Raw genomic sequence first — 72,089 nt, 5'->3', positions numbered from 1 at the left:
GTTGCAGTAACCAGAGTTCACGTGAAAGGGAGCAAAGAATTGTTAAATACCGCCCATAGTACCTCACTTGGTGTTAGTTGCTTAAGAAGTGCTGGTTAAGCCCTTGATAGATGGGTTTGTAGGCAGGTCGTGATAGTCTTACTGACACTTACCAAACATTCCTGCCTCCCATCTTTCCTAAATTTGGAGGCAATCCGTGTCCTCCTCGTGATTAGGTGGGATGGTGTGACTAACTTTCGCCAATGAACTTCGAACAGAAGTGACATGCATCACTTCCTCACTGGACCGTTTAATTGCTGCTGTGAGACCTCCCCAGAGATCTTTTTCTCCTGCTGTTGGGAGTGTCACTATTCCAAATGATTGCTCTTCCATTATCCTTGTTCTTAAAGTGAGGATGACATGGGCTGGAGCCCTTCACTCAACTTGTGATGAACAAGAAAGGAGTCCTTGTTACTATCACCTGCTGGGATTTGTGGGATGTTTGTTACTGCAGCATAACCTAGTCCCTTCTTACTCAAAGGGCGACCTGCAGATCACCTGCATCGGCCTCACCTGGGAGCTTGTTAGAGATGCAGATTTTTGGGTCTACTAAACCAGAATCTGCAGTTTTTGGCTATTCTAATCAATGTTTCTTTCATTTTTTTCTGAGTATAGTTGATTTACGATGTGTGTTAGTTTCTGCTGTACAGCAAAGTGAATCAGTTTTACGTATACATACATCCACTCTTTTTTAGATTTTTTTCCCAAAGAGGCTGTGACAGAGTACTGAGTAGAGTTCCCTGTGCTAGACAGTAGGTCCTTATTATTTATCTATTTTATAGATAGTAGTATGTATATGTCCATCCCAATCTTCCAATTTATCCCTCCCCGCCCTTTACCCCCTGGTAACCATAAATTTATTTTCATACTGAGTGAAGTAAGTCAGACAAAGACAAATATCATATGATATCACTCATATGTGGAATCTAAAAAGAAGGGTACAAATGAACTTATCTACAAAACAGAAATAGAGCTACAGATGCAGAACTGCATTTTTTTGTTTTTGTTTTTTTTGGCGGTACGCGGGCCTCTCACTGTTGTGGCCTCTCCCGTTGCGGAGCACAGGCTCTGGATGCACAGGCTCAGCGGCCATGGCTCACGGGCGCAGCCGCTCCGCGGCATGTGGGATCTTCCCGGACCGGGGCACCAACCCGCGTCCCCTGCATCGGCAGGCGGACTCTCAACCACTGAGCCACCAGGGAAGCCCCAGAACTGCATTTTGACAAGATACCTCAGGGGATCTGTGTGCACATTAGAGATCGCAGTGTGCTGATACTGAGTATTAGCCCATCCTGACTGATACTCAGGTGAAGAAAGGCACAGAAAGCTGAGCTCCAGCACGTAAGTCACACAGCCTCTCTGAGTCTCAGTTTCCTTGTGGACACCAACATGGGAATTCAATGAAGTAATGCACATGGCATGCCTGGCACCCCTCGAACTCTCAATCAATAGTAACTGGCATTATCGTTTCAGAAAAGGAATAAAATGCCACACGTCTGGACAGGAGGCTTGGCTTTCTAAAGACCTTTTCCATTATCTCTGCAGCAAGAACGACATCTCCTAAAGACTCGGGACGGCATCTAATACAAGAATTCAGCAAATATTGATCAATTAACCCACCCACAGCAAGGTTCCTGTCAACCACTTCATCATCTTCAAATGGTGTGTTTATTTACTTAATTCCTCTTCTGCTCAAGTCTCTGCAGCTTCGTGCCCCGATTCCCTGAGCCTCCAACCTGACAGAAGTGTTTGCAAAGGTAAGAACAGCGATTAGCTTTGAATTCTTTTTTTGTAGGATGAATGTTCCCTCTTCCACTATCCCTCTTATGCCTCCATAGGACCACTGCCTCTGAGAAGTATGGGGAGATGGTTCAGCAGAAGGAAACACACACACACACACACACACACACACACACACACACACACACACACACACACACAACTTTCCATTTCTATTCAAGGCAGAGGAAAGGAAATACCTGAGGGTAAGTACAGCGACGACCAGACTCTTCACCATGTTCTTTGCCTCTAGAGAATGCTCCCCGGTATGTTTGTTCATTCCATCCCAAATCCTCCCAATAGGAAGAAAACACAGGGATTATCCATCTTTTTGTAATAAGGAAAAACCGAAGTTCAGCAGTTCCCCTCAAGCCATCTAAGCTAGGGTCTAAGAAGGAAGCATTTGGTGTTGGGCAGGCCCGGGAATGAGGCCAGGGACCACCGAAGACGACCCCCGGGACACCCTGAACGTGATGTTCAAGCTCCCTACGCGCCCTGTCTGTATCCGAACAAGGGCACGTCAGCACCTCCCAGCTGGGAACCCATCCTTCCTTCCACCCATGCACTCAGGAAAGGCAATTTGAATCTTTTTAAAATCAGAGTGTTGTATGCAACCGTGTTTATGGAATTCACCAGGCATGGTAACAAACATAACAAAACATTTGATTGAATATTATCAGAAGCCAGGCGTTGCACATTCTCTCATTTAATCCTCTTGATGAGAGAAACAGATACAGAGAGAAGCAGAGAGAGGAAGACAGGGCAAGGGAGGAGATGAGAGAGAGAGAAGAGGAAAAGAGAAAAATAGAACAAAAGTGAGAAGGAGAGAGAAAGAAAAGAGAGGAGAGGGAAGCGAAGAAGCAAAGACAGAAGATGGGGGGCTGAGATTCTGTTTCTGACTGTGTTTTCTTTCACCCCCATCCTTGCTTCCGGATGTCCCAGAGCCACGGTTCTTAATTTTTCTGGGTTACAAACCCCTCTGAGAACCTGATGAATGTTTGAACCTCTTCTTAGAAAAAAAATATGCAATATCTTTCCCCTTCCCTTCCCCCCACCCCCCCCCCCCACACACATCTCACACAAACTTTCAGAGGATTCAAAACTGAATAAATTTTTTTCTTTCAATTTCTTTTATTGAAGTATAGTTGATTCGCAATGTTGTGTTAGTTTCAGGTGTACAACACAGTGATTCAGTTATACGTATATGTATATATAGCTATTCTTTTTCTGATTCTTTTTTTTCACTTTGTCCTTTTGTAAATTTTTATTTTATATTGAAGTATAGTTGATTCACAATGTTGTGTTAGTTTCAGGTGTACAACACAGTGATTCAGTTATATGTATATGCATATATAGCTATTCTTTTCCAGATTCTTTTCCCTTATAGGTTATTACAAAATATTGAGTATAGTTCCCAGTGCTATACAGTAGGTCCTTGTCGGTTATCTACTTTATATAGAGTAGTGTGTATACGTTAATCCCAACCTTCTAATTTATCCCTACCCCTCCTTTCCCCTTTGATAACCATAAGTTTGCAAAACTGAGTAAATCTTGATCTCATTTATATGTGGAATCTAAAAAATAATACAAATAAATCTATATACAAAACAGAAACAGACTCACAGACATAGAAAACAAACTCGTGGTTACCAAAGAGGAAGCAGGGGGAGGGATAAGTTAGGAGTATGGGCTTAACAGATACACACCACTATATATAAAATAGATAAACAACAAGGATTTACTGTATAGCACAGGGAACTATATTCAGTATCTTGTGATAACCTATAATGGAAAATAATCTTTAGAAATATGTATATAACTGAATCATTTTGCTGTACACCTGAAACTAACACCATATTGTAAATCAACTATACTTCAGTTAAAAAACTGAATAAATCTAGCCATAATCTCTAGCCAAAGCCCACCTACTTTAACATACAGTGGGTTACAGGCTAGTGTGTGTGTGGGAGAGAGAGAGACAGAGATAGAGACAGAGAAAGAGAAAGAGAGAGACACACACACACACAGATTGAGAGAGAAGGAGAGAGACAGAGACAGAGAGAGTGGGAGGGGGAGAGGGAGAGAAAGAGACTTATTAGGAACTGTTAACATTTCATCCTTTATCAATAATAAAAATTATACATGAAGCCAAATTACACCTGGGAAGCACAAACCCAATATAAGACAGAAATGGTGGTGACTCTCTGACGTGATGACCAACTGTCCAAGTTTGCCAGGGACTAAGGGCTTTCCCTGGATGTGGGACTTCGTTGCTCAAACTAGGAAAGTCCCAGGAAATCCTGGACACATTGGTCACCCTAATCTAATCAGATCACAGATAATAATGCGAACTGGTCAGCAAGGGTGGCATTTCGGGGGACGAGGGGACAGGTGACGAACAGGGATTCGGCTGGACATTTCAAGAGAGGAATCAGGACCCTCTTGGGACCCCACCATCCTCCCTGCTCGTGCTGGGAACTGCCTGACCTGAGGTTTTCAAGGACTGAGTTACTGAGAAAAGGCGGGGGAGGTTGGGGGCAGGAATCAAGTTTGGGGAGAAGAGAGAGATGGGGAGAAAATGGGAGGAACCGAAGCAAAGACACTCCTTTAGAAGATGGGGGTCAACTAACAAAATTTAAGAAGTAAGCTCAAAATAGTAAATAACGAATGCATCCCAAGGTATTTGTGAAAAGAAGGGCATCGTGTAATTAGAGAGGAAAAGAAGCCTTGGCCTTCCCAGTCATTCCCTTCTGGCAGGGAAAAAACCAACAGAGTAACTTCATCACACCGGCTCCTTCACGCTCTGGTAGGCAAGTGATAAAATCATCAGATGAAGGTCCCCGATCATGTCTCCTACAGTCACTTCGGCCAAGTGTGCCGTGTCTAAAATAATGAAGGCGGCTTGATTAAATGTTGGCTGGCTGCAGCCGCTGTGCTAATTTGCAGATGGGTTTATTAGTTTAATGACTGCTCCAGATCATCAGAATTCATTAGCGTTAGTGCTGCGGCTTCCCCCGACGCCAGCCCAAGGCTCCAAGCTGCCACCGTCGCCATTTCTCTATTTATAACACTCTTGTTTCTAGGAGAGTGTGCTGTGTGTGTGTGTGTGTGTGTGTGTGCGCGCGCGCGCGCGTGCACGCACGCTCACATGGTGCCTTCGTACATGGACCAGCTGAGACTTCCTATTTGCTTCATCTGCATAACGATTTCAGCTCTTCTCCCCAAAGTGGAAAGACGCTTTAGCCCCTTTCTGTGTTCAGCACTTCCATAAACGTACAGAGAGGGTTTCTGGAAGTGTTTCACTGAATCTTCTTTTTCATTAGACTAAAGAGTATAAAAATCAGTTTTTTTACTATGACCGAAAGGCTCCATCATTCCTCACCCTCCACCTGTTGTTCTCTGATTTCATCTCCTACACCTCTCCTTCCCTCCCTCCCCTCCCTCCCCTCCAGACACACAGTCCTCTTTGCTGTTCCTCTAACCTATGGTTGCCACCTCAGGGCCTTTGCACAAGCTGTCCTTCTGCCTGGATCACTCTTCCCCAGGATAGCAGGCTGGGACGTCCCCTCACTCCCAACTGATTGCTCAAATGTCACCTCACGGAAGCCTATTCTGACCATTCCGTTTAAAATCCCAACCTCATCCATACCTCCCACTCCATTCCACCCTGCTTTATTCATCCCTTTCAAACATGCTCCATGAGTAACTTATACTTAGTGTCTCTATAATGTCCATTTTGTCTACTGTTACTTCTCCAGTGCTTAGAACCACGAGAGTCCAAAAGTAGTTGTTGAATACATACATAAATGAACAAATACATAAATGAATGGAGTCACTCAGCAAGGAAATAGGGATCCTAAGAATCGGCCAGGACTTGGGAAGTCGGTTATCTGTAAGGATGCAGAGTGTTCTGGACATGGCAGTCGTGAAGGCAGTCACAGAATCAGAGACAAGCCAGCCCTCAGCCCCCATCCTGGGCCAACAAGATTGTGTACCAGGGACCCACCAGGAGTGGGAACCGTCCTATAGGGGTCTTCAGCTGTGATGTTTCTTGGTGCAGGTGGAGTTGGGCTCCAGTGCAAGGATTCATTAAAGTGGGGAAAGGAGTTTTAAACTCTGGCTTTATTTAACTACCCTTCCCCAGAAAGAAAAACTAATAAAGGCTCTTATTTTAAAAAGTATAATAAAGAGGAGGCCAGGGCTTCCCTGGTGGCGCAGTGGCTGAGAGTCCGCCTGCCGATGCAGGGGACACGGGTTCGTGCCCCGGTCCGGGAAGATCCCACATGCCGCGGAGCGGCTGGGCCCGTGAGCCATGGCCGCTGAGCCTGCGCGTCCGGAGCCTGTGCTCCGCAACGGGAGAGGCCACAGCAGTGAGAAGCCCGCGTACCGCAAAAAAAAAAAAAAAAAAAAAAGAGGAGGCCATACACAGTGCTCTATGACCCAGATAGCAAACTGTGATCAATTTTGGTAGGATGGTAGTATTTTGGGGGTGAGGAAGAACTGCCTCAGTCTCCTCAAATCTCAGTGCCTTAAGTAATCATCTGCTGGGAATCCTCTGAAAGCCCACACTTATGCATGCTACATTAAACGTCCATAAAATTCTTGATGACACTAGTGGAGTGATGCAGTAGTCATGGTCATGGCCATATAAATCCGACGTATTTATACGCCCTAATATGGCTCAAGGATTCTCAAGTCCTGTGTCTCCTAAAATAAGCCCTATGCCCTTCTCTACAATGGCACATAGTTAAAGGATTGTCTCGAAATGTCAGGAAATAAAGGTGTGGAAGTCAGAGGCCATTTCATTCTCTATGAGCCTGGTTCCCAGCAGAAAAAAGAATTCCATTCAGATGGTTACACTCAGAGACATTTCTAAAGGGGTTATTTACAGAGGTGTGATCCTGATAAAAAGAACCTGAAGGGGATGGTAGAGGACTCAGGGATTTCCAACAGCAGGAAGTCGTTAACAGCCCTGGAACGGAAGGGGCAGTGGAGGAAAATGAAGGTCTCAGGGTCCAGCGAGAGTTGGAGCCGGGTGGGGGGGCTGCCCAATAAGAGGTGTAGACATGGAGGGCCACAACCATTCTCAGAATGATGATGCAGAAGCAGAGGGGGGATAGGGGCACTGACACCGCAACCCCTCTCTCTCCATCCTCCGATCATCTGCTGGTGCTTCTTGCTGGGCAAAATCAATTGAAATCCAGTGTCAAGGGAATGCAGGTCTTAGAGTCTGCATGGTTCAGCCTCTGGGACAGAGAGGTCAAGCAGGGTGGAGAGTTGGTTTTGCGATGGGGTGCAGAGTGACGGAGGCAGAGCTGGAATAACCAGCATCCTGGATTCAAGAGGGTAAGGGAAAGGATCATGTAAACTGCTCATTTGCTGAACAGACTGAGTTGACAGGAAGGAAGTCTGTTGGGTGATATTCTTGTGAAGAATCAAGATCGAATCTCCCCACACTTTGATGAGAAGCGTCCCTTTCTTTTTTTGTAATACAACTGAATTTGGTCCAAGTGGTGGATGGAGAGGAAAGAGAAGCAAAGGATACTGAGCCCTCAGACGCGTTGTATTACATGAAGACCTCGAAGATTCTCTAGTAATGAGATGCATCCTTATGTGGCAGCCAGCCTCCGGGACATCCACCAGCATCCTACCCTTCTATGGTCCCCTCACACATTGTACCAGGGTGGATCTGTGTGACCAGTGGCATACAGCAAGAGTGATGGTGTATCACTCCTGAGATGAGGTAAGAAAAGGGATTGCAGTTCCTCTCTCCCTGTTTCTTTCTCTCTCTCTCTCATGACTTACTCTGGGAGAAGCCATTTTGGGGGCAGCCCTATAGAGGGACTCACTTGATGAGGGCTAAGCCTCCTGCCAACAGCCACATGAGCGATCTTGGAAACGGATTTTCCCCAAGACAAGCTCTCAGATGAGACTGCAGCCCAGCTGGCAACTTGACCGCAACTTCACTGGAGACCCTGAGCCAGAACTGCCCAGCTCAGCTGCTCCCAGATGGTTGACCTACAGAAACTGTGGGATAATAGATGTCTGTAGTTTTCAGCCACTGATATTTGGGGTCATTTGTCACACAGCAGTAGTGAACTAATACAAGCTTTGAGGCCAGCAGCATTTGTCCCTTTTTAGTAATGGTTGTTCACGTGCATTGGGACTATTAATTCTGTGCTTACCACACTCACCAGCCCTGGGGGCCATATTCTCCTAACTGTGTAACAAGGTGCTTATTAACCTTTCTGAGCCTCAGTTTCCTTAATTTACAATAAAGATCACAACAATGCCCATCGAAAGCGTTGCCCTAAGGATTTGAGGGAATAAAGCCGTCTAAGTGCCCCAAACAGAGCAGCTGTTTTTACAACAATAACAACAAAATGAGCTATGATTATTGATAAAGAAGAGAAATGGGTTTCTAACGTATGGAGAATTACGAGGATGACCCCAATGGGACGTGACGTCATAGCTCACCACTGTTGCATTGTCTATTTCAGCTGTTATTTCTCTCGCCTTGAAGACAGCTCTGGTCTCTCAAGTGTTACAATGCACAGTTTCCCAAAACAACAGGCTCTCCTGCCAACCCCAGTGGCCTGGAACTTTGAAACATCTCCCTCCTGACCATGGAGAATCAGCTGTCTCCACTCACGCCTCCCTGGCAGAATGGGGAATCCCTGATTTTCTGGATGTGCTCTCTCACCGCCTGGGTGAAAGCCAGGTTTTGCTCATGATTTCCATTCTCGAGTGACTCAGGGATGAGTAGGGGACTGAGTCATAGGGAGCTGGGGGAGGGGGAGGGGGTGGCAGTGCAGCTTTTATACTGAAATCACATGGGATTGGGGGGAACCTCAGAAAATAACAGCAAGCCATACAGGAAGATCTCACTCTTGATGGACGCCCCCATCAACAGATTACAGCGAATAAATGTAATACATTCAATTGGTAAATTCAATTCCAGCTCCATCCCATACCTTGCCATTATATAAAGACTCCAGCTTTCAGAATCAGCTTCAAGGAAGAGGCTGCAGAACATCAAAAAAGAGTGAAATTGGGACTTCCCTGGCAGTCCAGTGGTTAAGGCGCCACGCTTCCAATGCAGGGGGCACAGGTTCGACCCCTGGTCGGGGAGCTAGGATTCTGCATGCTGCGCAGTGTGGCCAAAAACTAAAAATTAAATTAAATTAAAAAAAAAAAGAATGAGATTAATTTCTGGCAAGTGGGGCTTCATACTAGAAGTTAAATTGGGAAATAAAAATGAAATTATAATTATTGTTCATCTGGAAAGAAAGAAGGAAAGAAAAAAAGAAAAAGAAAGAAAGGAAGGAAGGAAGAAGGAAAGAAAAAGGACACCAGGCAATGGAGAGCAACGAACGCAATCTCTGTCATGATTCCTGCTCGACCTGGGAAAAGTCACCCACTTACCCTGTCTCTGCCAACAGCCACATCTTTCACACAGGAAAAACAGCTCCCCTCCCTCGAAAAATCGTATGGACAGTATTATCCCAGAGTGTCCATCTTGACGCTCAAATTGGCATTCATGCCAATCATCCCACCTTGGAAAAAAAAAAAAAGAAAAAATTTTCATTTCAGTTTTCTACCTTCCCTAATCCTCAAGAAGCGGGTAGGAAAAACAAACAACAGAAATGACAACAAGTAGCTGTCATTCTGTGTCAGTTTTTCTCTTAGGCGTAGAAAAGTCTAACTGGAAAAGGATAGAATAGGATCGTCAAGTGGACGGGAGGCAGGATCCCAGGATCTCCTTTTCAAGGTGATCGATGACGTTTAGGGTCCCACATGTTGTAATAGTGAAAGATAAAGGCTACAAAAATCTCCATCAGTTGGAGACTAATTAATTCAATTAAGATACTTCTGGAAGCGGAATACCCTATAACCTTTAGCAAGAAGAGGTTATATATGTATGCCCCGAAAAACACACCATACGCAGAGAAGTATGTCCACAATATCCTGTTAAGAGGGTCTTGCCACAGTATGATAAGAATAACATAGTCCCATTTCTGTTTTGAATTATCAGCTGAGTGTGCATGTGCATATATAGATTTAAATACGAATTTTAAATGTCTGGAAAGCTACACACCAGACTGTTAACAGTAATTGAGTGTGGTCTGGATATGGGGGTAAGGGTCGGGAGAAAAACAGCTTTCACTTTTAAAAAATCTATAAAGTTCTATTGTGTTTGAAATTCTTACAATAAACATCTGTGGATGACTTGTAATTTTTGTTACTGAAACAGCTTAAGAACTCAGAGGTGTAAGGCAGGGTACCTGGGTTCTTCTGATTTCCCTGCACCAAACTAGGCCTCTCTCTACACCTGGTTAGTTGTACATAAGTAGTTTGTACCCTGCCTAGGGAGTCTGGGCACAAAGGAAAGAAGGGAATTTGGCGGTGGGAAGAGGAATGTACTGTGTGATTCGAGTCCAGTGGAAGTTCTGGAGGTAATTTGCAAACTCTGGAGTCTCCTGGGAGTTTGTGAAAATGCAGATTCTGGGGCTCCAGCTCTGGAGATCCTGAGTTACAAGGTCTAGGGAAAAGCAGTGTCTCCCAGGTGATTCTGATGAGAAACCCTGAACAATGGTGTTAAGAGGCAGCCCTACTACCACCTCCTGTGTATCCTTGGACAAGCTGCTGGTTATTCCTCCTCACAAGTTTCTGAGTCACTGGATCTGAGAAGGAGCCTGAGAATTTGCACCTCTAACAAGTTCAGGTGCTGTGCACGCTCCTGGTCTAGAAGTCACACCTTAAAGAACCACCGCCTCACCCTAACAAGCCACAGGCTGCTATAAGGAGCAAAGGAGAGCATACATGAGAGAATGTTTGGAAACTAGAGAGGCTTGTGACATGGTGGTTAAATAGCTTAAACAAATTATTCAAATACTACCTCCTCTACCTCTTAACTCTACAATTTTTTGGGAAAAAAATCACTGAACCCTCCTGAGACTTGGCTCAGACCTCTCTAGAATGAGTATAACGTTTTGCAGACACAGAACTTCTGCAAAATACACACGAATTAGCTCATGGTTACCACCAGGATGCTTGAAGATTGAATTATTTTCCGTGAATGTAGCACGTTTAGTACAGAAGGTGTCCACCCATGACAAACCTACAGTAAATCTTTGCTTGCATGACTCTCAGTGCTAAAACACTGTAAGAGAGAAAGGAACATGCTTTGGGTACCAGAGGAAATCAGCAAGCATTTATTAAGTGCCAACTGTATGCAGATGCGTAGCCACCGAGTGAAAGGATAAAGTTGCTGGGATCTTTTTGCCAAACCACAGCAGGTAAGTCAGGCATCAGGAGCCTGAGTCCTGATGCAGGTGCACTGTGGGTAGAGTGGGTCATGTGACCTTGATTCTGAGAATCATTCCTCCCTGGCCTGGAATTGGAAATTCTAGAACTTACCCTAGAGGCCCTTGGGAGATCAGCCCATCAACAGAATCCATAGGTCTTTGGGCAGCCCAGCTTTTCCCTGTACGGACCTATTTGAGCCTCCAACACTGTGAGTCCCTCCTCCATCCTGAGCTTGGTTCGTCCTCTGTGTCCCAATCTTCCAATCTCTCAAACTCGGGTCCTTGTTCAGGTTCTGTGATTAAGGGGCAAGATTACAGACTGAGGCCGACAAGCTGAGCATCTAAGGCAAGCGCTGCTCCTCCTGTCACCGTTCTAATCTGGGGGAAAGGGACTTGAGCTGTTGAGTTAACCCATGGGAATCACCTGGCACATAGTAGATGCTTTTCTAGTGATCTGTTCCTTGTACCACTCAACCCTGTCACTGTCCCTCCCAGGGAGATCCTCACAAGACCCCAAGAGCTATCCTGCTAGGGGTGCCACCTTGTTCCTCCCTACTCCAGATGCTGGCCTGTCTCCCCCAAGACGTCTCTTCTCGCCTTCCAGCCCATGACCCATCTAGAAGTGTTTTTCTAAATGTGGTCCCCCAGCTTCCTCATCAGGGCCACCTTAAGAGTGCTCATTAAAATTCCAAATTCTGGGCTTCCCTGGTGGCGCAGTGGTTGAGAGTCCGCCTGCCGATGCAGGGGACGCGGGTTCGTGCCCCGGTCCGGGAAGATCCCACATGCCGCGGAGCGGCTGGGCCCGTGAGCCATGGCCGCTGAGCCTGCGCGTCCAGAGCCTGTGCTCCGCAGCGGAAGAGGCCACAACAGTGAGAGGCCCGCGTACCGCAAAAAAAAAAAAAAAAAAATTCAGATTCTTGGGCCCTAATGCAGCCTGTCTGTATGAGATTCTCTGGGGTGGGGTCCCCCCTGCGTTTTTAACAAGCTCCGTAGATTCTCAAACACAGCACAGCTTGAGCATCACTGCTCTCCAGGACTTGTTGTCTGTGCTCGATGAGCTGGTCTGCAGATACAAGGCCCTATCTTGTCAGAGCTATTTTGTTATACTGCGTAACAACAACAATAACAATAGCCATAATGACTGTTATCATTTCGCATTGATAACATGGTACTGGCAGTGCTGTAGGGCATGGGATGGCAAACTAGGCATACTACAGACCGCAGGCCAAATCCAGCTCACCTCCGGATTTTGTAAATGGAGTTTTATTCATTTGCAAAATGCCCACGGTTTATGTATTGCCTATTGCTGCTTTCACCTGCTACAGAAGCAGAGTCAAGGACTTGGGACAAGACCAGGGGTCTGCAAAGGAGAGGGTATTGACTCTCTGGTTTTTAAAGAAAAAGTTTGCAGTCCTGCCATCAAAGATACCGTGTCTGTTCTACCACCGAATTGTAGGTAGCCATTAAAAGTGATGTCGTAGAAGAATCATTTCTGTCACTGAAAAACGCTCATTTGAGGGAATCAAGTGAAAAGCACGAGGGGCTAGATTTTGATCTGAGCAACCACCTTCACCTCTCTGTGCTTTACTCTCCTTCTCTGAAAAATGGCTGCAACCAAAGCACTTCCTTTTGGCGCTTGTGGGGATTAAGTGACGTGACTGAAGGACAGGGCTTGGTCTCCTGTCCGATGCATCAGAAACGCTCAAAAATCTGAAGCCATTCCTCCTGGTAGGGTTTGCTTTCCCTTGCCTGCTTATTTGAAACATTTTACGTTTTCCAAAGAAAGTGATACATGTGCTTGCCTAACTTCACAATAGGAAAAGAAGTGTGCTCGTCAATTTCTTGTTCATTTTAAAGATGCATCCTGCCTCACGTAGGCGTTTTCCTGTTGCCCTGCCTTACTCTGCACAGGCTCACGGTTCTAAAAGCAAATGCCTTGTTCCCCGACACAGTTTCCAGTTGCCAGCTGCAGGTGCAACCGTGTGTGCCTGCGGATTCAGGTGATAACTAATCCCTGTGTAATCCCGAATGCCTCTGTACAAGTTTCTCCTCTGCATCTGGCCTCAGTTTCTCTGCAGGAAGAGGAAAGGGTCTCTGAATCCCTTTCCAGCGTTCCTCTGCCCTGGGATTGCAAAGAAGCTCCACCAGTTGAATGGTCACTGGGTCCAGCCTCCTCGCTGGGCTCCTGGGAGAGCAAAGCCCGTGAAAGAGTTTTCTTCTGGCTGGGCGTGGCGGTCCTTTCAGCAACCCTGGGGTCCGGATTAGGAGTTTGAGCGATGCCTCTAAACCCTGCACTCTATTTAATTTCCTTCATTTATAGAAAGGATTTCTTGCACCTCCAGGGGAGAGAGGCACTGCCATCCCTGCTGGCTTCCCGGGCTGAGCCTACAATTCCTCAGTCTGTTTATCCCACCATCGCTACAACACAGCGCAGCTCCAGGGACCAGTGTGTGTCTCTTTTGAACCAGGTGACATAGCTGAGCCCGGGCTTCTCTCCACCCACTTGGATTTCCTCACATGGAGGTGGCCCCAGGTTCTGATGCTACAAATTTCCTTGCTGGGAAGGCAGCCCCAGGAATATGTGCATTTCATCAGCAGCCCCTGGTGGGGTCTCCTCTGACCCTCAAGACTGCATTTTGTTTGTCTGACCCGGGACACGAGGACCAGAATGGCCTCAAAGGGGAACTCTGGGAACTCTTGGGCATGGGTTGGCTGGGGGATGCGTCCAGGCCAGCAGCGGGGAGCAGAAATGCCTGGAGTCGGAGAGTTGGTTCCAGAATGAGTTGGCAGTTTTCCCTGGGTCGGAGGGACAGTTGGTAAGGAGATCCAGGATCTAACAAGACCCAGGAGGGGGGCCGGTAAGATGAGAAAAGGAGGCCATTGGAGAACTCTGTCCTCCTTTTTCATGGCTTTCTCCCTTAGCTGGAGCCAGATTTGCTTCCAGATCAGCTGGTGTCACTAAGCTTGAGACTGGGAAACTCCAAACCCAGGAATATCCACCAACAAGTATGGATGGGAAACTTCTAGCTGTACGTACAGTAGGCGGCCCGGCAAACGCTCAAGGCTCAGCTCCCACCGGTCCTTAGCCCAGATTCTAGCACTGACACCTCGACGACTGGAATGCACTTTATTCAAGCAGCTCTCTCTCCGTCTCTCTCTGTCTCTGTCTCTGTCTCTCTCTCTCTCTCTCTCCCCCCTCATCTCCCTTCTTTTAGTGTCATCCCTCTTCCTCGCTCCCCTCTCTGTCTCTTTCCCCTTTCCCACATTCACCTTTCATTCTCCCCATCGTCCCTCCTTCTCCCTTCTATCCTCTCTCTTCTTTTGGTTCTTTCTTCGTTCTCCATCACTTCCTATCCTCTTGCTTTCTTCTGTTGTTCTAGAACATTCACTCCCAACGTGTGGTCCCCAGACGAGCAGCAGCAGCCTCACCTGGAAACTCATCAGAAATGCAAATTCTCAGCTCCCACTCCAGACCTACAACATCAGATGCTCTGAGGGCGAGAGGCCCAGCAATGTGTGTTTTAAGAAACCCTCCGGGGGTTCGATGCACGCTAAAGTTTGAGCATCACGTTCTTGGAGGAAAATGGCAATTGAAAAAACAAAAAGTATCTTTGAGTGCTGAGCCGATAAGCCTTCATTTCTAAACATGGAAAACCCTTCTCTGCCCATTAGCTAATTAGGATGTTGGACCACCAGCCTGGCTGGGATGCTTTCAGGAGCACCGTAGGCAATTTCACTCAAGTTCTCTGATTACTATCATGCTTCTAAATCCCTTCGGCCAACCCACGTCTTTCCTGTCCCTGCAGGCTGCCTCGATTCCTTCCTGTCTCTGGTTGCTTTAAGGAGGACAAAGACCAGAGGGATATTGGACCCTACGTTCAGCAGTTCACAGTCTGGATCAGCATTCGCCAGAGCCTATCCCTCTGCTACTGATAGGGATATGGATAGGAGAAGCATTCCTTGATCAAGTATGGGTGGGGAATGCTGCGTAAGCAGATTTCTTTATTGCAGGACTTTTCAGAGCCTTACTACATGGTGGCTCTTAAAGTGGGGATGAGTGTTAACAGCATGTCCTGAACTTGACCACAGAAATCCATTTTCTACTGAGTATCGCACAGGAAACCCACACTTGGGAAATACTGCTTAAGGAGACCGTGACTTTTCTCCCCAGGAGCCTTATCTGAATGAATTGGCAGCATATGACATGGAGTGACACAGCCAAGGTGGCACTCCACAGACTATGTTGACCTTGGGAGGACCTAGGTGCCAAGGGTAAGCGCATGCTCAGTAGCTCCTAGGCACCCCGACATGCCTCCCTGTTGGCGTCTGAATGGGTGATGGGCAACTTTTTGTCTTCAGAATCTGTGCAGCCAGTTTCCCCCCATGGTATTGACTCTGATCCCATTTCAGGAGAAAGAGTGAGAAACTGTGAGCGTGCTACTGTTTCTTAAATACGCCCAGAACGTATCCCTGGAGCGTCTATTTAGTAGATCTGGCATGAGTGCTGGGAATCTAGATTTTTTTACAAGCTCCCGGGAGCTTTGGGTGCACAGTGAGGACTGAAAGTCACTGGTTTACATGAATTCGTGCATGGTGTTTATGGAATGGTACATTCAGAGAAATATGGAAACCAGCGCTTTGTGTATAATCTTTGAAATAGACCTAAGGGAAGACAGCCGGCTCCTTTCTATAACGCCGTCCTTAGGGCCGTGAACAGGGGCAAACGGACTGTGGATTTGTCGGGGTTGGGGGTGATGACTTGGATGTAAAAGCAAGAGAGAGAGGTTCTTATTTTCCCATAAACCTGAAAGGTACAAAAGCCTGGTTTAATTCGATGATGAGTAAGCCTCTTTTTTCCTTCACGAGAGACGTCTGGAAAAAGAAAAATGTTTATGCCCTTTTTTTTTCATTAAAATTGAAAATAGTTTTGTTGAGTCCCAGGACGGGAGATGCGTGTTTTTACAATGGAAATGACCTCTGTCAGTGGTCTTCAGTCTGCTTTTAGCTGTAGAAATATTTTCTCAGGGGAAGTCTATGGTCAAACTCCAAAATGTAACATTAAAGAAAGCCCTCTGGCTGAAGAGTAGATGGGAGATCTGAAGCTTAAATTAGGTGGGCCATTTTCCCATTGATATTTGGAGGCAATAAAGACATTTCTTTGGAACAGATTGGGAAACTTATAACCTACTTTCTGGACTCCCCAGAATAAGTCAATGAGAAAATTAGCACTGCTTTCTCCCTTCCAAAATATTCTCATTCAAGAAGATTTGATCAGTCACAACATGGCTACAGCTTTCAAATTTTTCAACATGATATCAAATCTCAGACTACATTTATTTTTATAAATCAAGGTTCCCAGAAATTGCATGTGAAAATTCTCGTTAATCGTTTGAATTCCCCTTCATTTGCATCATTTAAATGTCTATGGAGATTTCCAGGGGCTTCCCTGCTGGTGCAGGTGTTAAGAATCCGCCTGCCAGTGCAGGGGACACGGGTTCAAGCCCTGGTCCGGGAAGATCCCACATGCCGCGGAGCAACTAAGTCCGTGCACCACAACTACTGAAGCCCACGCGCCTAGAGCCCGTGCTCCACAACAAGAGAAGCCACCACAATGAGAAGCCCACGCACCGCAAGGAAGAGTAACCCTCGCTGGCCACAACTAAAGAAAGCCCGCGCGCAGCAACGAAGACCAACGCAGCCAAAATAAATAAATAAATAGATAAATAAATAAATAAAATCTATTTAAAAAAAAAAACTTCTATGGAGATTTCCTAATTCTTTTATTGTGGAATTTGGTAGAGTTTATGCCTCCCTTGTTCCATTCCCAAAAGACTACAGCAACCAAAAAATAGATTAGGTGTATGTCTTGCAGAAATAAATTACTAAGGTAGAATTATCTGAGAAAATTAACTGGCTAAAATAGAAAAAAAAATGTACCACTTGATTTCATGACTACTAGTATTTTTAGTAGCAATAACAGTCAAAATAACATAGATTGGGACTTCCTTGGTGTTTTTCTTGCCACCCTGGTCCTTTGGGCATTATTGACACAGTATTTGGGAGGATAGGAGAAAGGCAACTAGATACATGTTCCCCCCGGGGCTGAAGAGAGGCCTTTTGGGGAGAGTTTGGAGGAGAGAAGTCCCTGAGCACATGAGGTAGGAGAGAAGTGAGAAAGATGGTAAAGGATTTACAGGAAGCGACGTCGGGCAAGTGATGAACTGGGTCCTCAGCGATGTCTTTGGGAAGATGTGGAGAAAAGATGAAGTTGCTTTTCATCGCCTTGATTGGCTGTTGAAAGACACTTCTTGAACGCTGCATCACTCAGATGTGGACATCAAAGGGTGATAGGGTTGTATTTATAAGCGATGAACACTTGCTTATAAACGTCTATGATTTGACATTTTGTGGAATCAGAAATAGGGCTGCGGCTGCATGTTTAGATGCTGCTGGCATTGCCCTGCCTTGCCGTTGCTCCCTGTCAGTCTGATTGCTACGCAGCCCTAAGGGCCAAGTGATTCTGGACCCTTCCCCATCCCACCTGGGAGCTTGTTAGAAATGCACATCCTCAGGCCCCACCCTGGACTTACTGAATCAGAAGCTCTAGAGGGTGGAATCCATCTATCCTGTTATAATAAACCCCCTGGGACACCTGATGCTCATTCAAATTTGAGCATCTGGTCTTTTCTAAGGTTTCAGTGGCTGACCCTCTGCCACAGACACCCCCCGCCCCAGCCCCTTTCTCTGAATTCCCCTCTTTAGCCTTGATCTCACCCCTAGTTATTTGACAGGGGTGTGCTTGGCTGGGTCAGAGCTCAGGTTCCGAAACCAGAGTTCTGGGTTCTAGTTTCAGCTCCACCCCTAAGCAGCCTGGAGACCTTATCCAAGTCACATAACTTATTTGTACCTTGGTTTCTTAACCCGGGCATAATAATAATAATGTTGATCTACAATAGTGATTTGAATGATTAAATGACTTATCACATTAAAGAGCCCGAACAGTGCCTGGCACTTAGTAGGTGCTTTAGACATGTTACTAATCATGGTTACCCATCTCCCAGCTTTAAGTGGAGATACCACATCAACTAGGTTGTTTATCATCCAGAAAGTGCCAAGCAGAAGGCAAGACACCGAGCAGGCATCCTCCTGCATCCCCTTGGTTACAGCCATTCGTGGTGCAGATCATGTGCGTTGCACCTGTTCGATGGAAAAGCCGCTCACTCTTTTCTTTAGCTGAGCTCCTCATGTGTGCCAGGCACCAGGCCAGGCCTTGTGCAAACATTACCTCACCTAATCCTCGTCACCAGCCTAGGAGGAAAGGAATGTCCTTACATTACAGAGTGGAGGATGGACTCCCCCAGTGTCAACAGCTGGCAAAAGTTAGAAAGTAGGCGTGTCCGAATTCAGCATCTAGAGGAAAAGGAGATCAACTCTCTGAAAGAGACTTTCTTTTCCTTTACCGGCAATATCTTTAGAGCCTTTTCTAACTATAATGTGATCTACATTTGTCTACAAATCCAAGCAATATGGAAATGTGACATACACAGCCACTGAACATTTTCTCGTTATTCTACCTACAAAGAGTAACTGTTTTTGGTAGTCCTGTAGATGTTAGTTTGATCTTTTTTCAAAAAATATACACACATATATACATTCATTTTTTAACAAAAAAATGAAATCATACTTTGGATTTCTTAAGCTCCTGCCATTTAAACTTAATGTATCGAGACATCTTCCTAAGCAACACATACAAATAAATGTCATGCTTCATAAAGGCTACAGGGTAGCTCATTTGTGGATTACTCTGACTTAACCAATTGCCTATCAATGAATAGTTAGCTCCCTTCCAATACTTTACACCTGTAGACAGCTCTACGATAAACATCCTTGCATGTAAATGTATATCTTTTTGGAAGATTGCTTAATTATTTCCTTCGGATGTACTGCTAGAGATGGGTACTCATCTTATTTAAGGTTTTATTACAGATTTTTCCAAATTTCCCTGAAAAAGTGTTACACCTGCTTTCTACCTGTACCAGCAGTTTAAGAGTCTGTAATTCTGTGAGATAGATGTGGGGATGTCTCTTCGTCTTTTGAGGCCAGTTTATCAAAAGGATAGATCTCCATGGTTCTCCACGATAAATCTCTTTATGTGTGTTTGCTAAACAGCATATGGATTTCAAACCAGATCTCTTTGTCCCTCCTGCCTTTGCCCCATCCCGAGACCATTTGCTTTATGCCAGTTGCCAGTATTTCCCAGGCAAAAGTTGAGATTCTTGGCAGTGTTTTCTGTTTGACCCTGTGTTCCTCCATGAGTAAATAGGTTGTTCTGTAATTATAATTCATGACGTTTTCATGTAATAGACGTCTTGCCCCAGAAGTGTTAATTTCATTAGATACCAACCACAGGATTTTTTTCTTCCAAATCACCACCCCCTCTCAAAAATAGAAAAAGGAAAAGAAATTACCAAGGCTACAGACAGATCTTTATTTCTAATATGTTGCCTGAGCACTTGTATTAAGTCATGTTTTCTCTGGCCAGAGCTACCCTGGTATTTTTTTTTTTTCTGTCAGTTTAGTCTATAAATGAAGTGAAGTTACTGCTCCTATTAAAATGGAACACTGTGCCCTTGGTTTGCTCTTAACGGGTGGGAAAACCCCATTAAGTGTTTGTGAAATATGTCTTAAATACAGGAATTTTAATCTAGTGGTCTAATAAATCCCTCTCCTCTACTCAAATGAAAGCCTTAGGTTTTCCGGCATCTGTTCAGTTATTTGTTCACCAAAACTTTCTTACACAGACCCGACCCTGAGAACTGTGATTTGGGAACGTTTCTTCCATTTGGGGCATATATTTTTTAAAAGCACATCTTTCAAAGAATCAGGAACGTTGACAGGTGTATTTCACGGTAAGATACTAGTTTAGAAACGTGCCTGGAATTCTTCGTCTTCTAGAGTAAAAGCCATGAAATCTCTATGACTGCCCCAGGCTGTGACAACTCATAATATTATAAGACCTAAGACCTCATAACGTTCCAAGTCCGTTCTTTTGCTGCAAAGTTTGATGGCCATCTCAAACATATATTCTCCTTTTAAAGCATATTTCATGAGAGTTGGAAAGTTTCTCCTCAGCACAAGCTACAAAGAGCGCCAAGCTAGACCTAAATATATTAATTCAGCTCTCCAACATATTTCTGTTGACTGTTTTTTTTTCTTTTCCTTTGGCCAGAGTGTTTATTAGGAAACTCTGGGTATATTTGCTGGAGGTAAATTTCATCTTCATATTGGGAGCAACAGGGTAAGATGTCATTTATATTTGTGAACAAGGTAAATTTTTTTAGCCCTGACTACTCTATGTTTATTTCCTAAAATCAAAGGCATTTCCCGTATAACCAAATTATAACCATGAATAAATATCAGGAAGTTAACATTGATATACTGTTACCATGTAGTTCTCAGATCCCATTCGGGTTCCACTCAATGAGGTGTCTGTAGCAAAAGTCCAGTTCAGAATTGCTGGTTACATTTAGTTTTCACGTCTCTTTCATTCTGCTTAATTCTAGAGCAGTTCTTTAGTCTTTTCTATCCTTTCATGTGTGGCCGTTCTAGTTCAGCAGAATGGGGCAAAATATACTTCAAGGTAAACTGTTTCAGTGGGGAACCCACCCATACTGTGACTTTTAACACTGGAAATAGGAAGGGAGTCTGTTCTGGCAACCGTCTGGAATGAGTATTACTCTAAAAGTTCACTTGAATCCGTGGACATGATGTGATTCACTTCCTCTTGCCCAACTGGTAGGTCTCACCACTTATGGATGCAGTTCTCTTTTTTGTCCCCCACTTATTCATTCAAAATATTTGAATGTCTATTAAATGTAAAGAGAAAGAAGCCATATGTGTACTTTCCCACTGAATCTGGACCTCAGAATCCTTCTCAACACAGTGTCCTGGGCAACCTGAACCCATTTCTCTTTGTTGGCACCCTAGAGGAAAATAAATGAGAAAACACAACTTAGGTGGCTGGGATTCCCACACACCATGTGAAACAGGGCTTTGCATGCAGAAAATACTTGTTGAATGGATTTAACTTGGTGTGAAAATAGTCTTTCCTTTCAAGGTAGGAGAGGAGAGGAATCAAAGAGGAAAAATAAAACAGAAAACCACATCCTATAATACTTAGTTAAGTATGTGCTTGTTCCCTTTGCTGCTTATCCTGAGGAGGAAAGATGCCTGGAAAATCTGAGTTGCTGAAAGCTGGGATTGTCCCAGATACTACTGTGCACATAAAAGAGGAAGCGGGACTGAGTTCATTAATCGTGACTAAGAAAACCCTTAACGATTTTAGAGAGCATCGCTTCAAGTAAGTATTGCTCTGCCAAAGTTGTCTTTCAGAGGCTGGACATTTCTCCTGAAGATTCTGTCATAATTCAGAGTATTTTTAGAAGTTGATTTTTTGGGAGTGGGGGGTGGGAAAGAGGAGTATATTCTTCAGATTCTTGTTTGGTTTTTTTGGGACCGTTTCTTTCTTGGTGGCTAGATCTGCAAACTTTGAGGGTAGCTTTAACCTGGGGAAAGAGTCGAGTATCACTCAGGGAGAAGCATTAAGAATAAAATGGGTGTGACAGACTCTAGGTCCATCCACCTCACTACAAGTATCTCAATTTCGTTTCTTTTTATGGCTGAGTAATATTCCATTGTATATATGTGCCACATCTTCTTTATCCATTCATCTGTCGATGGACACATGGGTTGCTTCCACGTCCTGGTTATTGTACATAGTGTTGATTGTCCTACAGAGGGAAGTAAGTCAGAAAGAGAAAAACAAATACCATATGCTAACACATATATATGGAATCTAAAAAAAAAAAAAAAAAAGGTTCTTAAGAACCTAGGAGCAGGACAGGAATAAAGACGGAGATGTAGAGAATGGACTTGAGGACATGGGGGGAGGGGGAAGGGTAAGCCGGGACGAAGTGAGAGAGTTGTATGGACATATATACACTACCAAACGTAAAATAGCTAGCTAGTGGGAAGCAGCCGCATAGCACAGGGAGATCAGCTCTGTGCTTTGTGACCACCTAGAGGGGTGGGATAGGGAGGGTGGGAGGGAGATGGAAGCGGGAGGAGATACGGGGATATATGTATATGTATAGCTGATTCACTTTGTTATACAGCAGAAACTAACACAACAATGTAAAGCAATTATACTCCATTAAAGACATTAAAGGGGAAAAAAAGAATAAAATGGGTGATTCACTTAGGTACATTCATTCGGGGTCAAAGAACTAGGGTGCAAACATGAATTTTTAAAAAAATGAACGCACAGCATAATTATAATGCGTTTTGTGCTTTGCTTTGAAATGTCCATTTAGGCATTTCCAAAGGCCATTCCCCAAGAGGAATTCCAAGAGCATGTGGGGTGATGACTCCGAATTTGTTCTGCGAACATACCCTCTGGAAGGGGTCTCTCTAGAAAAGCGTTTCCTGTGATGAACTCATTCTGGTGCACTGTCACTTTACCATTGCCTTACATTTCTTCCTCAGCTAGGGCCTGGAAGAGAGGGGCCCCAAAAAGTGAGAGAAGAATCGACAACATTTAGAATGGATAAACAACAAGGTCCTACTGCATAGCACCGGGAACTATATTCAATATACTGTGATGAACCATCACGGAAAAGAATATAAAAAAAAAGAATGTATGTGTATAACTGAGTCACTTTGCTGTACAGCAGAGATTGGCAAGACATTGAAAATCAACTACAATAAAAAAAAAAGGGTAATTCATGGTAACAAGATAGGGGAGAGGGAAAGGAAGGAAGGAGAGCAAAACTTGGGCCCTGGGGGTATTTGGGGAACCTGCCTTTGGCTACGTCCTGTTGCCTTCTGACTGCTGCAAGGTTGGTGCACCTGTGCTCAGAGCCATCTGACCTGCGGATGGCCGGAAGCCGACTATGACAGAGGCCTGAGATATTGCAGATCGGGTTGGGGAAGGGTCAAAATCATTAGTCACAGGAGATGAGAGGAGGTGGAGGTGGGGAAGTGGGTGCAATGGAAACGGCTCCCGTGCTGGAGCCCAGAAGGCCAACTCCGAAGAATCTAGACCCTTCTTTGCTCAAGTCACTCTTTCCTCCACGTCCTCCTCACCCCTGCCCTCTCCACCACCTGTTCCAAACTCCCGGAGGCCCCTCTCTCTCTGGCCCTACTGAATCCCTCTCCGCTTGAGTTCCATGCTCTCACTAGCCCTGCTTCTTCTTTTCTGGCAGCCTCTGCAAAGGCTGGACACTTACAGGCTGGCCTTTTTCTCTGACTGTGATTGGGTGGGTCGGCCGGGAGGCAAGCCAAGAAGAAACGAGGGACTTTTTGAAAGTCTTTTTATTACCTGTATTGTTGCCCCCAACCTCCCCCTATCACTCAGGCTACTTTGCAATTAATGAAGGCACAGCTCGGAGAATGCAGGCTTTATGTAGCGAAGCCTCTCCCTCGTCCTGCCCTGCCTCTGAACCCTTGCCTGAAGCGCTTTCACGAATCTGAGGCTGCGAACAGGGGGTGGATTGACAGCCCTTGATTTGGGAAAAATAGTGGTGGCAGCTGCACCCAAAACGCTCTGGCTCTTTCTGTCCCTCTCCGGGCCACGCCCACCTTGGGGGCAGGACTGAGCTTAGATGCTGCCTCCCTGGGAAGCCTCCTTAGAGTCCCGGATTCCTCACGAGTCTCAACTTCCCCCGCACGTTACAACCATCTGGGGAGTTTTAGAGTCTGATGTCCAGGCCACACCCCAGACCAGCTGAACTAGAATCTCTAGAGGGAGGACCCACGCATCAGTCATTTTGAAAACTCCCCAGGTGATTCCCAGGAGTAGGTAAGTTTGAAAACTAACAGTCTGGATCAGGGCTCCTCAAACTCGAATTTACAGGAGAATCTTTGGGGGATGTAGTTAACATGGAGATTCTGAACGGTAGGTCCGGGGTGGGATCTGAGCTTCTGCGTTTCTCAATTTGCTCCCAGGAGGGTGACGACAATGCAGATGGTCCATCGACAACACGTTGAGAAGCAAGGTCCTAGAGCTTGTGTTGTGTATCACAAATGCCCAGAAGACCTTTCAAATGCAGATTCCTGGGCTCCATCCTCAGAATTCTGCTTCAGTGGGTCCGGATTGGAGGCCTGAGAATTTGCATGCCTACCAATTTCCCTTTGTTGCTGGTCCAGGGACCATACTTTGAGAACCACTGGCTTAGACTGTTTCAGTAACGCCCCTCTGCTGGCCTCCCGGGCTCCTGTGCTGACTCTATTGTAGCGGTTGCTAATTCAATCAGCCGTTATTTACTGAGGGCACCCATCATGGTCTAGGGCCGGTACTAGGCACACAGTAGGAAGCAGTGCTATGTAGCCATTTCCAGCAAAAGCTTTAAATATGGAACATGAGTTATGACCTGAGTTTTCTAGCTTTTTAAATGAGGACAATCATTTCTTTCTCTGAGCCTCATTTTCCTCATCTGCAAAATGGGAATCATACTAGCACTTGCCTCACAATTTGTGGTAAGGACTGAGTAAAGTCATACACGGTAAAACCTAAAAAGAGGGCTTAGTGTAGAATAAGTGCTCATTACTTTGTACCATTTATTATAATCACTGTTACTGTTGTTAGTAGCACGGATACTTCTTTAAAACCTCTTGTAGTTTTGATTTGCATTTCTCTAATAATTAGTGACATTGAGCATCTTGTCATGTGCCTACTGGCCATCTGTATGTCTTCTTTGGAGAAATGTCTATTTAGGTCTTTTTTTTTTTCAGTTGGGTTGTTTGTTCTTTTGTTGTTGAGTTGTATGAACAGCAAGGTCCTACTGTACAGCCCAGGGAACTATATTCAATATCCTGTGATCAACCATCATGGGAAAGAATATAAAAAAAGAATGTCTCTGTGTGAATAACTGAGTCACTTTGCCGTACAGCAGAGATTGGCACGACATTGTAAATCAACTACACTTCAATTAAAACAAAACCCCCAAAAACCTCTTGTATATTGCAGTTGCCTGTTTATGCATCTACCTTCCCAAACTTTGAGGTCAGTGTTCACATCTGTGTACTCATTACCCAGCAGATCCCTTGCACATAGTAGGAACTCAATGAAAAGGTGTCGAGTGAGTGAAGGGAGCCCTATCTGGCCTGAGGCGCTGTGTCACAGCTGGTCCTCAGTGGATGTCTCAGCCATCAGCCCTCTCTGGGAATCACTCATGCAGTCAGAAAGAGCCATTGCAACGATCTGAATGTTTGGGTCCCTCCCAGAATTCGTATGTCAAAATACTAACTCCCAAAGGTGATGGTATTTGATACACGGCTCTTTGGGTGGATATATCAGAGAGACAGGCAAGCACAACCCACGCTAGCTTCTATAAGTCTCAGTCTAGAAGTGACACACATCATTTCCATTTATGGGCCATTGGATGGAACTAGTCACAAGACCCCACCTTACTTCCAGGGGATGGGAAAGTATCATCCTCTGTCTGCTCAGGAAGGAGAGGAGAGCCAGGTAAGTGCGAGCACCAGAAATCTGCCACGTCTGCTCCAGTGTTTAAATCTCCTTATGCCTCTTAATATTTGCTTTTTTTCCCAAACAAAACTGAAGGTCCAATGGTAGAGCCACACACGTATTTTTTTTTAAATCACAAAATAACTGTATAAATGCACCGTGATAAGTGCTATCAAGGTAAATTTTAGGATGACATGAATGCATATATCAGAGGGTGTTGATTTAAAATAGGGTAGGACTTTTGGTCCATTTTGTTCTCTCAAGTATCCAGAAAATACACAGAATATTTATGAATAAATGTAAAAGCGAGTGCTCAAAGTATTTGTTGAATAAATGAATAAATAAATGAATAAATGGTGTATTCTTGAAAACCCCACCGTTCGGTTAAAAAAAAAAAAGAATCTTGACTCTCTACCTAATAGCCGTTCCCCAATTTCTTTCTAGTTAACAGTACCAGTGAGGGTTCTACCAGAGGGCAAAAAGAATCAATAAATGTGTATATTATACACACACACACACACACACACATACATGCACACTTGAGTACTGAGTATGTATCTCAGGTCACACACACATGCACATTTGAGTACTGAATATACACCTCAGGTCACACACACATGCACATTTGAGTACTGGGCATGCGTCTCAGGTCCCAAATCTGCAGGGCAGACTGGTAGGCTGGAAACTCAAGGGCCAGAGCTGATGCTCCGTCTTGAGGCAGAATCCCTCCTTCCTCAGAGAAATCTCACTTCTGTTCTTAAGGCCTTTCAACTGATTGGATGAGACCCACCCAGATTATCAAGGATAATCTTCTTTCCTTAAGGCAACTGATTATAGATATTAGCCACATCTACAAAACACCTTCATAGCAACACATAAACTTAGGTGAATAACTGGGTTCTAGAGCTTAGCCAGGTTGACACATAAAACTAATCATCACACCAACAGAATTCTGACTTTGATTTCCCTTCCTGCAGCAGCCCCGCCCTTCAGGTCGTGTGAGTCACGCAAACCGGTTCCAGCATGGGCATGTGGGGAGAATGCCAAAGGCAGACCTCTAGCTAATTGTTCCTTTCTCATAACAGGGGGCACAGGGAGGAGATGTCCCCTTTTCGGTCTCCACTCATGACATCTTCATGAGTCAGGAGCTCTCACGGGGCCATAAGGAAGTGTGAACAAGACAAACGTGCTGAGAAATGACACCTGGGAGTTTGATAATGTCATTGAACTACTGAACCCCCCAGCCCTGGAGTTCCCCTTCCCCAGTTCCTCCTCTGTGAGATAAAGAATAGCCATTGGGCGCTTCTCATTTGTAGCAGAGGGACCCTCCATTGAGACAAGGACCCAAACCACAAGTGCCTGACTATCTAATAAGAGTTGGTCACAACTGAATGAAATCTGCCACCTACAGTACTTGATGGAATATAAATACACACACGTGCGCACGAAATCAGACAGGGAAATGGACTTTGCCAGTCAGAAAGAGTCAGATCTTGGAATTTTCCACCTTGGTGTCACAGGGGAGGATTATTAACAAGGAGGTGCCGCTGTCCTTGAACTCAGTTTCATTTCAGTGTCCTGACTCCACAGTTCATGGAAGAAGCAATGTCCGATTAAGTCACCTTAATCAGATCTTTACGTCCCAATGATGCAAAGTAAATCAATGAGTGAGCTGTGTCCTGGGCCTGACACTGTCATTAACCAGCTGAGTGATCTGGTAAACATCCTCCCCTTGCTAGACCTCAGTTTATCCATCCACTCAATGTGTGATTTGGCCTGTATCAGTGATTCCCAAATTCTTTTTAAGTTGACCCTCCTTTGCAAATAAAATCTTAACCTCTAGCCCCTCCTGGACACAGCAAATAAAATCAGAGTGGTCCAACTGACCTGTGAGTAGAAGAACTAATACTCTCTCCACATGGAGTGGATCTCCATGGGATTCATTTTGAAAGTCCAAGGCTCCATTCAATACTATTATTTTAAATCGAAAGAGTTTTCATTATTTTTATTCAAAAAATATCTATTGAACACATACTATATACCAAACACTGTTCTAGATGCTAGTACTAGGGCAATAAACACACACACATTCTAGAGGAGGATGCAGAGTGTAAACAATTGGATAACATATCAGACGATGGTAAATGCTAACAAGAAAAATAAAAATAAAGGAGTAGATCTATTTTCAGGTTTTTGAGAAACTGCCACACTGTCTTCCCCAGTGGCTGCACCAAGTTTCATTTCCACCAACCGTGTCCAAGGGTCTCCCTTTTCTCCGCATCCTCACCTACGCTTGTTATCTGTGTTCTTTTTGATGTTAGCCATTCTGACAAGTGTAAGGTGATATCTCACTGTGGTTTTTAAAAAATGTATTTTTTCTATTCTTTTTCAAATTCTTTTCCCGTATGACCCAGAAGTTCCACTCCTGGGTATATAACAGAAAATAAAACGCTAATTCAAAAAGATATGTGCACCCCAGTGTTCGTAACAGCATTATTTACAATTGCCAAGATATGGAAGCAACCTAAGTGCCCATCGACGGATGAATGGATAAAGAACATGTATTATACACACACACACACACACACACACACACACACACACACACACACTGGAATACTGCTCAGCCATAAAAAAGAACAAAATTTTGCCATTGGCAGCATCATGGATGGACTTGGAGGGCATTATGCTAAGTGAAATAAGTCAGACAGAGAAAGACAAATACTGTATGATATCACTTATATATGGAATCTAAAAATCTACAAGATGTGACTTCCCTGGTGGTCCAGTGGGTAAGATTCTGAACTCCTAATGCAGGGGACCCGGGTTCGATCCCTCGTTGGGGAAGTAGATCCCGCATGCGTGCCGCAACTAAGAGTTCGCCTGCTGCAACTAAGAAGCCCGCATGCCACAACTAAGAAGCCCGCATACTGCAACTAAGAAGCCCACATGCTGCAACTAAGAAGCCTGCATGCTGCAACTAAGAGGCCACATGCCACAAGTAAGAAGTCTACATGCCGCAACTAAGACCCAGCACAGCCAAAAAACCGAAAAACAAAATGAAACCAAATCTACAAGCTAGTGAATATAACGTAAAAGAAGCAGACTCACAGAGTCTGAGAACAAATTAGTGGTTACCAGTGGGGAGGAGGGAGGAGCAATATAGGGATGGGGGAGTGGAAGGTACAAACTATTGGCTGTAAGATAGGCTCAAGGATGTACTGTATATACAAGGCGGGGCATATAGCCAATATTTTGTAATAACGGTAAATGGAAAGTAACCTTTAACTATTGAACAAATTTTAAAAAATAAATATATAAACAAACAAAAAAAGAAGTAGGATGGGCTAAAGTGGGCACGGAGTTGCTACTTATAAAGGATGCTAGAGGGAGGCTCCATCTCCTTGATGAAGGAATCTCACCAAAGAAAGCCAGGGTGCTACCCATGGGGGTATCTGGAAGAAGAATTATAGACTGTCCTTGAAGGAGAGAGAGGTGGTATCTTGTCTTATTGATCTGGGACTCAGATATGTCTGGGAGTGTCTGATAAAGTGATAGGACCCAAGCCCACAGGAGTGATTTTGCATGTCTTAATCTGCATGAGAGAAAGGGAAATGTGAGCAGGAAGTGAAACATCTCAGAGAGGAAGAAAAGGGAAAGAATGGCAAAAATGACAGAAAACCTATTTCCCAGAATAGAGAATCTTGGAATCTATTTCTGTATCCTTGGGGCAGAGGGAGTAGAGGCAAAAGCTGCAGGAACTGCTGTCACTAGGTTTTGTGGTCTGCTAGGCACAAAGAGTTCTGATTTAGGTCCTAGGTGACACCATGTAGAGGTGAAGAGTATTCCCCTTATTTTTTTCTGGAACTCAACATGGATCTGACTTGAGGGAGATAATAGAGGGCAAAGGTACCCATGTTAACACTACCGAGGTATCAGCTTTGGAAGCTCCGGGAGGTTAGGTTAGCTCTTGGCATTAGCATCAGTGCTGTCTCAATAGTGAGGCATTAGTAGTGTATCAATCAGTTTAGGTTAAGTTGTGCTGCAGTGAGAAATACCCCCAATCCCAGTGCTTCACAACAATGAAGATTTATTTCTTGCTCATGTTATATGTCCATGGAATAAACAATATCTTGGGCCTTGATGACCTTACGGTAGAGGGGGAAGAAAAAAGAATATGGTAAAACCACTCAATGGCTCTTAAAAGATCTTAGAGCTGGTGCTTGGAAGTGGTATATGCCACTTCCATCTATATGCCACTGGCCAAAGTAAGTCACTTGACTGACTCTGACATCACTGGAACAGGAACGCATAATTCTCCCATAGAGTGAGATCTTAAATGAAGGATAGCAAACAGTATGAAAAATAATTCAATACCAAAATCAGTAAGGGAGCTTAGATTTGGAAGAACACAAGAAGACTCTGTAAATAAAGGCAAGACATCCCTAGAGAGTCTCAGAAATAATAAGAGCAGTTAACAGAAGATTTAATGTCTGGGGACATAAGCTAATGAAATTAAACTTACTTCTCTGAATATGACCTCAATCCTATCCCCCACTGCAGAGTCCTGGGAAAACTCAGATCACACATATCCTTATGGGGTGATCTTTTGGGGAATGCTGTTTTTGGGTGTAGCAAGAACAAAAACGCTTTGCTACTAAGGACCAGTAAACTTTCAACTCAACTCTGAAATCCTGGCACTATGGTGACTTAGTAGACAGCCAGTGAACTAATTAGAATGCTCTGGTAACCAGAATGTTATCATTAGACTAAAGCCTTAGATGATCCAGCTATACTCAGTAGCCATTCTGGTTTCTATTGCTGTATAACAAACTACCCAAATCCATGTGGTATAAAATAGCCATTTTATTATTCTAGAGGTTAGGGTTTCAGAAAGGGCAATATGAGAATTAGTTGTGTCTATTTCAGGATGCCTGAGTTTCAGCAGGAAAGACTCAAAAGCTAAGGGTGACTTGACAGCTGGGCACTGGAAGACTCTAACAGCATGTTCGTTCACATGTCTGGTGGTTGGTGCTCTGGGATCTCTGCTGGACTGTTGGCCAGAACACACGCACATGGCTTCTCTATGCAGTCTTCCTTTGTGGGAAGAGAGTACAGGCTTCCTCATAGCATAGCAATTGAGTTCTAGGAGCCTGGATTCTCAGCTGGGAAACCAACATGTGACTTTGCCACGAAGCTGATTGGGCTTCCTCACAGCATGGCAGCTGGGATCCAAAGGTGAGTGTCCCAAGAGAAGCAGGCAGAAGCTGCGTTGCCTTTTGTGACCTATTCTTGGAAGTCATGATGCTACTTTCACTACCGTCATAAGCCTACCCAGATTCAAACAGAGGGATCACACGGCCTCCTTTCAATGAGAAGAGGGTCAAAGTCATATTTTAAGAATAAATGATGAGACTGGAGATGGTATTGCAGCTAGTTTTCGAGAATACAGTCTGCCATAATATCTACCACATGTTGGGATGTCTGGGAGATCTACGATTACCCTCAAGGATCATCTCTGTTCAGTGAGGTAAGTATATTTTACTTATTCCTATATCCTAAATATGATTACCACGCTCAGTGCCTTTCTCATAATTTTAGAATCACTGTTTCTCTGAGATTAAGGGTCTGGAACTTGGTTGCTATCATAGATCTCTGGGATGACAGGTATCTACAGGTATCTTTCTAGAAGTGGGGAATCTGCCCAACTGGCACGGAGATCAGTTAGACCAGCAGTGGGAATACAGTTCTGATGTCCTGTTAGCTATGCCCACTTATTTTGGAGAAATATCCTCCCTGCATATTTTGGAGAAATTTTGGGGATACAGGGAAATATCTCTATGGTGCTTTGATAGCTCTAAGGAGGGAGACTCACTGCTTTCCCCCATTTTAGGAACCTCTGCAACTCTGAGGGCCAGAAAATTTCCCCTTAAGTCTAACCTCTGTCTTTTTTGCTTTACTGTCAATCCACTGAATCCAAGCTTATTCAAGTTCTCCACGAGATCTCTTTCCCTACTGTGGTGACCATAAAAACTCATGTTGCAAATGATGCAGCTAACTGACAGATATCAGTGCTGCCATCAGCCTGGGTCCTGGAGTGAGTACGTGGGGCAGAGCTCCTTGACAGCCTGCACTGGGCATACGACTTGAGTAAGAAATCAACCTTTACTATATTGAGTCACCGAGATTCCAGGGAAATTGACCTCAGCGTAGCCTCGCTTCGTCTGACTAATACGTCTCTGAACACACCAGGCCAACCTGATTCTCTCCTGAGGATCTGTGTTAAAGCTGGTGTTCTTCCGTAATTACTTCCCCCCTCTGGCAACCCAAATCCTGCCCATCTCCCACAACCCATTTAACCTGAAACACCTTCACTGGTAGCTCTAGCCAACAATAATGTTTTCCCGTCATTCATTCATTTCACAAATAATTCTTGAGCATTTATGACGTGCCAAGTGGATTCAGTAACAATTAATGCACCTAAGTACTAAGTAGACAAAGTACCTGTTTCCCGGTTTCAGCATCTCCCTAGGTCCTTTGAGTCTCTGATTATCTTCTTTTTTCTCAACCTGCTTATATGATCTCCTGTCATTACAGTTTTAAATGTATTTGGCTGACCCGAGAGGATGCTCTTGTGCTTAAATAACCTTTCTATCCCTTCCCTTCCTTCTCTCTTCCCTTCCCGTCTGTGAGTTCGTTGCCTTGGGCTGTCAAATAAACACATGGCTAGGAAGGTCACGCCAACCTGTAGGAACTTCCTCCCTGTCAAGAAGCTGGTTCCTGCATCACTGGACATAATCATCGTGGAATGTGAATGCACATGCTTTGCTCTGTGCTCCAGCTCCCACGATGCTTGGACCTGGACTCAGTCAGCTGCTTGATTTTCAGAAGTGAGGTTGACCCCTTGGGGCAGAGGAAAGCTTGTTTTGACATAGTCATGCCCACGTGGAAGCTGTGTATGTGCCAGTATACACAGGACCAAAGGGTTGAGGCAGCTGGATGGATTTTGGTTCCACCGGGAAAGGCACTGCAGGTTTGGGGAAGCATAGCCTTTGCTTGCCTCGATGCTCTGCTCTAGAGGTAAAGGAACCTGGAATTTCTGAGCTGAGAGGCAAACCGCGGTATTCAGAGCCCAGATTGGGAAAATGAGCTGCCTACGATAACACGGCAAGTAGGGATCAGAGCTAGAACCAGAAGCTGGGATTCATGGCTTCTAATGCAACATTCTTCCTCTGATACCACACTCTGGCTGCACTTTTCAGGACAAGTAGTTTTCCTCAGGTTCTTTTATGAAGCAAAATTATCTAAATAATAATATTATTAATAATAATAAAATAAGCATTTGCTATCTTACCAACACTTTATGTCAAGGTATAGAGAGGAGGGACTATACGTATACTAAGAATGTATCCTCACATGAGTAAGATATTATTATTATCCCCATAATACAGATGAGGAAATTGAGGCTCAGAGAGGTGACGTAGCTGGCCCAGGATAACTTAGCTAGAAAGTGGCAGACCCACGATTTAAATCCAAGTCCAAGGACTCTCAGGCTGACCTTCTCAACTGCTGATCTAGTGACTCTTAGGACTTGGGACTCTTGTGTGTTTACAGTCCATTTAGAGCTTTGAACTTCTTGCCTGAGCCCAGGGTGACTCATGGATAAGACTCAGTTTCCTTACCTCTGGGGAATAACAGGACTAGGTTTTTTCTTTTTTTTTTAAGATGTTGGGGGTAGGAGTTTATTAATTAATTTATTTATTTTTGCTGTGTTGGGTCTTCATTTCTGTGCGAGGGCTTTCTCTAGTTGTGGCAAGCGGGGGCCACTCTTCATCGCGGTGCGCGGGCCTCTCACTATCGCGGCCTCTCTTGTTGCGGAGCACAGGCTCCAGACGCGCAGGCTCAGTAGTTGTGGCTCATGGGCCTAGTTGCTCCGTGGCATGTGGGATCCTCCCAGATCAGGGCTCGAACCCGTGTCCCCTGCCTTAGCAGGCAGGTTCTCAACCACTGCACCACCAGGGAAGCCCAAACAGGACTAGTTTTACCTTCCAAATGGAAACAAGGAGCTGGAGTATCCTAGGGCAGGAACTGAGTAGGCATTCAAGAAATGTTTGTAGCATGTATGAGGTCAGTTGAGCCCAGCTTGGGAAGTTCTTTTCAGTCCTTTCTGCTTAAACATGAACTCTTTCTTGAATTTTCCCAGTCCTAACAGCTTTTTGAATATCAGAAAATATGGAAAAGCATTCCTCATGGTAAAGAGAAAGGAAGTCTGGTGAGGAACCAGCTTAAGGCAAAGAAGTTATCCATTCAGTATCATTCATTGATCATTGAAGATGTGCCAAGTTCTGCATCAAATGTCAGGGATAATTTAGTGAACTGGCCTTTGTTTACTTCTTCAAGCTCATCTCTTGCTGGAACAATCACGTCTATCATCTCTAGCCACTCTAGCTGCCTTGATTTTCCCTAAACATGGCAAGGTCACTCCTGCCTCAGGGTTTTTCCGCATGTCTGATATGATTTGCCCTGAGGTCCTTTTTTTTTAAAATTTATTTATTTTATTTTATTTATTTTTGGCTGCGTTGGGTCTTCGTGGCTGTGCGCGGGCTTTCTCTAGTTGCAGAGAGCAGGGGCTACTCTTCGTTGGGGTGCACGGGCTTCTCATTGCTGTGGCTTCTCTTGTTGTGGAGCACGGGCTCTAGGCACTTGGGTTTCAGTAGCTGTGGCACGTGGGCTCAGTAGTTGTGGCTCACGGGCTTAGCTGCTCCACGGCATGTGGGATCTTCCCGGACCAGGGCTCAAACCCTTGTCCTCTGCATTGGCAGGCGGATTCTTAACCACTTCTCCGCCAGGGAAGCCTCTGCCCTGAGATCCTTAAGTGAGAACAATTTCCTATGTTCAGATCTCAACGTGTCCTCCTTAGAGGGTCCTTCCTTAGCACTCGATTTAATTGCTTTTCCTCCCTCTGTTACTCCCTATGGTGTCTCACTGAGATCTTTACTCTGGAGTCCTTACTGCTATCTGAAATCATCTAGTTCACATTTCCCTTCTTCCTTGTCTGTCTGCCTCGACTAAAATTGAAGTTTCATGCAAGCAGGGATCTTCTCTGTCTTGTTCCCTGCTGTGTCCCCAGAATCAGAAATGGTGCACATAGACTAGGTTAGTAGGTCCCTGATGAATCCTAATTGGGCAAGTGAATGAGAGACAGTGATTAAGAGAAGGGGGTGGGGTTCAGATCCTGGCTCCTACAGTCACTAGCTGTTAAGAGTTTTGCAAGTTAACTTCCTCGAGCCTTATTGTCCATAACTGTTAAATTGGCACAATAATATTTATAAACACTAAAAGAATTGCATGAGGTAATGTAGACAATCTTACTTGGCGTGCAGTGAGCGCTTGAAAATGGGAAAACCATTACTACACTTATCTCCATCAACATCAACATCATCGTCACCATCACTGTTGCTTGGAGTGGAGAGAGGACCAGAGAAGATAAAGTTCGAGGCTGGAAGCTTACTTATGATGCTATTATAATTATCCACTCAATATCTCCCATTACTGAGCTCTTTCTACCTGCCAGACCCTGTGCTAAGTGCTTGATGTGCAATATCTCAGGTAACATCACTCTGAGACTTATGTGTACATCAGACAAAAATGAAAGCCAGCAGAATTCAAAACATTTTCCCCTGCTTCTGTCGCTACTTTGAGCCTTATTCTGATATCCCTACCTTGTGGGGCATTTGCCCAAATCAGAGAAGATTCTGCACCACGGAAACTTGGACGATAGGCCACTGTGAGTTTCATGGCCTGTGTCCCAAAGGAGTAGTGCCAGACACCATCCTTCTATGGGATCATAGTTGTATCACCTTTAACACTAGGGTTGGTGGAGGAAAAGCTCACAGATGCGTCATGAGGCCAGGAACAGCTGTGCCCAATAGCATCACACACGAATGGGCTTCAGACCCATATTCTTTTCTCAGCTGCACCAGAATTGCTCTTTGACCAAAGTGGCATTGCTTTAGGGAAGCATTACTCTGCCATATGTCAGCCTCAACAGGTGTGCCAGGTCCAGGATGGACTTATCGCTGCTATGATGTTGTGTAAAAACCTCAGACCCAGCCACAATTTCCCATGTTCCTTCCAAGGACTTCTGAGAGGCAGACAGATGCCTTCATCAGCTATAATCTGAAGGAAAAGCAGATCCCTACCAAGCGGGTAGGACTGAGCTTGGGTCTGCGAAGAAACCTCACTCACGAGTCCAGCGAAGCTTCCTTGTCTTCTGGTTCTAGGCAGATCTTGCCAATCATCCAGACGGCCCTCTGGATCACTTTGAGGTCATCTCCATTAAGCTCTCCCATGTCCTTCTGAAGCTTTTATGGGATGAGAGACTCAACCAGCTTTTTTAAAACTCGTGAGTGGTTTATTATTTGGAAACCTTAACCCGCATTGATGTTCTTTTGAAGGAAGCTTACAGGGCTCGGCTGGAGGCCTGAAAGTAGAAAGTTCCTCTACACACTTAGAGCGATGGTGACATGGACAATTACCCTCCATAAATATAGTGCTTGCACAATATGAAGACCTTTGAGATCATCTGCTGTAGGAATGATAGAGAAGGTTCTCCTCAAAGTCTATCTTGGATCGATTGGTGGTGGCCCCCTGAAACTTTGAGTTGAAATGGATTCTGAGACTATATCTGGGATACGCAGGAAAGAATAAAAGGATCAATTAGTGATGTCTGTGATGGGTAGGACAGTCGAGAGTTATATGACCTGTATGCCAAATATAAAATCTCCTACCTATGGTCCAATTACCCCCTTTTCCAGCTGGGTCACTGGAGCCCCAAATAAAAGTTACTTGCCCCAAATTATATAACATGCTTCTAGTTAACTCCAGTCCAGCACCTTTTCCACCACATCATAAGATTCAGCTCTCATCAACCACGAGAGAAAAAATGCAAGGTGATGAAAGAAAAACATTGCATTGAACAAGACGAGTTCGTTTATATGGTCTCCACCAACATCTGACATATTGGTGACTGACACACGTGGTTTATTCTAAAGCCGCCCCCATTCTTAAAGTTTGCAAATAGCCTCAATGCCTGAATTATTTTAATGGGCCACTTTGTACCAGTCTTCCACAAGCCTTGGGAACTTTTTTGAATGGATACAGTTGGATTAAGATTATTGTGAAACGGCAATGGGGCTTTCACAGGGAATATCCAAGAGACAGGGATCGTTGATTTAGTTGCTGAGTGATGGGCCCTTACCCCCTCCAGCAAATTTTATCATGCTGCCCAAGTTGTTTTCTATCAGGAAACTGGGAAGGTACACTAGTGGTAGAATTGTTTGAGGGTTTGAGGCGAGCCCCTTCTCAAGAACCTGAAAATTGCTTTGAAGTATTGAATAATTTGCCTTCAATTTATTGAAGTGATATGTTACACGACCCTGATCCGTTTTCTCCTACGGGATCCTCTCCCAGACCTGCTGGCACAGCTGACAAATAAATACTGGGCATCCCTGGAGGATGGTGTGAGGACTGGGAAGAGAGGAATAATATTTATTTTCGACGCACCCTGGAGACCTTGACATTAGTGTGTGTCCACCTCTCTTCTCAGTTCCATGAGTTGATGCTTAAAACGATCTCTGGTTATTGCGAGGGAGGAAGCCAGTGTGACGGGGCATCTGGGATCCAACCCAGACAAATGGTGGGAAGGCAAATATCTCGACAGACCAGGACAGGAAATTCTCCCTTCTTCGGAAGACAGATCTGTCCTCCTTGTTTAATCCCCGGCACAGCTGCACCACTCACGGCATGGAGACGTATTAAATGAAAATGGATTCTGATTTGGGAATCGTAGTGGCAAATCTAATTTCAGATTACTCCTTTTCCACAGTCTCGCCCCACTGGGGGTTTGAGTCAAACCACAGAATAGGGACATTACCTGAGGCAGACATTGAATGCCTATCATTGGAGATGCTAAAGCTATGGTTGCCAGCACCACGACCACCCAGAGTGGCCGCCATTCACCCAGTGCCTCTTATGTGCCAAGTACCACTCCCCATCTTTTCTTTAGTCTTTACAGCCCCTTTGTGAGGTTACTCTTCTCTTCTTCCATTTCACAACTGGGGAAACTGAGGCTCAGGGAAGACATTAGTTAGATTCTTTTTCATTTAGTCTTTCACTTATTAAATATTGTTGCTCCCTTAATAGTGTGCCAAGAATTCCACGTAAATGGTGAATGAACAAGAAGTAGGGAACACCAAGAAGTAGGGAATTACCATGAATACCTGATGATAATTGATAACCCAGCCCGAACTCAATGACACCGAACACTGAGTTCCCTGGTAGAGTTCTACTTGGACTTGGGACATCATCAAGCTTCCCGCTCCTATACCCTGATGACAAGTTCCCAGCCAGACCTGGCTCCTCATTTTGCATAAGGAGGAATCATAAGAGAAAAAAAAAAAAAGGAAGAGGCCTATCTCAGGCCACCTTCTTCTCATATGGAGTCAGGAAGTACAAGAAGGAACTCATTCGGGTAGAGTGGCACCGTGTACCAGGAAAACGTCAACCAACTGAAAGGTCTGGGGATTCGACTATTTAGATTAGAAATTCATGCATGTAGTTCAAGCCAGTGCAATAGCAGAGTTAATGAGAGTGAGAGACATGGAGAGAGAGGTGAGATACCCCCTAAGAAGGGTCAAGAAAGATACCTAGAATGAACGTGTGGCGTCTCTCATTAAGGCCAGCTCAACAGGCGGCAAAAGGCTGCACCTTTCCTCCAATTTCCATCCACATTTCCATCTACTCTCATCATCACCCCCCAACAGCCCCTTCCTCCCCAAGCACACACATACACCATTTCAGTCGACATACAGTCACTGAGAATAAAGACTACGGTTTCTCTGGCTACTGGGCGTGGCCATATATCTAAGTTTTGGCTAATAGGTTATAAGCACTTTTCCAAAAAGACAGCTGGACCAGACCTCGTTCGCTTGTTCATTTGTTTTTTTTTCCTTTTTTGTCTCTCTCTCCTGAATATAATAGCTTGCCATCCTGGCAGCCAACTTGGATAATGAAAACACGGGCCACATCTTGGGGAAGCCACAGCAAACATTTGTAAGGAGCCTGGGCCTCTGGGGACATTGTGATGAAGAGGCCTCAGATTAGCTCTGGACTCCTTACCATCTGATTTATATGTGAAAGAGAAATACATTTCTACTTTGTTCAAACTGCTGTCGGTTTGAACTCTGTGACAACTAAACTTAACTTTAAATCATACACAAGACTAGGAACCATTTTTTAAATATTAGAATTCAGAATCATAATTCAAAGTCATGGGTTTTTCGAAAACTACATCGATAGGTAAGATAGCTTCATAAAAGATTTCTGCCTGTTATGATTGCAAACCAAGAGTCTTTGAGCCTCCACTGGTGTCACGTACTGTGCTGGATGTTACAAAAATCCAAGGATGAGTGAAATACACACCCTTCTTTTAAAAAATATGGAGAACAAGGCAAATGCAGAAGGATTTGCTTCATGTATCAGATGAGGCTTTCTAGTCCATAGAGGAAATAGCATTTGATATGGATGTAAGAGTATGGGGGTAATTTCAGAAAAGTACTTTAGGAAGTGGTATTCCTTGGAGAGCTCATAGTAAGACTCAAGGACATAAGCGCAAAACCACTTTCCTCAATTTCAATATTTCCTTTTAATATTGTCCTCATTTAGTAAAAGAATCTCCTTGTCTGCTTAATCACGTGGATTTGATTTCCAGTTCCTGTTATCTGCGTGACCTTGGCCAACTCACTTAATGTCTCTGAGCCTCTGTTGCCAATCTGTAAAATGGGAATAATGAAACCAGCCAAGGAAGAGACTGCTATGTGTGTGCTCCTCTTCTTGCTGGGTGCACGGCCAAACATTTCCCTGCCTCTTTTTCTGTAAGAAGAGGCCACGTGACTGAGTTCTAGCCAACGGAAGGTGAGCAGAATCGATGGGCATCATTTCCAGAACAAGGCTCTTCTAAGCATCTGTGTCTCCTTGTGCTCTCTTTCCCTCTCTGTTGGATGGATTCAGAGTGTGATGAGGCCCCAAGGCATGGCAGAGTTACAATATAGATGGAGTCTGAGTGGATAAAAACTGCTAGGAATACCTGATTGAATTCCTACGTGAGTGAAAAACACATTTGTATTGTGTGGAGTCACTAAGATGCTGGGATTTACTTGTTATAGCATCTAGCACTTTCATAAGTGAGGTATTGGCCTTAAATGAGATATAGTTGCCCCTCAGTATCCATGAGGAAATGGTTCCAGGATCCCTGGGTATATCAAAATCTGGGGATTCTCAAGTCCCTGCTATAAGATTGTGTAATATTTGCATGTAAGCCATGCAAACCTCCCTCATACTTTAAAACACCTCTAGATTACTTATGCTACCTAATACAATGTAAATGCTATGTAAATAGTTACCAGCATGGCAAATTCAAGTTTTGCTTTTGGGAACTTTCTGGAAAAAAATTTTTTTCAAGTATTTTCAGTCTGAGGTTGGTTGGATCTGTGAATATGGAACCCCAAGATACGGAGGGCTGACTGTAATTTATTTTAAAAACCTAACACAAAGTCTGATACATTGTCACTTTCCGGTAGATGATGGATATTGGCCTTGAAGTTGTTGTGAGATGTTCAGACCAACCCAAGCAGAAGAGGAGTAGGGCCCACAAGTAACATCTTTTGCTGGACGTAATTTTTTGTACCACTTGCTGCATTTGGTCTTCATCTAAGTATAACCCAACATGATCACCCTTCCCGCTCCCCAGAGCTGTGCTCTTGGTCGAACAGGTTAGGCACTGAATGACTCTAGGGAAGGTCATTGACAGCCTACAGTGGGACTTGTATGCCTTGCGGTTGTGCAACGCACAACTTACACAACCATCAGCTGGCTCTCCACTCAGGGCCTCTAATTAGAGGAAAACTAGGACAGGGAATGGGAAACGAATGCCATCTCATCTCTCATCATTCTTTTGCCGAAGCTCTACATCCCCCTGGAGTGTCACCTTCAAGCGAGAGGGATGCTTGTTTTATTGACAGCTGTATTCCCAGTGATCAGTAATAGGCATGTGATAAGCAAAAAGAATCATTTGCAGTGTTACTCAGAGAAACACCTTTCCACTCTGAAGCTTCCATTTCTCAGCCAGCTGTTGGCACAGCTCTAAAGAGACCAAGGAAACTCTTGCAATGAGCAGAACAAATGGTCCCAGGCCCTAAACACATCGCTGGTGCCTACCTCTGTGTCTTATTCCCCTGTCATGTGTGACCCCCCCAGCTCAGAGGTTTGAAGCATTACGTCATCACTCGAGCAGGTGAGAACAGCCTTCAGGAGAGAACAAGCACACGATGCTAACTGCCCCTCCCTCCAGCAAGAGTTCACCACAGGCGCAGAGGCACCACAGGCGCAGCATCTTATTGTGTCCCTGCAGCCAGACAGGACAGTGACTGCTGTGGAAAATGTAGCCTGAGGCTCTGGATTGCTGGGTTTGATACAGATTTCATTCTGTCATGTACGCCTCCGACCATCATGGCCATACGGTTACCCTGAATCATTGATTGTGTGCAGTGTTTTTCTGCCCAGGAACGGAGATTCTTTTATTTTCTATTTGCTGGCAACTCAGTGACACCCACTGCTCCTTGCTAAAAGTATTTGCAAATGAAACATCTACCCATGCACTGGAAAACGTGCCTCTGACTTTGACGGAGCACCTGTGATGTGTCCCAAGCACCATGTTATACACGGAACACGTGCTGCCTCCTCTACACCTGGCCACACTCCTGTGAATCAGGAAGAATCAGCCCCATTTTAGCCTCAGAGAAATTAGGAAAATGTCCCAAGATAATATGACTAGTTAATGCACATTGAGAACTTACTCCATACGAAGCTGGCCCTTTCCTTTTTCCTTTTTCCTTTTTTTTTTAAAGAAACACTTTTCATTTTCACCAAGATCTTTATGTATTTATTTTTGGCTGCGTTGTGTCTCCATTGCTGCGCGCAGGCTTTCTCTTGTTGCGGCGAGCAGGGGCTACTCTTTGTTGCAGTGCGTGGGCTTCTCATTGCGGTGGCTTCTCTTGTTGCGGAGCACGGGCTCTAGGAGTGTGGGCTTCAGTAGTTGTGGCTCGTGGGCTCTAGAGCACAGACTCAGTAGTTGTGGCTCACGGTCTTAGCTGCTCCACGGCATGTGGGATCTTCCCAGACCAGGGCTTGAACCCATGTCCCCTGCATTGGCGGGCGGATTCTTATCCACTGCGCCACCAGGAAAGTCCCAGAAGTGGGCCTTTTTCAAGATCCTTTTCTGGGCGGGCTTATTTAATTTTCACAACAATCCAAAGTCAGAGGTCATATTGCTGTGCCCATTCTGCCGATTGGGGAAGCTGAGGTGCAGTTATCCAGGAAATGCTGGAGCTAGGATTCACAGTCTGTCAGTCGGCACCAGAGCCCATTCAGTTAATCCAGTCCTGAGGCTGGGGTTTCAGTGGATCCAACACTACCTGGCACCCTTCAGGCCCCAGTGCCTGGAGCACAGTCAAAACAGGTTTTACAAACTCAAAACTTTCTGGAGATCTGGCATGCAAATGAGTGACATAGGCTGAGTATGAACACTTTCTATTGTTCCCGAGATAGGAGGCCTGTTGAGTGTTTCTTTAGTTGTTCCTTATTAGTTCGAGACATGGGTACCAGCAATATTTTATGCTCTTCCTAATTCAGCTCAGGGTAATCCGGAACACAAATAAATGTCTACAACGCAGAGGCAGAATTTGAATTCAGGGAGCAGCTTCCCTTCAAAACAGTTTGTCTTTGGAAACCCCACGTGGTTTCTACCGCCAAGCCCGGCATCCCAGACGGCTGTGCATCCTCGGCTATGAGCAAAGACGTTAAACACTGTCTTTTCACTTCTTCAAGTTTCTGCCTCTTCCATTTAAAAAACAAAAGGAAGAAGATGCTACGTCATGGATGGATACCAAGCTTTTCCTGATGTTGAGTCTCTCCTTCTAGCAAAGGGCCTTCGGGAGGCACTGGAGCGGCCTGTGGATCTGTGACGGGGCAGCTGTGATTCCAGATCCTGGCTGTTGTCCTGCAACTGAGATTAAGGAACCAGACAACATATGCTGGAGATTTACGGATTCCATTGCTCTTTATGTGGTTTATTTCTTGCATGTGTTCCCTCCGCTCTGCCCGACAGGGAACACCACATCACAGGGTCGGTGCGAGCTGAAGAAAACTCTCACTGACTCCCTGAAAACGGTCCCGATGGGACGCAGCCGTGGGGAGAGGCTGTCTCTGGCTGATTCCTGGCAGAGGAGATCCAAGCACAGCCTCTGGGGAGGGGGGTGGTGGTGGTAGGTGGTATCTGGCACATTTTCAGCAGCTGTTTTCTAAGTAATAATAATAGGAATAATGATCTAAAAGAGTAGGTCCCACATGTAGCTCTGCTTCTTTGAAATCCAGGTTCCTGGTCTTACTTCCTGAATTCTCAGTTAAGGAATGTTTGGTGGAATCCAGTGATCTGTGTGTTTAACCATCTCTCTGAATAATTCTTCATCCGTCACCTTGGCAGATAATCCTGACATTCAAAAGTCACCAATCTAAAAAATGACAGTGAGAAAAGAGAAAAACAAAACAGACAGACAAACAAAGATGACAATGCGCTGTTCCTTGGTACTTAGGAGCTCTGCTGAAATAATAATTCAAGGTTTTCCTTTGACGGTGACTCCTTCAAGAGGGCAACGTCACTGCAAGCAAATGCAAGCATGCTTTCATCTAAAATCGTCTAGTCATTTACTGAACATTTACTATGTGCCAGGCACCAGACACAGAACTTTAGCTGCATCGTCTTCATTTAATCCTCTGACACATCTATGGAGAGAATGTTGGAAAAGCATTCATTTCACAGATAAAGAAACTGTGGCTTGGAGAACACAATGGCTGTCTGAGGTCACCCAGCTAGGAGCTGGGATTTGGGTCCAGGTTAATTTGACTTCGTGTAATGCCTTCTTTGATGAAAACACGGCAGGGATTCTTATCCTGATTTTCCTGAAAAGGAAATTGAAAACTGAGAAGGGTTTGGAGGTCTGTATTAGTTTCCTGTGGCTACTGTAACAAGTTACCACCAATTTGGTGACTTAAAGCAACAGAATTTCATTTTCTCACAGGTGTGGAGGCCAGAAGTCTAAAATCAGTATTACTGGACCAAAATCGAGATGTTGGCAGGGTGTCCTCTGCAGGCTCTAGGGGAGAATCTGTTCCCGGCCTCTTCTAGCTTCTGAGTGCTGCAGGCATCCCTTGGCTTGTGGCTGCATCACTCCGGTCTCTGCCTCTGTCTGCACATGGCCTTCTCCTCTGTGTTTCTCAAATCTCCCTTTGCGGTTTTCTTGTTAGGGCACTTGTCATTGAATTTAGGGCCCATCTGGATAATTTTAATACAGGATCTCTCATCTCAAGATCCCTAATTTAATTACATCTGCAAAAACCTTTGACCAAAGGTCACACTTACAGATTCTTGGTGGACCTATTTTGGAGGGGGGACCAGCATTCGACCTACGGCAGGGTCCCCTAGCCAAGAAGGGGTAGAGGGGGACTTAACACAGATCTTGACACCACCCTGCATGTCTTGCTCAGGATTGTGTCAATTTTGAACGACAGAAACCCAGCTCAATTTAAGCTTTTATGAGGGGTTGGGGGGATGGGGAAGGGAGGTAGAAGGTGGGGCATTGTCCCTGTAACTTAAAAGGCCAAAGGGAGATCTTCCTGGGTTCAGGAAAGGCTCCCGTTTTGTGGTTGGTGCTGAATCCATCTCTTGGACAGCCTTTCTCCACCCAACAGGTCAGATGACTGCTCACAGCCCAGCACCCACATCCTTCTCATTTAGTCCATGGAAAGTGACTTCCCTTTCCATTAACCACAGAGAAACAGTCTTGAAAACACTCATATTGGCCTTGTCTTAATCACATGACCATCCCTGAACAAATCACTATGGTCAGAGAGATCATTTATTCAACAGCAATAATAAATATATATTGAGTACTTTCTATGTGTCAGGAACTCTTCAAGGTATGTGGAAATACACCAGTGAACAGAAGACAAATTTCTACCCTCACAGGGCTTATATTCTAGAGGAAAATACAGATAGTTAACATATAAACAAATAAATTAAAAAAAATTTAAACTACAGTTCAATTTCAGATAGAGATAAGTACTTTGAAACAAACTATTTAGGGCAATGTGCTCAAGTATGGCCAGAGGGCTCCTTCAGCCACTATGACCAGTTAAGACCTCTCTGAAGAGGTGATAGGTGAGGTGTAAGTCAAATGATGAGAGGGAAGCAGCTGTAAGATTGTGGAAGATCCTTCCAAGCAGAAAGCCTAGCAGGAACACAGGGACTGGGGTAGGAATGAGCTTTTTAGAGAAACAGAAAGATGGGCAGTCCAGCTAGACGGCAGCACATGAGCAGGAAAGAGTATGAGATGTAGCAGGTAAGCAGTGAAGCAGAATCTCAACCCCAGAAGTTTGATTTCCAAGTCCTCTGCTCTTTACTTCTTCTCTACCCACTCCTGCTCAGCAGAGGCATATCTCTGGCCACCCAGAACAGACCTTCTGGTACATTGTGGCACTCCTCTCACTGCATGGCTAGGATATTTTCTTTGAGCAATTGAAATATTTTAAATACCACACCACCTACCAGGTGGGTGCCTTCTGCTCTTCCAAGAATAGTAGGATTCAAGTGCAGAACTAAATCAAGTGTTAACTGACTCTGTAAGTTGTCATTGGGTCTTCATCCAAACTCAAACTTAGCCCAAGCAAAATGCTTTGGCAAAGTTTGTTTTGGTGGAAGTGAGGAAGTTGATGAACAATGTTTTCTCTTTTCTTTTTCACTTTCCTATGCCTCTGGGCTCATGGTTCCTGGCCAAGGTCAGAGGTACTAAAATACCACAAGAAAGAAGACCTTTGAAGTGATCATCTGTTCAGCTGAGGGGGAGGTGGTGTTGCCCAAAGACTCACCCAGGAATATAACCTTCTAGAGCTTTAGACAGAGTGCCTGGGAGGCCCCCAGAGACATGTGGAAGCCTTGGAGTTGATTTGGAAAAACATCTGAACTTCTGGTTGGGGCTCTGAGCCAAGGGTGTAGCCCTCTGGGAAACTTCATTTGCTCTCAGCCAATCAATGGAAGCCACCTGTTCAAGATCTGAGCTGGCTGGACCACTGCCTTCAATTTCGGGAACCTCAGAGACCAGATGCTGAATTGCTCTTTCAGAATACACCCTGGAATCTCTTGTTCTCCAGTACAATGATTTAGACAAAGTTATGTGACCATGCGAAAAGTGGTGGTTTCATTGGTAGTTTCCACTAGACGCTCACTACTCAAAGTGAGACCCATAGACCAGAAGCATAAGCATCCCCCAGGAGAAATGCAGAATCTTAGGCTCCACCCCAGATCTATTGAACCAGAATCTGCAGTTCGACAGGATCTCAGTTAATTTGCATGTACCCTGAAGTGTGAGAAGAGCAGTGCCAGACAAGCTTGGTCATATATGCAGAGTGTTGCCATTGCTCCTGTTGTGTCCTTGGCAGGCATCAATAATCAATCACAGAGTTATTTCCTTCCAAGCACAGAATCTTTGCAAGTCATGGTTCCAGGTAGCACTGGCCAATGAACAGGAGTTGGTCCAAGATTAAATCTACCTTCTACACTAGTGTCAGCACTTAAAAGAGCTCTGTGGAACTTTCATTTTCACCAATATCTTCCCAGTGCTAAGTATAGCAATGCACACATCATAAGCGCCTGATCAATGTTTGTGGAATTACTGTATCCTCCCCTTGGCTTTTTGTCCTGTGGCATTTGTTCTACTCCAGCCCCCAATCCCAGGAAACTGGAATTTCCATTGGACATTCATACAGTCTGGCATATCTTCTGGGTGTTGTGTTTTGTTGTTGGGACTCACCTATTGGAAAGTTGAAATGAGTTTTGAAAGATGTTGGGGTCTGCATGAAGACACACGGGAACCTGTCTCGCTGGCAAGCGGGCCTCAAACCATGCAAGCTTCCTCCAGGACATGGCGCCTTGTGACCTATCCCTAAAAGATGGCAGCCATGTGAACTGGGTTGCAGGCAGAGGTGGGGAGGGGGAGTGGGTAAGGAAGACAGGAATAGACAGGAGGCACGGCTGGACTAACAGGGCTCCAAAGACAGAGCAATAATGATTATAAATAGCATCCTTTTGACGGCCGTTTGATGTACTGTCCAAGGCCAGGTGGAAAATCTTTCCTTCCTTGCCTTTCCCCACTAATCGCTTTCCTCTCATTTTTCAATAAAGATTCTCAGTCCAGTCGGTCGCTTGTCTGGAGCATTTGTTTCCCATTAGAATACCTTTTGCGATTTCACTGTGTTATGCTAGATAATTGCTTTAATAACAAACCGAGGAAAGACTTTTGAACATTTTAGGAAGTAATTTTTTTTCACCAATGAAAATCTAACAGACACTGACAGAGGACTTGGGAATAGTCAAAGAGGAAAAAAATGGTGGTGGGGGGAGGTGGGAGAGATACCAGGATTTATTGACCAGCAGTTGCACGTGGAGATCAGCATGCAGGGGTCTTCTCCCACTGCAAGGAGAGTTGTCAGGGGCAAAGGTGCTCAGGAACAGAGAATGAGGGAGCTTGAATATTTGGGCGCGCTTGGGGTGGGTGAGCATGAAGCAACAACCTTCCTGTGATTAATAGGGAGGGAGCTCCAGGGATACGTATTAGTTTGGGAATAGAGATGGGAAGAGAATGCATTTGGGGGGGGGCTGGGGTGGGTCTCTATGGAATTTGCCCATCGTGCCCAGGAGTACTCAAAACGTTCTGTGTGTGAGTAATTCATTCAAAAGTGCTAAATGGCCTGACCAGAGAAAACAACAAAAATATCTGTTCAGAAGCACGTAATGTACTTTGTCTTATTTAATTGCCCTCACAACACTTTGCCCGATAAAAAAAACATCAATAATGGATAACACTTATATAGTGCTTATGACGTCATGCTTCAGACCTTTTACATCTATTAATGGGCATAAACTTTGCAATAAGCTTATAAGTATAATTTGTATCTGTTTTGCAGATGAGGAAACTGAGGTGCAGAGAGGTTAAGGTTATGGTTAAGAACGCACAAAGGAGTAGCAAAGGCCAACATTTGTTTTTGGAAGTCTGACCCCAGAGTCTGCACGCTTAGCCTCTGACTCTACTATCTCAGTTGTAACTGCAGAAATTACAGAATTATAGTATTGGGCTCCCTTGTATTGGCCCTCGGCTGTCAAAACAAAAATACGATGCCACGCTTATCCAATGTCTTACGTGTCAGGTGCTGTGCCCAAGCCATTGGGAAGATAAAGAGGTGAAGGATGGCAGGAGTAGGGGCTGAGGCAGCTGCCCAGTGAGTGCTGATGGTGTCCTGGATTAGGGAGTGGCAAAGAGGACAGATGACCAGATTCAAAATATATGAGGACGTAAACGTGATAGGACTTAGCAATTGATCAGACGCTCAGACCCGGAGTGTGTACAGAGAACATAGTGACCATTGTAGAGATAAGAAAAGCAATGCCTGACCCCTGGGGATGAAGTATCTCTGACGTGACCCCGACTCTGGCTATTCCAGGAAGACGCAGGGGGCAAATGGGTTTCATTTCTTCTGCCAACTCCAGTAGAATGCAAGCAGCGAGAGACAAGAGATTTTGCTTTTTACCCAGTGCAGTATTCCACAGCACCCAGAACAGTGCCTGGCACATCTGAGGCCCTCGATTGACAGTTGACGAAGGAATGATTGGAGGTGGCTGTCACAAGGATTGGGGCTGCATCTGGACTCACAAGGGAAAGAGTATAGGAACCCTTCAAGGTCGGCAGTGGGTGTGGACTGGGGATATATAAGGTACTTATTGCTTATCTGGGGCATGGAGACATTTATTCATTCTTTTGTTCATTCATTGGTTTAATCACTTATTCATTTATTCAACAAACATTAATTGAGCATCTACTATGTGTCAGGTCTTTGGGCAATTCTTTGGGGATATGACATTTAAAGCAACAGACATTGTCTCTGAACTGGTGGAGAAGCTCGACCCAATGTTATACAAGATCCAGTGGGATCTTACAGCTGGAATCCTGGGCCAGTTAGCATGAGGTCATTTGATCCTATTAGTGCCTGGAAGCAGCAAAGTACCTTTCAGGAAGAAGCAGTACTCAGAGCTTCTGGGAGCAAAGTTCCTGAAGTCTTCCAATCCAATTCCCTTTGTTCCCTCTGCAAAGGCGTGTTGATTTATGTGTAAAACTTAACAGGGTCCACGAACAGGCACCAGGAATCTTGTTTGATGTCTTCAGCTGGTCTGCCCTTCACTCACCCTGTCATGTTGCCAAAGGTCAGAGTGAGCCAGCTTGCCCAGCTGTAGAATGGGCTCGTGCATATGCATTAGAAGGGCTTGGAACACCTCGGCGGGGGTGTCTCAGGGGCCCCGGAATCCGCTGTCTGGCTGCGATAATGATCATAAAAACCCGTGATATTTGTACAACCCTTGAGTCTTTTCAAAGAAAGTGGCTGCCCCTCAATTATCTCACCACCTTCTGGGGTAGATAAAGCAGGGTTATTATCCCAATTTTATAGCTCCAGAGGCTCAGCGAGGTTCAGGGACATGCCCAGAGCCACCAAGGAAAACTGAGACAGGATGGACCTTGAAAGAACTCAGAAAGGTGAATGGAAGAGTTAGGATGGAATATCAATATAAACATGTGTGAATGTGTGTGTGTGTGTGTGTGTGTGTGTGTGTGTGTGTGTGTGTGTTAGTCAGGGTTCTCCAGAGAAAGAGAACCAATAGGAGATGATGAATAGATAGATAGATAGGAGGAGATTTATTATAGGAATTGGTTCATGTAAGTATGGAAGCTAGGGAGTCCCACCATCTACTCTCTGCAAGCTGGAGACCCCAGAAAGCTGGGGGTGTAATTCAGTCCAACTCCAAAGGCCTGAGAATCAGGGGCCAATGGTATAAGTCCGGATTTGAGTCCTGAGTCTGAAAGCCTGAGAGCCAGAAACACCAACATCCAAGAGCAAGAGAAGGTGGATGTCCCAGTGGCTTTCCCCCTCCCCACATCCCAAGGTTCCATGTCAGGGATTTCCAGACTTTGGAGTATCTGAGAACCACTCAGGGAGGTTATTAAAAATGCACACTCTAGGGCCCCACCCCAGAGACTTGGATTCAGTAAGTTGGGGGCAGGACCCAGGGATCTGAATTCTAACAAGAAGCTAGTCTATAGGTCACACTTTGAGAATGATCATAAGATGCTGACATATGGCCACAAGTCATCTGTGATGGAAAAGTTGAGGTTAACAAGGAGAAGGCTAAGTTCTGGAGTGGAAATGCCCAGTGTCACTGGGATTCCTGGAGATGAATATGTCCCCTTTCCACCCTCCCTTGGGTTTAAGGCCTGCTTTCTATCAGCCAGTGGGACCTGAGGAAGCCAAGCTAAGACAGCTTTTTTTTTCTTTCCTGATGTTGTTCTCCGATGGGAAGTAGCATTTGGGGAAGGGTGGGAGGATAGAAAGCAGGGTGGGGAGGGCAGGTGATATAAGAGATCAAGAGGAAAAGGAAGCCAGGACTACTGACCACCCACGGTGCATGAGACGGGTATGTCTGTCCGTACGTCCAAGTGTCTAATATCTGCAGCTCTATAGGATGGCTGGCACAGGCTCTGGAGCCAGATTGGTCTGTGTTCTCATCTTGGCTTTGTCTCATACAGGTCTAGATGACCTTGGACTACTGACTTAACCATTCTGAACCTCAGTTTCCACATCTGCAAAATGGGGAGAGTTATAGAACCTACCTCATAGGGTTGTTGTGAGGATAGATTATCCCCCCCAAACGTTTATTTAGTAACTTCAGGGCGCCAGGCGTTGTTCTGGAGACACAAGAGTAGCCAACACAAGCAAAATCCTGCCCTCTCAGGACTTCTAGTGGGTCTGTACAAAGTTCTTGGCATGAGCCGTCTACAGGAGGTATCATTCCCGTGTCACAAACAAGGACACGGAAGCTCAGGATGGTTGAGTCACTTGCTCCCGGTCACACAGCTGGGGAGAGGTCAAGCTGGGATTTGATTTTGGTCTGAAGCTCCTTCTCTCCAGACTCTCCTTTAGTCTGGGGATGGTTAAGGGAGAAGGGTAGAACTCTTAACATAGAGGACGGTTGTTCAAAAGAGTCTGCTTGGAGAGAGAAGATAAGCTGAGGCTGGTCTGGCCCATGGCCTTGCTGCTCTAACAGAGCATTTTGTCTCTTCCTTTCCCTGGAAGCCTTGGAGTTAATCAAGAAACCCAAACAGGGATGACCCGAGATTGAACTAGTCTGGCAAGGAGTAGTACAAGGAAGAAATCAGCCAAGAGCTAAATCCATTCCAACAAACAAGCGTATTTCTTGGGCATGATCCAGGATGGTACCAACTCTGAGAGCCTCTAACATAGAGTCTAGAGAAGGAAGAAAGAGAGCAGGAGATGTTATTTCTGATCTTGGAGCTCTCAAAGACCAGAAGGAACCTGGCTATTCTTAGCTGTGTCTGGGGGCTCAGCAAAAGCTTTCTGGCTGAATTGTAGACAACCAGGGCATTTATTAACTCCCTCCCGGTTGCGGCTGGGCTGCTAAGCAGATTCCAGGAGATGTTATCTGGAAGGTGCATCACTGTGTATAAATATTTCAGAGGTCAGGACCCAACACAGAGTCTGAACTTTTAAGGGCCTGAGCGTGTTTATCAAAGGATGGATGTTTAGGCTTCATTTCTGGGTGCTGCGTAATCTTGCGATCACTTTGGGTGGCTGCTTGGAGCAAACGCCGATTGTCTTATGAGGTCCAGGATAGGGTCCAGCATAGCATCAAAAAAAAAATCTGCCTTTACATGGGTAGTTCTGGTTCTTCATCCTTAGGCCATTATCAGGCAGGAGTCCTCCAACCAAAAGTTTAGAGAGTCTAACTGTTTCATGAGAGTCTCCTAATAAAATACTTCCTAAGTTTGAATGATCATGGGAAGACTATCTGGAGAGCTCGTTAAACGAAAAATTTGCTTAGGAGATTGGGGGTGAGTCCTGACTTTATTTGTGACAAACTCCCACGTGATGCTGGATCCTGTTGGTTCATGACCATACTTTCAGTAGCAAGTTTCAGTGTCTTCTGATGGACCTCTTATAGCCATGTTGCTTATTATACAGTACAGCTGCAAAATGCATTTGCATCAGTGGGGAATGCATTCAGCTGCAAGTAATAGAACATCTAGCCTCTGTGGCTGAAATCGACAGGGGATTTCAAAGGTAATGTGTGAAGTGTCCAGAGGCACGCAATTCCCGTTATCCTTAGCATCAGTGATCCAGGGTCTTCCTTTTATTTTTTTCTTCTCCTCCATTCATTTTTATGCTTGTAACCCCATGACTACAAAACACCTGTTATGTCTTCAAGCACCTATGTCCATATTCCTGGTATAAAGGAGAATCCAGGAAGTGGGCACCACTAGCAAGCTTCTCCAGGGGCCCTCAGTTTATGTCACATTGGTCAACACTGAGTACATGGCTGCCCCTCACTCCAGGGACCACGAGATCACGAAGAGTTTTTAACTGAGCACTTGTTGTGCTTTGTTAAGCTGAGGAAGGAGGGGTGGGGATGGATACTGGGTAAGCAGCCAGTTGTATCTGTCACCCTGCTGCTTAATCCACTGCGCCTAAGACATAAAGAGCTACCATTTGGGGACTTCCTGGTGGTCCAATGGTTAGGATCCTGTGCTTCCACTGCCAGGGGCCTGGGTTCAATCCCTGGTTGGGGTACTAAGATCCCATAAGCCATGTGGCATGGCCAGAAAAGAAAAAAAAAAAAAAAGAGCTATCATTTGAAGAGACTGGGCACTGATGAACATTTAAAAAAATTTAACTATCATCATTGAAAACTTATGTGGTAAGAACTTTGTTAAATGGATTTTTACACAGGCTTTTCTATTTAGTCCACAAAACCCTTTGAAGTAGAGATTCTTTGTACTCTCAGTGACTTTATTTCAATGTCTCAAGTATAGCATGTTACCCCATAATGGGGTCTTTTCACAAGCTGTCCCTACTGCCTGGAATGTTCTCCCTCAACCTCCCTTTGCCCACTGGTGTGCTGGTAAGTGTTTAACAACTGGCTTTCTGGAGGGAAAACCAAACAATAAAAACCAAAACCTGATCTGTAGCATTTGCCAATTTCTGTGGGCATGGTGGGCATGGCCAATTTCAAGCTATTAACATGATGTCACTGAACACGGAGTCGGAAAGAGAAGCATTGTAGCCTATTGTGATAGAATATTTCCACCATATGGCTTCAATAGTCACAAGTAACCTTGAGAGCATAGACAAGAGTCAAGTGTAGTATGACAATTAGGAAGTGATGAGTTTTAAGAATTTATTACTTTTTAAATATATCTTTAATTTTATGTTTATATAAGTTAATTCTTTTCTCCTTTTAAAAAATTTTTATTGAAGTGTAGTTGCTGTACAATAGTATATAAGTTACAGGTGTACAATATAGTAACCCACAATTTTTAAAGGTTATGTTCCATTTAGCATTATTATAAAATATTGACTGTATTCCCATGTTGTACAATATATCCTTGTAGCTTATTTTATACCTAGCAGTTTGTGCCTCTTATCCCCCTATCCCTATATTGCCCCTCTCCCCTTCCCTCTCCCCTCTGGTAACCACTAGTTTGTTCTCTATATTTGTGAGTCTGCTTCTTTTTTGTTATATTCACTAGTTTGTTGTAGTTTTTAGATTACACATATAAGTGATACCATAGCAGTCTTACTCTGACTTATTTCGCTTAGCATAATGCCCTCCAAGTCCATCCACGTTGCTGCAAATTTCATTCCTTTTCATGGCTGAGTAGTATTCCCGTGTGTGTGTGTGTGTGTGTGTGTGTGTGTGTGTGTGTGTGTGTGTGTGTATACACATATATATACACCACATCTTCTTTATCCATTCATCTGTTGATGGGCACTGAGCTTTCTCCTATATCTTGGCTCTTGTAAATAATGTTACTATGAACATTGGGGTGCATGTATCTTCTCAAATTAGTGTTTTTGGTTTTTTCAGATATATACCCGGGAGTGGATATATAAGTGAATTCTTAATAATGACTGTGCTTAATACACACCTTGCAAAATTCCTGAAAAGTCGAACTCTCAGTTCTCAGGTAGCCTGCGGGTCAGCTCCAGCACAGCACAGCCGCTGCCCAATTAATGTGTGTTCTTCTTTCAGATCCCATTTCAATCACTTTCCAGGGGAGCCCTCCACAGAGCCCCCATTGTGCATATTCATAGCACATAACTCACATTAATGGAGTTTATTAGAATAATGATTTTGTGATCTTTTTGTATGTCTTTGAATAATATTTGTTCTCCCACCTGGGAAGGTTTCTACTTTTTTTTTTTCATCATAATATTCTGGGCACCTACGTGTCCTGCATATAGCAGATGTATAAAAATCATTGTTAACCCTAAATGGGAAGGAAATCTAAAAAAGAGTGGATATATGTATATGTAAAACTGATTCACTTTGCTGTACAGCAGAAACTAACACAACATTGCAAAGCAACTATACTCCAAAAAAAATTTTAAAAAAATCATTGTCAGCAGAATGAGGGCAAAGTGAGGTAAAGAAACACACCTGTTACTCAGTGGGGACGTATAATCATATAGTCAGGACCAACCAATTCTGGAGTTGTGTGTTTGTGTGTGTGTGTTTGTGTGTGCGTGTGTTGTGTATTACAAGATGGCAGTTGGAGGTGTCAGCTGGCCTACAGATTAGAAGAAAGAGCTATTAATTTCAATCGAGTAACTCAACACCATGACAGATTAACGTACATGTTCTGATTTAATATTTGTGACAAGCTTTGGAATTTTATAATTTTTCTCTCAAATTAAGAAACTAAATATCCTGACTAGCTGAAGCAGATCACAGTCACCCCTACTCTCTTGCCTGTGATTGATTAATGGGCAAGCCTACGACCCTGTTCTAACCAATAAAATAGGAGTGAAAGTCTTGGGTATTCGTGGAAATGGTGTCTTGCTCTTATAAAGGAACACAGAAAGGATAATAATGAAGTAATGATACAACATTCAGATTAATGATTGAAACAAGTGGGAAGGGAGAGAAACATGATTGGAGATGGACCCACACAAAGATTCACTAATTTAATTATGTCGTGTTTCTTACACTGATTAGTAAATTATATGAACATTAACTTTGCTATTCTTTAAGCTTAATAGATACATCATATACATATTACATATAATTAAATAAAATCATATATGTATATGTATGTATGTATATATTTGTTTATATGAAATACTTTAAAATAAAAATATGAGAAAAATCCCAAACACAGGAAAAAATAATTTTTGTTTTTACCTGGATATTACTGTCTGGATGGCATGCCAAGAAGTGTGGCCACCATCTTGCAAGTATAAGAGAGCACTAAGCTGGAATCAAATCTACCCTCTTTTCTCATTCTTTGTTTTGTTTTGTTTTTGCGGTACGCAGGCCTCTCACTGCTGTGGCCTCTCCCGCTGCGGAGCACAGGCTCCGGACGCGCAGGCTCAGCGGCCATGGCTCACGGGCCCAACCGCTCCGCGGCATGTGGGATCTTCCCGGACCGGGGCACGAACCCGCGTCCCCTGCATCGGCAGGCAGACTCTCAACCACTGCGCCACCACGGAAGCCCCAGATTTTGTATCTTATAGATGCATACATATATGAACATTTTAACCTTGGACACCTAGTTGACTTTGTTGCCTGCACCTGAAGTCATCCTAACAGACATAGGGCTTTGGATTGTAAGCAACATGAAGACAGGGGTTTTGTTTGCCTGGCTCATGAAGAAATATAGAAACATCCTCCCCACCCCCCTTCCCGCCCCTGGTCTCTGACACATAGTTGCACTTCGGCCAGTTGAAGTTTGGTGTTTGTGAGAACATCCCTATGATTTACAAGGCGAAGGGACAGGAGGGCTGTGAAACCACTTAAAATAGGCTCCAGAAGGAGCCAAGCAGGAGGGATTAGAGACCAAAAGAAATGCTCACAGGTCACCAGACAGAAACAATTGGAAAAACTCCGGTTACAAAAGACAGTTTAACCTTGCATACGACGTGATTGAAAGAATGCATAATCTCTTTCGTGGTTGACCTAATAAAACATTTGTCTATTAAATAATAAGTTAACAAAATTTGACATGTAAAGCCCCTTGAATTATAAACTACAAAACCATAAATAAATGAAATTTCATTTTTTTCCCAAAAGCCCAGGCTTCAGGCAGAGCCGGCGGGAGGTTCTTGGAAGGCCTGTCTGAACCTGGCCCCTCGTTCTCCACGCTTTCCTGCTAGTAGGTTTCAACTGAAACTTCGCTTGGCCTTTCCTCACCCAGGCTGCTGGGAAATAAGATGACCAACCTGACTTTCAACATTCACCTTTCATTTCCAGCTTGAGTGGGCCCTGGAGAAACCCACGCACAGTCAGACAGAAACCCTGAGATCAGTTTAGCACTTCAGTCAGTAAGCATCCACTGAGAACCTACTGTGTCCAGCCTTGTTCTCAGTGCTGGGGATGTACAGAGAATAAGGCACAGTCTCCCCTCCAGTAATCATGGCTAAAATGTATTGAGCACTTATTCTGTGTTAGGCACCATTCTGATTGCTTTACTTTTATACTCCATGAACCCCCTATGAGGTATGTAGAACTTTTATTCCCATTGTACAGATGAGAAAACTGAGGTCCAGAGAGGTAAAATGATTTCCCAACATCACACAACCAGCATACCAGTCAAGAAGGGAAGTGAGTATGTCCAAAGCTTAACTGTTGACTTTCCCTGTGATATGTGTCTCACTCCCAGCCCAACCTCGCTCTACCTATTACGTAAGGGTTTCTCAACCTCAGGACTATAGACATGTGGGCTGGATCATTCTTTGTGGCGGGGGGCTGTCCTGTGCAAGTGTGTTTAACAGTATTCCTGGCCTCTACCCACTGGAAGCCAGTAGCACTTCCCAATTCTTGACAACACACACTGGCTCCAGATGCGACATCATCCCTGGTTGAGAACCAATGAACTTCAGTGTTTGCATCTCAGTGGTCAGTGGCTGCCCCTCTCCGCCTGCTCATCTCGTAAACCTAGGAATCATCCCTGACTCCTCTTTCTCTCACACCCACACACTATATCCTTTATGACTTGTCAATCTCACATCTGCTCTGTCCTCCACCCGGACCCAAGCTGCCATCATCTCCCCTCAAGTGACATGATCGGCCTCCAACTGCTCTTCCCAATTCTAGTTTTTCACTACTCTTTCTTTTCTTCTCCCAGCTTTATTGAGATATAATTGACAGATAACATTGCGTAAGTTTAAGATGTACAACTTAATGAACTGATACATATATATTGTGAGAACTAATTACCACGATGAGATTAGGTAATGCATCCGTCACCTCTCATAGTTAAAATGTGAAAAATTCTTGTCACAGTGGCATTGACCCAACATTTCTCTTTTGATTGCATCAGAAAAATTTGGGGGGAAATACACCATTACAGAGACAGAGATTTTTTTTTCACACCTTTATTAGACTATAATTGCTTTACAATGGTGTGTTAGTTTCTGCTTTATAACAAAGTGAATGAGCTATACACATACATATATCCCCATATCTCCTCCCTCTTGCATTTCCCTCCCACCCTCCCTATCTCACCCCTCTAGGTGGTCACAAAGCACCGAGCTGATCTCCCTGTGCTGTACGGCTGCTTCCCACTAGCTATCTATTTTACGTTTGGTAGTGTATATATGTCCATGCCACTCTCTCACTTCGTCCCAGCTTACCCTTCCCCCTCCCCGTGTCCTCAAGTCCATTCTCTACATCTGTGACTTTATTCCTGTCCTGCCCCTAGGTTCTTCAGAACCAATTTTTTTCCTTTAGATTCCATATATATGTGTTAGCATACTGTTTGTTTTTCTCTTTCTGACTTACTACACTCTGTATGACAGATTCTAGGTCCATGCCCCTCACTACAAACAACTCAATTTCGTTTCTTTTTATGGCTGAGTAATATTCCATTGTATATATGTGCCACATCTTCTTTATCCATTCATCTGTCGATGGATACTTAGGTTGCTTCCATGTCTTGGCTATTTTAAATAGAGCTGCAATGAACCTTGTGGTACATGACTCTTTTTGAATTATGGTTTTCTCAGGGTATATGCCCAGTAGTGGGATTGCTGGGTCATATGGTAGTTCTATTTTTGATTTTTTAAGGAACGTCCATACTGTTCTCTGTAGTGGCTGTATCAATTTACATTCCCACCAACAGTGCAAGAAGCTTCCCTTTTCTCCACACCCTCTCCAGCATTTGTTGTTTGTAGGTATTTTGATGATGGCCATTCTAACCAGTGTGAGATGATATCTCATTGCAGTTTTGATTTGCATTTCTCTAATGATTAGTGATGTTGAGCATTCTTTCATGTGTTTGTTGGCAATCTATATATCTTCTTTGGAGAAATGTCTATTTAGGTCTTCTGCCCGTTTTTGGATTGGGTTGTTTGTTTTTTTTTGATATTGAGCTGCATGAGCTGCTTGTAAATTTTGGAGATTAATCCTTTGTCAGTTGTTTCATTTATGAATATTTTCTCCCATTCTGAGGGTTGCCTTTTTGTCTTGTTTATGGTTTCCTTTGCTGTGCAAAAGCTTTTAAGTTTCATTAGGTCCCATTTGTTTATGTTTGTTTTTATTTCCATTTCTCTAGGAGGTGGGTCAAAAAGGATCTTGCTGTGATTTATGTCATAGAGTGTTCTGCCTATGTTTTCCGCTAAGAGTTTTATAGTGTCTGGCCTTACATTTTGATTATATTATATATAAAGACATATATTATAAGTCTTTAATCCATTTTGAGTTTATTTTTGTGTATGGTGTTAGGGAGTGTTCTAATTTCATTCTTTTACATGTAGCTGTCCAGTTTCCCCAGCACCACTTATTGAAGAGGCTGTCTTTTCTCCACTGTATATTCTTGCCTCCTTTATCAAAAATAAGGTGACCATATGTGTGTGGGTTTTATCTCTGGACTTTCTATCCTTTTCCATTGATCTATATTTCTGTTTTTGTGACAGTACCATACCGTCTTGATTACTGTAGGTTTGTAGTGTGGTCTGAAGTCTGTGAGGCTGATTCCTCCAGCTCCATTTTTCTTTCTCAAGATTGCTTTGGCTATTCGGGGTTTTTGTGTTTCCATACAAATTGTGAAATTTTTTGTTCTAGTTCTGTGAAAAATGCCTTGGCAGTTTGATAGGGATTGCATTGAATCTGTAGATTGCTTTGGGTAGTATAATCATTTTCACAATGTTGATTCTTCCAATCCAAGAACATGGCATATCTCTCCATCTGTTTTTATCATCTGTAATTTCTTTCAACAGTGTCTTATAGTTTTCTGCATACAGGTCTTTTGTCTCCTTAGGTAGGTTTATTCCTAAGTATTTTATTGTTTTTGTTGCAATGGTAAATGGGAGTGTTTCTTTAATTTCTGTTTCAGAGTTTTCATCATTAGTGTATAGGAATGCAAGAGATTTCTGTGCATTAATTTTGTATCTTGCTACTTTACCAAATTCATTGATTGGCTCTAGTAGTTTTCTGGTAGCATCTTTAGGATTCTCTATGTATAGTATCATATCATCTGCAAACACTGACAACTTTACTTCTTCTTTTCCGATTTGGATTCCTTTTATTTCTTTTTCTTCTCTGACTGCTGTGGCTAAAACTTCCAAGACTATGTTGAATAACAGAGGTGAAAGTGGACAACCTTGCCTTGTTCCTGATCTTAGAGGAAATGGTTTCAATTTTTCACCATTGAGAACGAAGTTGGCTGTGGGTTTGTCATATATGGCCTTTATTATGTTGAGGTAAGTTCCCTCTATGCCTACTTTCTGGAGGGTTTTTTTCATAAATGGGTGTTGAATTTTGTTGAAAGCTTTTTCTGCATCTATTGAGATTATCATATGGCTTTATCCTTCAATTTGTTAATATGCTGTATCACATCGATTGATTTGCGTATATTGAAGAATCCTTGCATTCCTGGGATAAACCCCACTCGATCATGGTGTATGATCCTTTTAATGTGCTGTTGGATTATGTTTGCTAGTATTTTGTTGAGGATTTTTGCATCTGTGTTCCTCAGCAATATTGGCCTGTAGTTTTCTTTCTTTGTGACATCTTTGTCTGGTTTTGATATCATGGTGATGGTGGCCTCATAGAATGAGTTTGGGAGTGTTCCTCCCTCTGCTATATTTTGGAAGAGTTTGAGAAAGATAGGTGTTATCTGTTCTCAAAATGTTTGATAGAATTCGCCTGTGAAGGCATCTGGTTCTGGGCTTTTGTTTGTTGGAAGATTTTTAATCACAGTCTAAATTTCAGTGCTTGTGATTGGTCTGTTTATATTTTCTATTTCTTCCTGGTTCAGTCTTGGAAGGTTGTGCTTTTCTAAGACTTTGTCCATTTCTTCCAGGTTGTCCATTTTATTGGCATATAGTTGCTTGTAGTAATCTCTCATGATCCTTTGTATTTCTGCTGTGTCAGTTGTTACTTCTCCTTTTTCATTTCTAATTCTATTGATTTGAGTCTTCTCCCTTTTTTTCTTGATGAGTCTGGCTAATGGTTTATCAATTTTGTTTATCTTCTCAAAGAACCAGCTTTTAGTTTTATTGATCTTTGCTATTGTTTCCTTCATTTCTTTTTCATTTATTTCTGATTTGATCTTTATGATTTCTTTCCTTCTGCTAACTTTGGGGGTTTTTTGTTCTTCTTTCTCTAATTGTTTTAGGTGTAAGGTTAGGTTGTTTATTTGAGATGTTTCTTGTTTCTTGAGGTAGGATTGTATTGCTATAAACTTCCCTCTTAGAATTGCTTTTGCTGCATCCCATAGGTTTTGGGTTGTTGTGTTTTCATTGTCATTTGTTTCTAGGTATTTTTTTGATTTCATCTTTGATTACTTCAATGATCTCTTGGTTTTTTAGTAGTGTATTGTTTAGCCTCCATGTGTTTGTATTTTTTACAGATTTTTTCCCTGTAATAGATATCTAGTCTCATAGCTTTGTAGTCAAAAAGATACTTGATACGATTTCAATTTTCTTAAATTTACCACGGCTTGATTTGTGACCCAAGATATGATCTATCCTGGAGAATGTTCTACGAGCACTTGAGAAGAAATTGTATTCTGTTGTTTTTGGATGGAATGTCTTATAAATATCAATTAAGTCCATCTTGTTTAATGTATTATTTAAAGCTTGTGTTTCCTTATTTATTTTCATTTTGGATGATCTGTCCATTGGTGAAAGTGGGGTGTTAAAGTAGTCCCCTACTATGATTGTGTTACTGCCGATTTCCCCTTTTATGGCTGTTAGCATTTGCCTTATGTATTGAGGTGCTACTATGTTGGGTACAAAAATATTTACAATTGTTATATCTTCTTCTTGGATTGATCCCTTGAACATTATGTAGTGTCCTTCTTTGTCTCTTGTAATAGTCTTTATTTTAAAGTCTATTTTGTCTGATATGAGAATTGCTACTCCAGCTTTCTTTCAATTTCCATTTGCATGGAATATCTTTTTCCATCTTTCAGTCTGTATGTGTCCCTAGGTCTGAAACGGGTCTCTTGTAGACAGCATATGTATGGGTCTTGTTTCTGTATCCATTCAGCCAGTCTATGTCTTTTGGTGGGAGCATTTAATCCATTTACATTTAAGGTAGTTATCGATATGTATGTTCCTATTACCATTTTCTTAATTGTTTTGGGTTTGATATTGTAGGTCTTTTCCTTCTCTTGTGTTTCCTGCCTAGAGAAGTTCCTTTACCATTTGCTGTAAAGCTGGTTTGGTGGTGCTGAATTCTCTTAGCATTTGCTTGTCTGTAAAGGTTTTAATTTCTCCGTCAAATCTGAATGAGATCCTTGCTGGGTAGAGTAATCTTGGTTGTAGGTTTTTCCCTTTCATCACTTTAAATATGTCCTGCCACTCCCTTCTGGCTTGGACAGTTTCTGCTGAAAGATCAGCTGTTAACCTTATGGGGATTCCCTGTGTGTTTTTTGTTGTTTTTCCTTTGCTGCTTTTAATATTTTTTCTTTGTATTTAATTTTTTGATAGTTTGATTAATATGTGTCTTGCCATGTTTCTCCTTGGATTTATCCTGTATGGGACTCTCTGTGCTTCCTGGACTTGATTAACTATTTCCTTTCCCATATTAGGGAAGTTTTCAACTATAATCTCTTCAAATATTTTCTCAGTCCCTTTCTTTCTCTCTTCTTCTTCTGGGACCCCTATAATTCAAATGTTGTTGCATTTAATGTTGTCCCAGAGGTCTCTGAGAGTGTCCTCAATTCTTTTCATTCATTTTCCTTTATTCTGCTCTGTGGTAGTTATTTCCACTATTTTATCTTCCAGGTCACTTATTCATTCTTCTGCCACAGTTATTCTGCTGTTGATTCCTTCTAGAGAATTTTTAGTTTTCATTTATTGTGTTGTTCATCATTGTTTGTTTGCTCTTTAGTTCTTCTAGGTCCTTGTTAAACGTTTCTTGTATTGTCTCCAATCTATTTCTGAGATTTTGGATCATCTTTACTATCATTATTCTGAATTCTTTTTCAGGTAGACTGCCTATTTCCTCTTCATTTGATTGGTCTGGTGGGTTTTTACCTTGCTCCTTCATCTGCTGTGTGTTTCTCTGTCTTCTCATTTTGCTTAACTTACTGTGTTTGGGGTCTCCTTTCCGCAGGCTTCATGTTTGTAGTTCCCATTGTTTTTGGTGTCTGCCCCCAGTGGCTAAGGTTGGTTCAGTGGGCTGTGTAGGCTTCCTGGTGGAGGGGACTGGTGCCTGTGTTCTGGTAGATGAGGCTGGATCTTGTCTTTCTGGTGGGCAGGACCACGTCTGGTGGTGTGTTTTGGGGTGTCTGTGACCTTATTATGATTTTAGGCAGCCTCTCTCCTAATGGGTGGGGTTGTGTTCCTGTCTTGCTAGTTGTTTGGCATAGGGTGTCCAGCACTGTAGCTTGCTGGTCGTTGAGTGGAGCTAGGTCTTAGCATTGAGATGGAGATCTCTGGGAGAGCTTTCGCTGTTTGATATTATGTGGAGCCAGGAGGTCTCAGCAATGTCCTGAACTCGGCTCTCCCACCTCAGAGGCACAGGTCTGGCACCCGGCTGGAGCACCAAGACCCTGTCAGCCCCATGGCCACTCTCAGAAGCGAAGGCTCCTCTGAGAAAGCCAGGAAAGGAGACCCACGGAAATTCCAGATCCCGGCTTGGCCAGAGTGGCTCCGTCGCTCAAATCCTTCCCTCCCTTGGCTAGGCTGCACCTCCAAGGAACAGAGGATCATTACTGATCCCAGGCGGGGTCGCCCCTTCCCGCCTCCAGACTCCAGGCAGTCACCCGACATGGAGCGAGACGGAGACGTTTAATAAATATTTAAATATGATAAGCTTTGCTTTTTTTCTCTTTTCACTACAATTTATTCTCAGCGATCAATGTTTTTGGAGTGTTATTTGGAGTGTGTCACTTTTCAGCTCAAAACGCCATCATGGGTCCCCAGTTCCCTCCGAGCAAAAGCCAGATCCATACAATGGCCCCCCAGGCCCCACAGGACCTGCCCCCCCCCACCTCATCAGGACCTCTGAGGAAGTGTCTTTCCTCATCATCCACCACAGCCCCGTCACTCAATCTGCCCCAGGTTACACTGGCTTCCTTCCCACTTTTCCAAAATACCAGATGTATTAGTCTGCTTGGACTGACAAAACAAAATAACACAGACTGGGAGGCTTAAACAACAGAAATATATTTTCTCACAGTTCTGGTGGCTGGAAGTCCAAGGTCAATGTATCATCAGGATTGGCTTCTGGTGAAGCCTCTCTTCCTGGCTGGTAGATGGCTCCCTTCTCTGGTGCCTGCCCGGGGCCTTTTCTCTGTGTGTACATCCTGTTAGTGTCTTTTCCTCTTCTAAGGACATCAGTCCTATGAAATCAGGGTCCACTCTTATGACCTCTTTTGACCTTAATTACTTCCTTAAAGGCCCTGTCTCCAAATACAGTCACACTGGGGGTTAAGGCTTCAACATATGGATTTGGGGGTCACCATTCTGTCCATAGCACCAGGCGTACTCCTGCTTTTGTGTTTTGCACTGACTATTCCCTGCCCCTGCAATGCCCCTCCACCACTGATCTGCACCTCTTGCAAGGTCTTACTCAAAAGTTGCTTCCCTGGGACTTCCGTGGTGTTCTACTGGTTAAGATTCCATGCTTCCAGTACAGGGGGCACAGGTTTGATCCCTGGCCGGGGGAACTAAGATCTCACATACCATGTGGCACAGCCAGAAAAAAAATGTTGCTTTCTCTATGATGCCTAGACTGACAACTCCCCTTAACTTTTAATCCCTCCTCCCTCACACCCCCTTCCACACTCCCAGTCCCTCTTCCTGTGCCCTGCATTTTCATTTACGCACAGCACTTACACCTTCTAATATACTATTGAGTTTGCTAATGTGTTATATTCAGTGGTTACTGCCTGCTGGGCAAGGCCCCGGTGGGCAGCTCCATGAGGCATGGGCCCTTGTCTGGTGTGAACACAAGTGTACCTGGACTTCCAAGTACAGTGCCTGACATAAGGTAAATGTTTAATAGTCACTGAACGAATGGATGAGGTGGTGGGTCCTGAACGCCATCCCAGGAGTTGTGGCTCCAGAATCCACAGTCTTAACATCTAAATGATACTGCCTCACAGACTGGGGTGGGAAGGAGATAAGTAAATAGATAATTTTGAAACAACGTGATTAATGAAATAACAGAATTATGTGCAAAATGCAAAGTTAGCATAATGTGATTGTCTTTGCCCGTCTGGGGCATGTGTGTATGCACGTGCGCGTGCACGTGTGTGTGTATCTTGTGGAGCAGGTTGATATTCAAGAAGAGTTCCCAAAAGAAAACATGAAGACACTTGCTCCTTTAAAACATCAAAAGTAACTTTTTATTATGATTACAGAAGAATACATGTTGGCTGTCAAAATATCAGAAACCACAGATCGGCAAAAAGAAAATAAATCACTATATCCCCATCACTTTTTAATATGTTCTTATGTGTGGTTTCCAGAAATACAGTTGTATTTTTTTCCCTTTAAGGTGGAATTGTACCGCAAATGCTAGCTTGTGTTCTAATTTTTCAAGTTACCCATCTTCCAGGGGCATCTTTGGATGAGTCCTGAGGGATGAAGAGGAGTTCCCTAGGCTGGTAGGGTAGAGGCAGGTGTTCCTAGCAGAGGGAGAGGAAAGTATGAAGAGATGGAGAAGTATGGGACGGTTTGTCATGCTTGAGCCAGCTAGAGTATAAGGTGGTGGGAAAACAGGCAGGGGATGGGCAGGGAGAGAGATCAGGAAGACTCTGTGTTCCTGAAGGGTGTGGCTTTGTCCTGTGGGCAGGCCAATGTTTCCTCAGGTGCAGAATACAAACTACCAATGGGATGGGAGAAGATTTTAGAAGGTAATAAAATAACACTGAATCACATAAAGAGAGTTATTCTCTTTATCATTCTCTCTCAGTCCTTTTTTTAAAATAAATTTATTTTTTTTTATTATTTTTTTTTTGGCTGCATTGGGTCTTCATTGCTGCGCACAGCTTTCTCTAGTTGTGGCGAGTGGGGTCTACTCTTCGTTGCGGTGCGCGGGCTTCTCATTGCGGTGGCTTCTGTTGTTGCAGAGCTCAGGCTCTAGGCACGTGGGCTTCAGTAGTTGTGGCTCATGGGCTCTAGAGTGCAGGCTCAGGAGTTGCAGCGTATGGGCTTAGGTGCTCTGTGGCATGTGGGATCTTCCCAGACCAGGGCTCGAACCCGTGTCCCCTGCATTGGCAGGCAGATTCTTAAGCACTGTGCCACCAGGAAAGCCCTCTCTCAGTCCTTCTAATTGAGTAGAGCAGAAATTTCAGTCACCAATATGTCTTTAATGCCCCTCTAGAGCTTGTTATCTCTCTACCGAAAAAAGAGAGAAACTTCAGACAAAGAGTAGACTCAAGCAGCTACTTAGAATGTTATAAAATAATTTTGTCTTAATTGTACTTATCTTACTATCATTCTGTCTGGTATTCAACAAATACTGAACACCTGCTATGTGCCAAGCACTGTTCTAGGCGCTTCTATTTATGGCGAGTGAGAGGGGTGATATTGTTATTATGATATGATCATGGTATGATATTTCTTTGGGACATGTTATGGGCTGAACTGGATTCTCTCCAAATCCATATGTTGAAGTACTAACCCTCAGTACCTCAGAAGGTAACTGTATTTGGAAATAGTGTCTTTAAAGAAGTAAGTAAGTTAAAAATGAGGTCACTAGGGTGAGCCCTAATCCAGTATCATTGGTGTCCTTATAAGCAGTGGTGATTAGAACACAGACACATATTGAGGGAAGATCATGTGAGGACACAGGGAGAAGACAACCATCTACTAGCCAAGGAGAGAGGCTCAGAAGAAACTAACCCTGCTGATAACTTGATCTTGGACTTCCAGCCTCCAGAACCATGATAAAATAAATTTTATGTTTAAGCCACCCAGGCTGAGGTACTTTGTTATGGCGGCCCTAGCAGACCAATACAGAACATAAATCTATTTAAGTTATAAAAGCAAATACCTTTTTTTTTTTTTTTTTACGATACGCAGGCCTCTCACCAATGTGGCCTCCCCTGTTGCAGAGCACAGGCTCCGGACACGCAGGCCCAGCGTCCATGGCTCATGGGCCCAGCCGCTCCGCGGCATGTGGGATCTTCCCGGACTGGGGCACGAACCCACGTCCCCTGCATCGGCAGGCGGACTCTCAACCACTGCGCCACCAGGGAAGCCCAGCAAATACCTTTAAATAACTAATGTTAAGTAATCTTATTGGCAGGACGAAGATAAGGCAAAACTCCTGAAAGTGATACATAACAACATGAGCCTGTGGTAAAATTCTTGAAGGTGATAATGGAATAACTAAACTTGTGGAACACGCAAGAGGTACAGAGAGCCATGAATGAGTTGAACATAACGGGCCCATAATATCCAACCTAAGGGAACTTGACTGCTGACCTGTTCCAGATGTAGCAAACTGTGTTGTAGTTAAAACATGGCCCCACTGTCCCAGCCTTCAATCATTGCATAATATGCCCAATGTAATGAGTAGTCTCTAACTCTCAGTCAAATAGCCTTACACGAACCTTCTCCTCCAGCTAGACGGGTCCCACTGCTCCCTGATTCTGTGTTACATTCACTTACTCTGTCTTTGCTCTTCACTCTTCTTTGTGATACCCATCAGTTCTTCACTGCACCTATTCAATTCCCACTGTGGTAGAATTAACATGATTAAACATATTTGCTCCTCTCCTTAGGGAATCTTACTTAAAGGGGTCTTCCACATGGGAGAATTATAACTGCCTGCCCCAGAGATACCATGCTCGTCCATGTGGCTTTCTTTGGCCAATGAAATAAGAGTAGAAAAAAAGCATTCCACTTCTGAGCACAAGCTTTAAGAGCTCCTGTGTAGTCCATCACTGCCTATTGATTCCCTATGTCACAAGATTGAGAATATCCCAGACAGAGCCTGATCCTTCAGCCTGAGTCCAGAATAAAAATGGAGTAGAGCTGAGCTGAAGCTGACCCATGGTGGCCATGGTGTGTTTGAGGAATACTGTTACAAGCCTCTAAGATTTGGAGATTGTTTGTTACACAGCATGCCATAGCCTAAGCTAACTGATACACATCCTCATTCTTAAAGCGCTACCTCCTGAGTCTTTGATGGGGTGAGTACATAATGAACATTTCCTCTGCGCCTGGTGCTGAAGTATTGGCCTTATCCACTTCCTCTCTCATGATTCTGACAACACCCAAGGAGCTAGTTACCATCACTCTCCTTATTTTACAGACAAAAGCATCAAGATCCAGAAAGCTGTAACAGCTTGTCTAAGGTCAAATAGCTAGGGAGCGTAGAGTTGGATATTAAGCCTCTGGTCAGGAACGTCTTTTCCTAGCAAAATGAGTGCTCACTTAGCAAGAGGCAGGATGGGCAGACAGGTAGGGAAGGGGGTTCAGATGGACACAGTGTTAGTACCAGGAGGGAGAAGGAGAAGGTGAGCCTTGTGAAGTGGTGGAAAATATCATAGGCTGGAGATCTGGAGACACTGGCTCTTCCTTTATCAGCTCAACACCTACCATCTTAATGGAGGGACTAAGAGGGTGTTCCGGAATCAGGCTGCCTGGGTTTTAATCTTGGCTCTGCCACTCACTAGCAAGTAACTTTACTTCTCTATGCCCCAGTTTCTTTATCTATGAAATGGGAATAATGTTAATATCTATCTCACAGAACTCTGATGAAGAATAAACTAATTCATGCATTTAAAGCAAATAGAACATACAAACTACTGTGTATAAAATACATAAGCTACAAGGATAGCCCAGTGCAGGGAATATAGCCAATATTTTATAATAACTATAAAGGGAGTATAACCTTGAAAAATTGTGAATCACTATGTCATACACCTGAAACTTTTAAAATCTTCTAAATGTTGAAATATTTAAAAATTGAAATATTTTAAATCGACTATACCTCAATAAATACAAAAATAAAATAAAGCAGGTAGAACATTGCCTAATACAGAGCACATGGGTATTATTATTATTGTTGTTGTCATTGCTATTGTTATTATAAGTCAAGTGAATGATGATGATGATAATGATGGTGATGATGGTAAGGTATGGATAAATGAAGTGATCTTACACAGGTCATTTCCCTTTCAGGGCTCAGTTTTCTAATCTGTAAAATGGAACTAAAAATACCCAGACATCCCAAGGATCTCTGTGATTTAATGAAAATGCATAAGAAGATGCACTAAGACATGTGGATTCTGCTCCACTTCTCACTCCCTGGTACCTAAGGAAGCCTCCAAGCCTTGCGGACCTCAGTCTCCCCACCTGTAACACAGGACTAACCCTAACCTAGCTAATGTCACAGAACTGTGGTGAAGATCAAATAAGAAGGTAGGAAGGACAAGGCCAAAAAGTGAAAATTATCACATATAACGATAAACCATCATTTGCACAAGGGATTGAAAGTATTGTTCCATTTTCTTTTATTTTTTTTCTCTGCCTCACTCCCTGTCGAGAATTCAATGAAGGACACACCTTCGTTGCCCAAGAGAATGATATTAGAAAATTGAAACCAGCTCTTAAAAATAATCCCATCCCAACCACAACCACCAGCCCCCAGCCCAACCCTGTCCCTTCAAGAATTATTTTGTAAGCCCGTCTAATTCCTGAGAGGGGAGAACCCTGGGGGCGGAGAGAGGAGATCACAGGTGCTGTTCACTCTGGGGGGCCCAGAACGAGGAGGCCATTTCAGAGGAGGTGCTTGCAACAATTTTGCTTTCTGAGTGTCACATCTTTGCAAGACACATGGACTGATCCCCTGAAATTTCCCACAGTCAGGAAAATAACCAAGTGGGATTTGGAAATTAAAGGAGCACTATTATAAGACATTATTTCTTTGGGGACCTGGAGATGATGAAGAGAAAACATTGCTGCTAGAGCAAATGGCTAGACTACAGACTTTAGGCTCCCCGGCCCCTCAATTACACTGCCCTTCCCCCACCCCAAGCTTCCTTGGTTATTTTCTTCAAATAGCACCTCCTCCCAACATATATATACACAAACATTGTATAAGCTCACACACTAGAAAACCTGGACCCATCCCTGCTACCCCGGAAACAAAAGCTGATGTTGATTAAACACTTATATTTTTGCCAGGAACTGTACTTAGAACTTCACACGTGCTGCTGTATTTAAGCTTCATCAGGCCTCTAGACAGGTGGATATTTATTTTTAGAGTTACTGCTAGGAAACTGAAGCTCAGAGTGGTTAAGGAAGTTGCCCAGAATCACACAGCCAGTAAGTGGGGAAGCTAGGATTTGAACCCAGGCAGTATAATCGCTAGGGCTACACTTTTCACCACCAAATTATATAAAGCATGTCCCAGTGCATACCTTTAGTACAAGCTCACCGTGGGATTTTTTTCTCCAAAGCAGATGAGAGCCGTTTTCGACTCATTGAATTTCTGCTTAGCCTGACACTTAGAGTCAGAGATTGTTCCCAGAGGGTCAGGTGAAGGGATTTTTTATCAAGGCAGCCCCTTGTAATCTTGTCATAAATGTAATTCAAGCCACACGACGCATCTGTCGCCCAGAAAAGGCAAGGAATATTATCACTGGGAAAGTGGAAGACCCTCCACTCTCACACATGAAACCACGTAGGGTGGCTGTACCATGTGGCTGCTGGGACTGAGTGGGTTTGTTGGGCTTGGGGGTGTAGACTTTGACGTCACACAGCCCAGGGTCCAAATCCTGACTTTGCGGCTTACCCACTATCTAGCCTTCGCTCTTGACTCAAACTTAAAAAGTCTTGTTTCACTCATCTGTAAAATGAGGATGCAGATAAAAAGACCTACTTCACAGGGTTGTGTGAGAATCAAATGGGAATAAACACTGTGAAGCCCTTTGCACAATAACTGTGTACTAGCCGGGGTTCTCAAGAGAAGCAGAACCAACAGGATGTGTGTATGTATACATACAAAGATTTATTTTTAGGAATTAGCTCACTGGCAAGTCCAAAATCTGCAATCTGGAGGCCTAGGGACGAGCTGATTTTTTTCAAAAAAATATTAATTAATTAATCTATTTGGCTGTGTTGGGTCTTAGTTTGCGGCACACGGGATCTCTGTTGCAGCATGCAGGATCTTTCATTGTGGCGCACAGGCTTCTCTCTAGTTGTGGCGTGCGGGCTCAGTAGTTGTGGTGCTCGGGCTTAGTTGCCCCATGGCATGTGGGATCTTAGTTCCCTGACCAGAGATTGAACCCCTGTCCCCTGCGTTGGAAGGCAGGTTCTTAACCACTGGACCACCAGGGAAGTCCCGGGAAGAGCTGAGGTTACAGTCAAGTCCAAAGGTCATCTACTGGCGGAATTCCTTCTTGCTTGGGAGAGGTCAGTCTTTGTGCTATTAAGACCATCAACTGATTAGATGAGGCCCACCTACATTATAAAGAGCAACCTGCTTTCCAGAAACATCCAGAATAATGTTTGACCCAATCAATATCTGGGCACTGTGGCCCAGGGAACTTGACACGTAAAATGAACCCACAACACGTAGTGAGTATAGGGAACTATTTGGGAAATGGGTTAAGAGAAGTGAAACGGCTAACTCAAGGAAATAGTTATGAAGTTTTCTTATTTATTAAATTGCCTGTCTCCCCTCCACCAGAAAGTAGGCTTCATGAGGAATGGGGTTTTTACCTATTGTTTTCTCTGCTGAATCTCTATCAGTTATAACAGTTCTCTGCACACAGTATGCTTTCAATCAACATCTCTTGAATGAACGCATGAATGAATGAATGAATGAACAGCAAGTGTCTAACTCACATTTCTTACGTATATAGTTTTTCATCTCCAGACCTCAAAACACCTTTATCTAAACAAAGAAGAACAAATGTCTCACTTCAGGCCTCCCATACCTTGAAATGGGTCTTGTGTTCCTGTCCCATCCCAAGGAATGCGTGAGCACCATAAGCTTAATTTAGCTCACGAGAACTTCTGATTTCTCCACATGCAATTGCTTTCTTTTTTTTTTTTTGGCGGTACGCGGGCCTCTCACTGTTGCGGCCTCTCCTGTTGCGGAGCACAGGCTCTGGATGCACAGGCTCAGCGGCCATGGCTCACGGGCCCAGCTGCTCCGCGGCATGTGGGATCTCCCCGGATCGGGGCACGAACCTGTGTCCCCTGCATCGGCAGGCGGACTCTCAACCACTGCGCCACCAGGGAAGCCCTCCACGTGCAATTTCTTGAAGCAGAAGACCTAGTTTGGATATAGGGGTTGAGGCAATTCAGAGGCTGGCAGACCATGCCCTTGAGTGACTGCAGGGGCCAGCTCTGAGAAGCCTCAGTCATCCTCTGTGCTTTCAATGTGAGATATCCTACTGCTTTGAAACCACAGGAATCTCACTGCCTGAACCTGAGAGGGGGCCGGACCTGTCTGCTAAATCCTCCTTCCCTTTCACACCTGTCTCCCCCCCCGCCTCCTCCCCAGGAACCCCTCCAGCCTCCACTCTGGGGCTGACACCTGCCCCTCTGAAGCTAGGTGTTAACAGTTAGTGACAGGCTCCCAACCACGGCCTCAGCTCCTGGCTCTCACCACGCCTCATACCTCAGAGGCTTAGCACAAGTTCTAAGGTGTTCACAGAGCTTCTGCAGGTTGGACTTCCCCTCTGAATTGCTACTAAAACTGATCGCTGTGAGCGTAGCAGATG

Source organism: Leucopleurus acutus (assembly GCF_964270905.1).
Source record: "Leucopleurus acutus genome assembly, chromosome: 13".
Lineage (NCBI taxonomy): Eukaryota > Metazoa > Chordata > Mammalia > Artiodactyla > Delphinidae > Leucopleurus > Leucopleurus acutus.
The sequence above is the reverse complement of the archived record's forward strand: the minus strand, read 5'-3'. Positions refer to the sequence as shown.